Raw genomic sequence first — 64,830 nt, 5'->3', positions numbered from 1 at the left:
CCTGAAGAGGTAGATGACGAAACGCTGACCTTTGCCATTTTAACCCATCTCGGACCTCACGAACGTCAACTATATTCCGCTCTTCTCGGCCTCGGCTCTACAGTGCCTACACCACGACCGGAGGGACCACCGCGTCCCCGACCCGCACCATTGGTGTCATCGTCGCTCGCCATCCAGCGGCTGTACCGATTGGCCTCCCCTCCGCGGGATCCCGAAGCCGCCATCTACATGCTTAACAATCCAGGCATGCACCATGTTCTCGCCACCTTGGCAGCAATCAGTGACGACGAGTGGGATATTCTTATTTCGGGTCGGTTTGATGGTTTTCTGCGGAGTGGTGCTGAAGACGCCTTCCCCGGCGCCCCAGGTTCAACCCCACCACGTTATAGCTACAGTCGATCCAACACTCCGTTCACCACCGGCGGAATTTCGCGTGGCCCGACGCCAAACCCAGTTGACGGAGGGATCCGACCAGCTAGCCAGCCATATGGCCCGTCTCTCTCGCCTGCCCCAGCCTCATTTGGTGGCCCGATCGCCCTGGACGAGGAAATGGAAATTGCGGCTCTGGCGGAGATTGAACGGGACATCTACCTTGGTATGGAGGCCCTTGAAGATGCTTTTGAGGCCCTTCACTGCAAGGCAGAGGTGGTGCGTCGCGCGCTCCGCGAACGGGGCGCAGGGCTCTCGATTGCAAACCAGAACCGTCGCGGTTCCTACGTGGAGGCTCGCCTGGGAACTCCAGCCTCCGGCCTAGGCGTATGGGATGATGGTGGAGACGACGACTTTTTGGACGATGCCGTATCATTGGCCCCAGATGACTCGGCAAGCAACATCAGCTCCAACCGCCGACGCCGTCCAAAGCGCCGTACTGAACGACGGACACCTGCCCCTGTTGAGGAGGAAGACGAGGAAGAAGTATACGACAGTCGACGAGGCTCCCGGAGAAGATGATTGAACTATGGAAATAGTCCTTTAACTGGTGGCCGACTCTCTTCAGCCCATACGAAAAACAATCTGAACAACACAAACGCATCCGCATGGTTCTCTATTTTAGTTCCAATTATTTCAGCGTCATGACGACATTTACACGAGCGCACGGAACCACGAATGCATGAATTGCGACGAGATGAAATGAAATGATATGTTTAAACGCATTGAAGACTTGAGGAAGTCGAAATGGCGGGTGTGTATGTAAATGACATGCACGACACCTAATGTTTATGTATTTTAACGAAGTTTCCTTTCTTTCTTTCTGTTCCTGTTCCTCCGGCTTTCTTTTTTCTCGATTCCCATCAATTGCTGACAACGATAATGGCTTCGTTGTACATACGCCCCTGATGTTATGACTTTATGAATCGGTGAATACCAGCTGCATATAGGTGCCTTTATAGTTAGATATTGTGCTTGAATAGTATATTTGTGGTCTATACCATCTGGTTTCGACTTCAATATCTTGCCTATTCTCTTTCCACTTTTCCTCTGTGAATGATAGTAGCATTAGGCAACACTTGTTTGAATATCCATCAACTTAGTCCACCATGACATAGCAATTAAGAAATTCTTCTTCATAACACACCCACCACCTACGGTTTACTACTCGACCACAGAAGTAATAAGCAGCGCAAGAGGTCCACGTGCGAATTTGATTTGATAGATGTTTAGTTCACTGCAATTGATAGGGTGAAAACCTTCCGAAATATAGTAGTCCCTCGAAGTACTATCTATCGTATAGTTCACACTTAATGATGTTTTATCCGGGGCTTGAATGCTGAGTATCGAACTTCAATTTGGATAATGAGTAATAACATTTTGTTCACATAGAATTGGTTGCTATCAACTACTACGTAGTAGCTTATATATATCTGGTTTCACTAATGGTAGTACTATTTCCAATTCAGTCGGTAAATTATATGGGATGTTAGTGCTATACTACACACCTCACCTTGTGTATATATATATCAGTATGCACTAACAATGTTCCTATATTCCCAGAATAATCTCAAAGATCAGGTATTCTTGGATTGAGCATGGATACCTACTAGTGAATAACTGTGAATACATGATACTGATATGATTTCTGTGCGGGCTGAGGAGATAAAATATATCTTCATGAAGTGAAGTGTGTAAATCGACTTGAGGCACTGTTTGCAAGAACTACCAGGAACTTCAGTACTTGTGGAAAAAGAGGAATTGTTTCATAAGTCATTGGACTCTATAGTATATAACTATTTGCCAAGGATATTTCCTCGAACATGCTTCTTCGCCGGATTAGTTCTTCCATATAATTTCGTCAACTTGGTTGTTCTTTATAAAATAGTGAACACTCTACAGGAGAATACTAGGGACAACTATATTACTGAAATCAGAAATACCCTCTCTTACTCTGCAAATAACTAGTCTTTATGATCTAGGATCGATTATATGTTCAGTCCTCTCTTCAGTAGCAATGAGCTCGACACCATTTTCTCAAACAACCACACAGCGACTTTTTGATGAGGCGCATAAGCAAGGTAAGCAAGTCCATTTCGACCCGCACTATTCCAGAAATGTATGTTTATTCTGCGGGGAAGAAACGAGACGGGAGGTTATACGAGGTGGGGGAATCCGGTGGCGCACTTCCTTTCCTTTTCTCCCACAGACCAACGAAGGATAGAAATCAGTGAATACGAAGCGGGGAAAGATTCAGACGTTGATTGATTGAATCTCGTTGGTTGTATTCCTTTCTTGTCCTTTGTACCCCGCATTGTGTGTTTGTGGTGGCTTCCTTGCATTGTTCCTGAGGCGTTCCATTTCTCGAAGTTCCATACTAAGAAAGGTTCCCCTCGACGACAACAGATACTACTGTGCGGAGAGGGAGCTAGTAAGTAAATCAAGGGGGAGAGGCACTTGCAATGTAGCAATGGCATTGCTATGGTACTGCTCCAGGGCTGTCTCAGTCGTGTGTTGTTCTCTCTGGATCAGTGATTCAATTAGTTTCGCAGAGGAAACCAAGGAAGCCTAGCAACGCTGCTGAGGTAGCTGGTATGGTCAGAGTCGCTATAGGGGTAGTTGTCCCTTCTCCTTTCTTCATAGCAACTAATTTCTCACTCATCATCATAAGGTTCAGGGCATAAAAGTGTGCTCCAAGCTAAGCCCAACTCAGTTATTCCTTATCTTGACACGAGTCGGAGCATTCCACCCCAGATTCGCTGCGCTCCATTGCTTGGACGATTGCGACCTTCCGGATCAGCTTCGATATCCGTGCATTCTCATTACCTTATCAGTTCCAATTGCTTGATACTCGTGCGACTTACTGCATCCGGTTCAAGATCAGCTATTGAGTATCCATGGTTCATCCAGAAAATGGATCTTGTAGCCACAAGGTTCTTTGGTTCCGCTCCCGGGAAGGGAGAAAAACAAAATAGAATTTCGGCAGCAACTCTTCCGAGTAAGCACGGCTCGACTTGATCTTGGGTTTTGATGGACTATGGAGTGTGAAGAGGGGCGAAAAGGGGAGGCCGGGTTAGCCCATCAACAGGGCAACACTAGTTGCGATAGCCCTGCAGTTTTATCGAAGTTAATCCCCGCCTTGTTCTTTGTTTTATTCCCTTATCTGTTTAAAGCTAAACCCGCAGTTGACTTTCGGTGGCCGGCCGGAGACTTTGTGAGGGGCTGTCATTGGTGTCGTTTGCTGGAGAGGAGAATTCCGAAAGCTACCATATTCCATGGTGGGAACATTATCGCTAAATAGTAAGGTCTCGGCATTCGTGGAACTAGCTCCCGAAAGTAGAAGCCACCAAAGCAGGAATCTGCGAGACAGCAATAGGAAGCAGAGTCTTTGCAATTGTAAACTTATTCTCCACATCACCGAGCCATGTGAGACATGAGGTGAAGAGCATGTTGGCGAACAGAGAGAGTATGTCTTTCCACGCGACTGCCCAGGCGGGAGCAAGTTTGCTTTTTGATCGGCCGTTTAGGCAAGACACATAGCATCTGCGGCTTACTCTCTTTCTGCCAGAAGGTCATTTGACACCAGCGGATAACAATGCTCGGGCGTTGTAGCATAACGCAGTTGTACATAATATAGGAGAACCCCTCCTGATGATTGACACCGGGCTGCGCTTACCGATTTCACGGGACTTCGGCTGTTCGAGACGATGAGTCCCACACCGTATGAATGGCTCCTTGGACGCTTGGAGGCCTTCCGCCGGGGCCCTGAAACGGGACTGGGCCGAGTCAGAACGCTGGCATGGAGGGGCAGCCAAGTAATTTGACTGGAGACTGCCAAGAGGTGAAGAGATTTTATTCGACCCCTTTCCCAGGTGTCAAGGTTTCGTAGCTTGAGCCCATGAGGCAATGACTTCCATGCAAGCAAGCAAGCAGCCACCAAGGCAACCACAAGGCATAACTACATAAAGTTATTGTGATGAGATAATCTAAATTAAGTTGAGCCGAAGTCTTTGTTAGTTCGAGATGATTCTGAAAGACGGGTAGTTAGGCCCTGGACAATTACCGTAGGGAGCGGCCAGAATGTCGATCGCTTGGCAGTAGCGGAACGTGATGCCTGGTTCTGCCGGGCTGCCGACACTAAAGGCGAAAGGCGCCAAGAACACTACTCTTCATGGTAGCAATAATAGTGATCGCCACCCATTGTGGAACCTCCTTAACGGCCATGACAACTTCGTTCCAGCGTAACGGTAATAATCCAGTGGTTATGGACACTATTCTGAGCCGCGGTCTACTGGAAAAGGAAACTCGTTGACGACATCCTACCTGAACTCGCTGTTCTCGTGATAGCAGGCATGTGCTGGATCGACAAGATCTAGCATGGAGCAGATCTGTTCAGCGCTGACTCTGAGACATCAGCAAAAAGTGCTTTAACTGGACGAACGACACGTGAAAGGTTTCTGTACCTGCTTGACGTCCACATGTTCTACGTGGCACTGGCCAGGCATATATGATCGAATCTCGAAATTCCTGGACAGAAGCATTGCCCCTTTTGCGCACTTGCGTGCTAACATGTTGGGTCAAGATTGCATTGGTTGAAGCCTTTCAGTACTGCTATTTCATGCTTGAGAAGATTTCTTTCTGGGTCCTATGCCTTCTGGCATGGTGCTGCTTGCGATAGACTGCCCCGCGGTAGTGTTCACAATCAATGCCGTTTCCCTTGTAAGCGGGCCACTTCGTAAAGTCTATTGAACTTACAAGTTGGGAGCACGTTCATGCACAGAGCCATGATCTTCATGATGACATGTCAGCCTACCCATGATAGCATATGATAGCCCGGACTTGGCAGGTGCATCTTGCTGTTTTGGTATGGCCTTTCGGTGCAATTAGCGCCAAAAACCCCCAGAGCTTATGCTATGATCTTCCTGAGACCACCCAAGTTAGCACCTTACGATTCATGAAGCAGCTTGAGATGGTCTCATTATTGGAAAGGGGGCCTTCGCACTTTGACACCCGGCAAGATGACTGTTTCTGACGGTCGCCAAATCAGTATTACACTGGTCTGTCAAGCACAGTGAAGATTAAGATACGCCTGACAATCAGCCTATTGATAAATCCAAGTTGTGAACGCATCTTGTATGGATTAGACCAGGATTGCCCAGGGTCCACGAAGCTTTCGAGGCTCTGCGCCGAGGGGTTAAGTGTGCGACCATGATAATCAGGTCCAAACAGAATAGATCAGAGTATACGTAGTATTATCGGGACAGCATTTGGGGATACATCAGCGGGGCCTGTTCCCCTAGACTTACCAATGGAAGAAGCTCATTAGCCAAGGAGCGTAGGTGTGTACCAAGGAACCTTATGTAGGCTAGTCCGAGGAATTCTGCAAGGGCACCGTACCTAGTATGAAGAAGCAGTATGGACTTATACACCAATCCCAAAGGAAATGTGTCGGTGATCTTGGTAGTACGAGGGCAGATGTAGATGGCGCGAATGGAGTGAGGAGCGTCACTAGAGCGATACACTTGGATAGAACACAAGCTGCATCGCACACCAAGCCATGACAACGGAAGACACGACTACTGCCATAGGCAGAGGCTCCTCAGGCTCGACAAAATGAGCAATGCATTCCCGACGTGGTTGTAGAATGGAAGGAGTACTTTTGTCAAGCCAGTGGGAATCATGGGAGAGCGTGATTCGTCGACACCTTCCTCTTGTGGGCAATAGCGCCGGTCCACAGCCGGTATTGCGTTGATTAAAAACCGTTGGCTGGTACGAATCTCCACTCAGTTTGGCTATAGCTTTTTGCGGACACCGCTGTATTCCTAGACTGCAGAATAGATATTCGAAGAAGCACCAAGATGAGGGGAGAAGTTTTCTTGACCCGTGAATCGGTGTTCGAAAGGAGCCTTTGTACCTTCTGTTATGTCCTTTTTGACGTTGACTAGACCATGACACCTTCGGTGGGAGCAGCCAAAACATGTATAGACCAGTTGTTCTCTTTCACTATTTCCAAAAGCGACATACCAGGCAATGATCATATTAGATGATAAGGTAGTGCATAGCACAGAGGACATTGTACTACTAGTAGTGAAAAGGTTCCTTATCAACCTCTCCTAATGCGGTGGCCAGGGATCCATTGATACTCAACGCTAAACGGACTTATGTTGGTGCGATTGCAGCCGCGACGGTATCAGATCACTCACCATGGGAAGAAACCACAGTGTAGTTCCCCAGTGAGCCGCGTCACCTGAGGTGAACTCTGGCACAATTCGACCAAGATGCCTTCTCTGTTAGTGGTGACGGCTCTTGAAACTTATTCGGATGCGCTAGCGTATCCCGCTTATTAAAATTGTTCCACACTTAAGTTGCTGATTAGCCGCAACAAAACACACATGCAGAACACCGCACTGACAACGACTGATGAAATTACACACACTCAGAACCAGTCGGAGACACTTCTATATTTGCATGGTGTCATTGCATCTTACACGTAAGATCAGCAAGAAGGTCTTTGCCGTGTGCGCTCATGCCATTCCATGGTTCCGCCCACAGATACCGCTTCGCAGCCGTGAGACCCAGAACATCTGGCATTCCGATGCTGCCGCTCAGGGACGATCGAGACCCAGTGCAGCTGGAGGCGGGTGCTTGCTTGACCCAATCGTTCTGTCCAAGTCAGCGATCGCCACGATCCTGCCTTTGTGCTCCTGCGTGATTATTTCCTCTTTCTTATCTCCAGAGGTAATCGATTACCCAAACAGAAAAGCAACCTAGCGTCGTGATTTACACTTGTAGTAACCAGGTGGATCCTCCGAATCAATTTCTAAGCCGATCCGCGAAGCGGGACCTGCAGGCTTCTGGAATCAATGGCATGGCACGCTCAATGTCCCTCTCGGGGATGCTAACGCGATGCCGACTGGGGCGTTTCCCGCTATGCCAGGGAGAAAATTTGCGCTCCAACATGGCCAAAGAGGTCGAAAATTTACTTTTGTTCTTCTATTTCGGTGTGTTGTTGTTGTTGTTGTTGTTGTTGTTGTTGAGAGAGCTGTTTAGTCGAGATCCGCCCTCGTCGCTTGTCTGTCACACTGTGCAACATCGCTTACAAGGAAAAGACTGGAGTTCTGGTGACAGAAATTGTACCCGCGGCCATGGTACTGCATGGAGAATGGTCACTTCTGTTTGGCCCAAGTTTGACTCGCGGACCGCTTTCCTTTGGCCGCGGCACAAGTCGAACCCACAATTATGCTCCTCGCAGACCCGAGGCCCCGTCTGAAAGCTTCTTCCCCTGACACCCTGCACCTTTGATAGGCTGATTTTATACGGCCTAACAGTGGTGGTTTGAAGTTCATACTTGAAAAATGTGTCACCTCCGCCGGTTGCCAGACCGGTGGCAAGATAATCATACCCTCTCCTAAACCCATTCCACCTCCGTATCTACCTGGATACTGTGTAGATAGTCGAAATTAGGCTCCCGGAACCAGTCCGTACCAGCCGCTAGTAGACTAAACATTCCGAACCAAAAAACCACGTTCGTCCCCTACGCTTGGCACCGGGTCTGCCATCCAAACTTCAAGGTTTCCGGAACCAATTGAAGATACTGCTAGGCCGCTATAGGCCAGAGTACGTGCTGACCTGGTCGACCTTCCCAGTTGAGAGCCCCCTGGTTTTGACTTCCGTGAGGGGCAACCCTGGGGGGCTTTCTCGCCAATAGGCCAGCACGGGATACGTCGGCCCAGACCGTGATATGGGGTAGACTAGTTTCGAGACACTGATTGACTTCCTAGTTTGCACTCTCTACTTTCGTAGGCTCATGGGCAACAGAATCTAAACTATTCTGGCGAAAAGAAAAAAAAGCTTTGCGTGGTAAAGGGCTGGCCCTCCACAGCATATCCACTCCCCGTGCCGGTAGTTTAGCCTTCCATGTGTGTGTCTCTGTGCGTGTGTGGCTCGTCCATTTCCTACTTCCATCGCGCAATGTCCCCTTTCCCCTCTTCTTTTACTTTTCGACTGATCCTTGGATAGTCCTGGCAAGTAAGTGCGAAGGCTTAACCCCTGAACTGAACACAAATCGGCCTTCCACTGCTGTGCCCATTCTTGAGCATTCTAGATACGACAATTCAGGACTTCTCTAGATCGCCTCAACCCTTCATCTTCTATCGGGGGCTGCTTCTACAAAAGCCACCGCCCTGGCTCCCAGGCCCAGCTGCAGCTTTCTCCGTCGCCTGAGGAAGAGAATAATGACAGCAGCCCACCCCGGCTTCCGATTTACAAAACCCGATCAACAATGAGTCTTGTACATGTCCTGAGTGCCCTGGGGGCATTCGATGAAGGGGGGCGAGACCTCTTCCGCCGAACGATCTATGGCCCCGGTGGCGTCACTCTGGACATTGATCCCCTCCCCAGCACTCAGCGCAAAGGTCTCATTGCAGTCTCTGTCATGGCAGTTTTATCCTTCGTAGCGACACTGGCCTTGATCTGTTTCATCAGCTACCGACTCATCTTCTGGCGCGGTTCATATGCGCGGTACATCGGTTACAATCAATATGTCATTCTCATCTACAACCTCGTTTTGGCCGATCTCCAGCAAGCGCTCGCATTCCTGATCTGCATCAAATGGATTGCAGAGGATAAAATATCCGCGGATTCGGCAGGTTGTTTCCTGCAGGGATTCTGGCTGCAGGTAGGAGACCCAGGAAGTGGACTTTTCGTCCTGGCGATCGCCTTTCATACCTTCCTGCTCGTGGCTCTGGGGCGGAAAATGAGCCATAAAGTCTTCGTCAGCTTCGTAATTGGAGTTTGGATCTTTGTGGCCGTCCTTGTTATCATCCCCCTTGCTGCTCATGGCCGTTACGTCTTTATCCCATCAGGTGCCTGGGTAAGTAAACCTCTGCCATCGAATTGGGCCAACAACTAAGATTTTGCGCCTCTAGTGCTGGATCAGCGAAGATTACGAATCGATCCGTCTCTGGACGCACTACATCTGGATTTTCTTGGCCGAGTTCGGTACGGTCTGTCTGTACGCTGTGATGTGGTTCCAGCTCCGGGTCCGGATCAAGCAGTCCGCCATTCTGGGCAGCAGTCACATCGAAAGTCTCAAGCGCCTTCGCCGCGTTATCGGATACATGGTCATCTATCCGATCGCCTATATTGTCCTTTCGCTCCCTCTTGCCGCAGGTCGAATGGCGACCGCGCAAGGCAACTCCCCCAGTATAGCCTACTTCTGTGTTGCCGGTGCCATGATCACCAGTTCCGGACTGGTCGACGCCCTGCTGTACACCCTTACCCGTCGAAACCTGATCTTGGAATCGGAACCCAGTCACGATCGCAGCTACAACCGCTTTGCGAGCAGCAAGGGCCGGAAGACCGAAAACCATCTGACCACCATCACCGCGGACCCCAAGATGAACCGGACAGATATCAGCGCTCTGCGCAAGGGCGTCCATGAAGACGACGATCTCGAACATACCGTGCGCGACGGTTCCACCGACAACATTGTGCAGACTGCCGGTGTTGAACTGACTCCGATGGGCAAGGTGTACCAGCACACCACGATCGAGATCACCTCCGAACCTGCATTCGACAATGGAGTCGAAGAGAGCAGCGATCGCTCGAGCAAGGATTCAGACCGCCACCATGGGAGAATCAATGACTCGTCAGCACGGATGTGGGGAAGATAAATCGCCCACTCAATGTCCTTTTCGAAATAATGCCCTTTTCATTATTTTTTTTTCTATGTTATACTTCTTACGCCTATCTTTGTACTACTATATACGGCTTTATTGTATTCTTGGTGGTGGCGGCTATCTCAGGTTTTCCCCCCTTATCAATACTCTCACTCCGACGACTTCGACACCCCCACATCCTTCCTCTCTCTGCGATCTCCGCGGAGAAAGCATCCCTATCTACCTTTCATATTGCATACATTATTATGCACATGTATATACCTTGCACCGGATATTTCCTTATCTTTCTTCTTTTCTCAAATACCTTCCAGGAATGATACCATACTTTTTTCTTCTCTTACGTTCAACTTGGCAGATAAGATATGATGCACTGCGAAATCGAGAAAAGTTAATGAAGAAATTTCATTCGCGGAAATCTTTATCTTTCCCCTTCGCTTCTTTTCCATCTTATACACCAATTCCTTCACATTCTAAAAGTACCGGAATTCTGAATCCCAAGGATACGCCTAATAATATACTAAGATGAGAGAGCCATGCTTTGGTGGGCAGGCTGTCTCGAATTATATAAAGTACTACTCGATCAGTCATTGTCCTACACCGCGTATGAAGAGAGTAAAGACCAAGAGACCTTTGTAATGACACGTAATGGCGTAGTTGCGAGACGCGTAGCTGATTAGAATCATGGGCGACCGGTTTTCTATTGACAAGGTAGTAGCCTTAGACTACAGGTTTACTTATGATCGCGGGGAGGATCTAGACTAGACGTATCAAAACCAGTTATTTCGCGCAGTCACATACTACTCTCGTGATGAGATCTAGTGTTTTTCTTTTTTCTTTTCTCTTTTTGTCTCGTTTCATGTCGTATTCCTCGCGCCTTGTTTTATGGAATAAGTATAGTATGAGATGTTAGACGAAGTAGGTAGTTGGTAGGTTGTAGATACTGGTATGCGAGAATAATTTATAGATTATTTCTTGCTAGGGACTCGAGAGGAAGAGCTGTACTGGGGATTCTTGGATAGTGAGGTGTTTCACGATGGTGAGAACTTCTCTGGCTGGTCAGTCAGTAACTATATCTTTTTTTCTTAATCATGGCAGTGTTTTGTAACTTGCTTCCCCCATGCTCATTAGGTCATTATCGTTCGGGAGTCACTTGTATATGATTGATATATGCCTGAGTCTCACTTTCTGATTATAATGTGACCGCCCGGATGCGATGGCGATCTGGATGGCTGCGGTGCGAGCGAGATACTCAAATCGTGGCATTTATTAGCGTTACACAGTATAACGCCTCCCCAGCAATTGGAATTCAACCGTGGCTCAATCCTGGCCTCTCTCGGGGAGACCACTTGTGTCTATAAATCATACGAGTCCTCTGTTGTACTTCTAGTCTTGACAGTCGTGAAGAAAAGTGCTTCATGCTTGTCATGGGGTTTGAAAACGCATTCTCTTGCTGTTCGCGCTTTATCATCTTTTCGCTATCGAGTTGATTTCCTCGTTATTGGATGTGGTGACATTTTGAATGATGAGATACGTATCAGAAAATCCGTGAGAACATTGGAGTGTTATCAAGAAAAGTTTCCTGGTCCCGAATGATCGAAAACGGGGGATGGATGGTATTTCGTGGGCAGAATAACCCCGAGTGGAGAGCGGGGGTGGAGCCGGGACCCGAAGAACAAATGAAGAGCGTACGTCCATGACTCAAGGGCGTGCCCCGGATTGACGAATAAGTAAATCGTCGATCCCCATCATTTTTCCAGGAAAAGAATTTCAGGCCTTTGCTACAGATAACTGCGTAAGGTGACTCACTTTCGACATGGAGCGACAGGTTGCGCTGTGCGCGGCGACTGCCGTGGCGATCTGGGTTTTGCAGGTATGCATGTCTTCAGCGCAGCATATCCTCTTGCAGGATGCACCCTACCATGAGGCAGTTACTGACCAATAGTATAGATTGCTTACAAGTTGCTCAGATCTCCCCTTCGTCACATACCGGGACCTCTGTACACAAGAGTCACTAGGCTTCCACTGAAGTTCTCGATCGTTACAGGGAGGCGCATCTACTTCATCCACAACCTGCACCAGAAGTATGGCCCGGTGGTGCGTATTGCTCCGGACGAGGTCTCTGTTTCCTCACTGCCAGAGTTCAAAGAAATCCATCGCGTCGGGTCGGCCTTCCTGAAGACCCCGTGGTATCAGAAATTCGCCTGGGACCGAAATCCGGGACTTTTTACCATGCGGGATCCCAAGGAACATGCTGCGCGTAGGAAGTTGTTTGCACGTGTATTTTCGAAATCAGATTTACGACGAACTTGGGAACCCGTGGTGAAGGAGAAAGTCCAGTTAGCAGTGTTGCAGATACGCGGTGAATTGCTGCGGGATGGAATATCCGACATTCTGAAGTGGTGGACTTTTCTCGCCACCGATGTCAGCGGACACTTGATGTTTGGTGAGTCATTCGACATGCTTCAGTATGGAAAGGTGAGCTATCAAAGTGACTATCCCTGCATGAGAGGCTCGGCTAATTGTCAGAAAAACGAATACATCAATGTTCTGGAGTCCACAATGATGGGTTCGGGTATCAATGTAGAGCTTCCCATTGTGGGACTCCTAGGCCGATATGTCCCACTTGCATCCTGCCAGGCGATGTTTCGCCCCAGCGACTATCTTACTGAATATGGAAGGCGCGCTGTGTCAAACAGTCGAACGAATAGCAACTCCACTCGGAATATTTTCACGGGAATGCTCAATGAATCGGAGAAGGCAAGCAGCATGCTTTCCGAGGAGGATGTGGTGATCGAAGCGGGCAATCTGATCGTGGCTGGCTCAGATACCACGGCAGTCACGTTGACGTACTTGGTATGGGCTGTGTTGTCGCAGCCCTCGCTGCAGCACGATCTGGAAGAGGAGGTCAGTGCGCTGGACCCGAACTATGATGAAGCTGCGCTGGAGGAACTGCCGCTACTCAATGCCGTCATCACAGAGACACTACGGCTTTATGGAGCAGCTCCAGGCTCCTTGCCTCGGAGCGTCCCGAATGGCGGAGCGACCTTTTGCGGATATCATGTTCCTCAAGGAACGACGGTAAGCACGCAAAGTTACACCATTCACCGTGATGAGGAACTTTATCCTGATCCTGAAACCTTTGATGCCACTCGCTGGTTAGGAGGTCATGGAGATGGTTCCGATGTAGCCAAGCAGGCACTCTCCCCCTTTGGATACGGAACACGAATCTGCCTCGGGGTGCACCTAGCTTGGATGGAGCTTCGCTTAGCAGCAACCGAGTTCTTCCGTGAGTGTCGAGGGGTGCGACTGGCGTCAGACACAACGCGGGAGAGTATGAAGCCGGAAAACTATTTTCTGATCGCTCCATCTGGACATCGATGTGACATTACACCTCAGTAGACAGACTATTCTCAGTAGGCTGCACGAGGTGTCATTCGCTCGGAACACTGCTCTGCAGACAGCTCGTCTAGCGGCAGGAAGCGCGTGAGTGGAGGGGAAGGAGGGTGGTTTTATGGAGATAGTGGCGATCCGGTTATCCGGTTCGGAATGATGGGCAGGACAGGGGACCAATGCCAAATGGACCTGCAGAATGATTGGGTGGATGCAGAGCCGAAGCAGTGAGGAACTCCATGGGTGCAGGGAGAATAGAAGGAAAATGGCTGAAGTGGTGAAGAGACTTAGAACTACTCCGTACTTAGTAGCGGTCGAGAGGGGCTGTCCGTGTTTCCGTGCCGTGGGTCCAACTGCAGCTTCGGCCGAAGCGACATGGAATCACGAAAAGAAGACCATTACTCGGTCCAGCCCGCCAACCACACGGGGTCTGGCCGGGCTGCTCAATTCTCCACCGCCAGACTTGAACAGGTACAACCTTTGGTTCAATCACGGGCTGCAGTCTCCTCTTCCCAAATGACCCCCCAACTTTGGAATGTCCTTCTCATCCTCTCATCTGTCAGCTGCTGTATCTAGTAGTTATCTACTGCTCGTAGTGTCAACGGAGTACTCCGTCTGTCCAATACTATCTGTAACTATGGGCCCTGTCTTATAAATCAGACTAGCAAGTAACCTACCGCGGGTCTGGCCGTACCGGCGGCTGCTGCCAAGCTTGTTGCAAGGGCGCAGCTCTCGTGCGCCATGAAGCAAATCCCACCTCAACTCTATCCCCGAATGTTGCCCCTCTCCGCGGCGTTAGCCTGCCTGTCGGGATTTGAAAGGCCTGATGACCACCATATAAAGATTTTTCGAACGGCTGACTGGGGTTTGCTTCTCTTTTCTCCCCCCCTCCCCGTCTCATCATCCTCATGCGGAATAGTACCGTCTTGACAATGGGGGAGCGATGACAATCACAACAAAACCAATAGAAACCAGGCGACGGCGGCGTCTGGATCGGGATCTGGAGGAAATCTCGACCCAATCGGGTGACAATGCTGGGTAGGTGTTGAAACAGATGGCGGGAGGGACTATCAACTAGCGATGGAATACTAGTCCTGTCACTACTTGGTGCTACTGCTCACTTCGCTGTCCACTACTGGCCGGTCCGATCGGGTTCATGGATTATCCGGGGGGTTGCTGCAGTAGTTCGGACGGAAACCTGACTGATCCTTTGCTTTGACAGCCGTGGGGGGCGCTTCCGTTCCTATGGCTCGGGTCCCAAACTGTGTTTTGGCCCCTTCGTCAGGAATCCCTCGAGCGTCTATATATTCCGTGCTAAGACGACAGCATCAACGCCAGAGACTCCCGGCCCGCGCATACTAGATGCCAAGGCCATGTCAGATCCGCAGTCGGCTCACCATGGGCCCTCAACCAAAGGACCCTCCTCTGCGGGGACAGCATCAACTCTGCATGGCAACGGTATACTTCCTGCCCTTTTCCCCCCATCTCCTCTTCTTCCTCTTCGGCTGCCAGACGGTTACTAACCCGCTGGCTTTAGAATGGATGCAGAAACTAGCTAGACTGTGTGGCCCCAGCGCTACCCTGCGCAATGTTGGAACACCAATGGCAGAAATAGAGTCCATGTTTGACTCTGTCTTCCCCCGAAACCCAGTCGAAACGCTTCGGGATTTCCAGTCCGCTCAGCCCGTCAACGCGGTCCAGCTATACGGCAGCAATGAGGACATGTAAGCTGGGAAGACCAAGACAAGGCATCGATTGCCACTGATATGGTGCAGATTGGATGCATACTACATTTTTATACATCCGTACTATCCCATTCTTCCTCCACCTGATCGTTTGCCTGTCATCCACAATCCAGCTGGGGTAGACCATCCTGATCGATTCAAGCCGGCGAGTCCGCTCGCGCTAGCCATCTCAGCCATGGTGGCGCTGGTACCCCATAAAGATGTGAAAAATCCTGCCAGACCGGAACATGTCAAGATACGAAGAGAGGTTGCGTTGCGATTTGCCGAAGCTGCATATGCAGCTATTGCTAAGGATTACCAGCCGTTACGGACTCCCGGCGGGTTTGAAGGCTCCTTGAGGGATTCGATCGGTCGGCCACCTTTTCATTCCAAGCTCCCTGTGTGCCTGGAAGGTGTTATTGCACTATCTATCCTATGCTTCTATGAATATGGCCAGCAAGGGAATCTCGATAACACGGCAAGGCTAGCAAATGAGGCGTTGGAGATGGCCTTCATGCTAGGACTGCATGAGTCACTGGAGGAGAATGAGTATGCCTTAGCCCGCCGCAGGTCATGGTGGTTTGTGGTTGGTTTTGCTGCCCCTTTTTTTTATCCATACAGCGCTAATTTGGTAGTATATGGCCGCAAGCCATATGGCAACTGTGACGGGCACGGTGAGTGCTACATCTAGAAACGAGGAGGACCATTGACTTATTTTGCAGCCGGCTCCATTCGACGTGTACGATCCTTCATTCGTGACCCCGTATCCAAAGGTGCGTTTCCGTCTAGTTCGATGAATCCATGTTTATGCCTTTTAGGGCTGGAGGCTCCGAGTTGAAGCCCAACAAGCTTTATATGAAGCTGGCATTTTTGCTGTTGAGCTTGACGAGACTATACGACGTAGAGAGGATGCCTCATGGATTCAAAAACGAATGACCGAGCTTGATACTCAGATTACCTCACTGTTATTCGAGTGCCGAGATACATTGTCGGCATCTCAAGGCCCACAGCCAAATTGCGTCGAATCCGTGGCGTCAAGCGCTTTGAGATCGTATGCTGAGATAAAACTGCACAGGTGAGTATGTGCTTGCTATTGCTGAAATGACTGACTGACTGTGTAGCGCGCGAATCAAATTGCACCGGTACTGTGCCTTTCAAGATGTGCCCATGTTTTCTGAACAGCCAGGTCTGCACCCAATCTCGCCCACCAATGGAAACATAGGAAGTAGTGCATCCTGTGTTAGGACCTTGCCACAACGACCAGCATCGATACAAGAGTTTGGCATCCAGTTTCCCTTCTCAGCGCACACATCCTCAGTAATCTGTGTTCATGCAGCCATAAATCTTGTGACTTTACTGGACAGCCTTCCATTCCCCAACCCGACCAATGATGTTTCTCCGACCAATCTACCGTACATATTCCAGAATTATGAGGTTCCTCGAGCCATGCCCACTTTGATCAGTTGCGCCATGCAGGCGGGCTATACGATGCTGACCCTGAGTTGCAAAGCTAGACCTTTTGTGACAAAAGTGCCCGAGTTGGAAGCAGGTGACTTTCCCTTAGCAGGTCTGAGGAATGAGCTGGAACAGAGCCTGCGAGTAGTGGCCAAGTTCTTGGCGAACCATGCAATTGCCTTTGAAGCAATTCAAGGAATGCGAGGTGCGTGCGTACTTCACCTTGTCTTTGAATGAAGCTGACCTTAGTAGATGAGATGATGGAAGCGATAGAACGTGAATTCGGCCAGGTCTGAAAGAACCGATGTTATATGTGAAAGACAGCACTTCACGTTCTTGGATCATTGCAGATGGTCACCGTTGTGAGTGCATGATACGGATTCACGCAGAGCACAAAACTTTGGTTGATAAGATCTTCTATTCAATACCAAGAAGGAACCTGAGATGGTGCTGCATAGATGCACTGAAATTTCTGGGCTTATAGACATAACGAGCTACTATCATACGAGAGGCATTAGCGTACTGTTAGAATTGTATACCAAAAGTCTCACAATACTCATTTTTGTGAACGGTTCTGACTCCATCATTTTCTTTGACAGCATTCTCTTAGACGACTAGGATTCGTGAATTGGTATCTATACGGCGCTTAAACCACCCGTGATAGAGCCACCCTAAGTGACGCACGCGGTCTTCTAGGATTCACGCTGACTCATGTAATGGGGAATTCCCGTTTCCAAGGAACGAAATTATTCACACGGCGGGTCACTCAAACGGAGATTCCCACGAAAACTGTTTCTGGGATTTGACTATAAAGTCCCAGCCGTCCCTTCTCTGTTTCTCCCTTCTCCCCGCATTCTATCTTCTCTCTTCTCTCTTCTCTCTCATCAGAACATCAGTAAAGCTATATTGTGACTTATTTATGAATCCGTCTTAAGAGTTATGGCTATTGACCCTCGAACATACTTCTATATTCATTGACCTCTTCTGTTTCTGGCGGTACTCTTGCTTCATGTCGAAGGAGCAATCTATTGCCAGGATGGGAGACTTCCCGTCACTGTATAGACCATCCTAACTTCCTCAGTGTTGATGGACTCATAGACTGGAACTCAAAAGGTAAAGAGACCGTTGAAATTTATGGAGCACAGCACTAATTCCATGCCGGGGTTGCCAGATAGGGACCATAGAGCCTGCAGATTTACTGCCGGGCTTGCGCTCACTATCGGGAACAGGTCATAGGATCTACTGTCACCTACCCCTGGAGCTTTGGGACTCATTACCCACCAGATAGAAATGCCTATCGACGAGCTTTCCGAGAGGTCCACCTACTCTAGCTTTTCCAGACGTTTTCTACTGTCAAGTAGCGAGATCAGGATTCTCATGATTGAAGAAGATGGTTTCCGTCTCGACCGGAGATTGTCACTCGCGCTCCGCTAGCTGCATTGTGCTTGGTGGAGAAAACCGTACATAAGCGGTTGGCAGTGGTGCCCGATGGTTAAGGCAACGCTGCAATCCAGTCAGGAATTCGAGGAGTGCTTTTTAACCGGTCGCTTTGAGATGGTTCTTGGGAAAGAGCCACGGGAAGAACCGACCACCGCGTTACGATTGCAGATATGTCAGAGACATTTACCCTTATTGTATACGGATATGTCACATTAAGTATGTCACCACTTATTTATCATTTTCAGTGGCAGCTAATAGTCAATCTTCCATTACAGAAGAACCCAGATTCGCGAATTTAACCAGCTCGAGGCACACATGCTGTACCTCCACACCAAGAGGTCATCGGGTTTGATGATTCTATAGAATCGTCACAGTTAACATTTCATACTCTACTTGCTCTTTGATGTGCCATTCAGCGGACCGACGCCCTCCGACGCGTGGTTGAGGTGATGAGCCATGTCTCATATGCCAGTAACGCCTGCCTCTGTATAGACCGAGCAGAAAAAAAAAGTTCGAAAGTTATAACGGTTTACCCTACTATATGCCTGGTGCCTTTGGTGTCTCTGTGGTTGAGCTCATCATTGGACCCCAGAACGAATGTGCTTTCCGACGATTCTAGCCTTGCTAATCCAGCAGATGATATATGGTATCAGGGCTTATCCATGCTTTCTCCGCTTACTTTGACAAAAGCCTTTATCCACAAGCTACAATAGTGCTGTTACACTATATTCGGCCCGCGCGAGTGAAGCGCAGCAATATATATAACAGAGTGGTAGTCTGGGATGTCAGCGTATACAACGTGATGAACAGTTTTGGATCAAGAACGAAAGGATACCCCACACGATCCAAGATGCAGGACAGTCTCAGGTGGGTACACAGTAGCTGTCTGATACTGGGGGTCTGGCTGACCAGTCAAATAGCAGCACTTTGCGATGCGTTATGCGTTTCCGACCTCGCCAAGCAGCCTTCCTGTTATGGACGACGGCAGTGTTGACCGACGATTACGCCACAATAGCAGGGACGTTCAATGAGACAGACAAGATAATCATCGAGTAGAGTCACCATGCCACATGGCTGGTTGTATCGTCGGGCTGATGCAATGCTAGAGACAGTCAAAATATCTCTTCTGGGTAGCTTTAGAAACTTGTTACGATTCTCATTTCGTCGAGAAAGCTGCTTGACCTAAGGCATATGCTCATGGTCGAGGGTTCTCTTCGGGCTCTACCCCTTTCGCAACCCCATTTGACGGCCCAAGTCTTCAATTTATGGCAACAGTGTGTTTCTAATAAATTGAACAATAGCAAAGAATGATTGTTTGTCTGCGCACAACAGCATTTATGTCGGGTCTCAAAACGGAAAAAAGCATCCCAGAACAGCCGGCCTGAGGCACACCACAGGCTTCTAATGGCGTTAGACAGCACTATTTGTTGAAGTGTAGACATCACCGGCTTCACGGTGCGGGACAAATGGACAACGGCCAAATGCAGGGCTGGTTGCTCTAAACGAAGTTACGTGTCTCTGGTCACAGCATTTTCTTGTGTATCGATGCCCCAAGGCAGAATAAGAGTGGCTACTACTGAAACTCATTCACCTCAGTGGCCCCTTTGATAACTCGCTGAGATAAATGCTCAGCGGAATCGCCCAGAGTCATGGCTTTGCTCGTTCCATATAGTCAGTCATTCCCTGGCTTGGTCGCTGCTGAAAACCCCGAGACTTCGGCTTCTGGATATCAAGACCTCACGTCGAAAGAATGGATCATTCGCTCCACTGACTCAATGTGAGCTACCATTGTATTTACAGTCTATCTTCACCTCGACAGAAAACAAAAACTCCCGCTGAAACTTCACATTCTGTACAGACGGGGAGTTGGTGAAAAGCCATACATTCCAAGGAAGCCAAATGTCGCAGAGACTTACAAAACCGACGACCGAGGCTGGGAAAAGTGCCATTGCGAGACATTTCAAAGGACACGTCAGGGGCCATGGAAGTGGACTCTTACTCTGGATGTGGGCTCAGCTTCACCACTGACAGCTCATTTCTCTGAATAATTGTCTGCCAAACGACGTCAAAAAGACTGATAACGCGGAGAAAGTTACGACCGAACTATTAGTTTCACACATTTAAAGTGGTCAAATTGTGAGCCACGAGCAACATTTGTTCGGCACCGGTTGATGCCATCAAATGCAGGGGTAGAAGTTCAGATCGATGGCTGTCAGCTGCAGACTGTTCCCTTCCGTGGGAATTCTACAAACATGGACTAGCAATGGGGTTCGCTCAAGAGCCATGCATCGTCAGCAGTGCTGCATTGTGCCTTGGGCATCTTCCAGCCGACCTCTTCTCGCATCGAATCGCATCCGAAACTAGCCAGTGACGTTTGGCGGCCCGGAAACATTTATACAAGAGGTCGAACTCTCATCGTGTCACAGTGCAAGCAAGACACGCCACTTGTGGTATCACTACCGTGCTTTTGACTACTGAAGATTTTTTTTTGAGGTCGTTACTGTCAAATAATCGAATGGTCGAGATGGCTCGCGGAAGAGACCACCAACGAGATAACCTTCAAGAAAAGAGAGAAAGCGTGAACGCATAGCTCATCTTCTCAATATGGATTGGTTGTCCGACAGCAAATGACTGAGTTACATGAAAAGAGAACAAAACTTCAATGCCACGCTTCGAGTGAAACGCTTCCAAAAGGTTGTTGAATGTTTGCAAGCTGCTCTGAAAAGAAGTAACCTTGGTGAAATCACTGTCAATGGAGATGGTCACATGGTCCGTTTCGCCAAATACTTGCCCCGACTGCAGAAGTGTCTTTTGCGAATGCGCCAATGACCTCATCTGAGAAAGCATGATTGCAAGATGCCCATGAGCAAGACCAGTCTTTTCACCCAGACAGTGGAGGATCATATAAGGTTTCCAACATTCGGCCTTTTCCACACGCTATTGTTCAGTATCATCGAATCCAAGATGCACATTTGCTGCTTAGAATGTAGCCTGTGTATGATCGGAAACTGAGAGCAGCCTCTCGAAACAAAGTGGAAGCCGAGCTCAGTGATCGAATTTCCTAACAAGCCTCACATCTAACGGGAAAAAGGTGGATGTGTCCTTGGCTCCCCAAATCTTGGAAACAACTGGGAGCCAGATGGCCTTGAAAGAAGGAATGGCGTGGGAGAAGACAGCCCCGGGCAGCGATTTTGCCACTCACGTCGATAAATTACGCAGAAAGAACCACAAAACAAGAACAATGATTCTCTGCTTGGGCTTGGGTCTGAATATGGAGCCGGTGGCTTTGAGTCGGGCCAGAGCAATTGCGCTCATTGAGAAAACCTACCCCTTGTCGAATTCAAGGTTGAACAAATGAGACACCAATCGAGCAGATCTACTTCAAGGTCAAATGCCGCGCACACAAAAAGACTGACTCTACTGACTGAGGCTAGCAGCCTTAGTTATTCGGCATTATTATTCAGACCTAAGGCAAATACGAAAATATCACTCCTGCTCAGCGCCATGGCATCTAGATTCAAGTCACATGTGCGACCTTCACGTCAGTGCCACAAGATCGACCCATTTACTTCCTTCTGGACATGTGTCGGGAGGCTGTGCTTGTTCCAATTCAGAGAGGTAACCACTTGTTTGTGTACTTGAAGTCCCCATTGCACTCCTCTCTCAAAGAACTCCCAGATGCGGTATGATTCGAGGCAGGTTGCTATAAAGCAAACAATGGGGGAAGCGTGGGATCACCAAGCTCTGCCCGATCGCCATATTCTCTATCGACAGGAATGGAAGACGTGCCACCAGCTGCCTATCCAAGGGTAGCTGGCCAAGAAACAGAGCCAACGTGGACCGCCCTAGCATCAATCCGACGATCCGAAAAGGGAAACAGGTTTGGAAGTGCGTTGGCTGCCGGAAATCATTCTCTGAAGTCCTATCACGAATATCTACATTAGCGAGGTTGGAGAATTTGGAAATGAAAGCTCAGCTCAAAGATTCGACAGCCGAACACCATCCAGGGCTGCAGAAAGGCGAGGATATGGAAGCAGGTCAGACGAAGTATGTCTCCAAGAAGGACACGCACTGCCCCAAGTCAAAAAACGCGCATCTGTCGTGGAAACTGGAATACCAAGAGCAGTCGGGACGTCACGAAAAAGGCGAAGCTTGAATAACTGTCTCCCATTCCACTATCTGCTTTTTCATTTGCTGTTGAAGTTTCCAACACGACCTGAAGGATGCAGCGGGATACACTACACTGGGGTATCAGTTGTGTGTCAGATTATTCCGTCTTGCTGTTGAGTGGGCTGAAACGTTCGATGGCATCTTAATAAGATTCGCTGCGCTATTTAAGTGCTCTTTACGCGCATTGTTGCATGATACATGCAGAGCTGCACTACTTCTCGCATCACAATCATGCCGCCTTACACATGGTTTCAGAAGCGCCAGGCGGCAAATGAGACTGTGACATGACACTGAGTGACGCTGAACATGTGTGCAAGCTCATTACAAACGTTTTTACGCGGGCGAATCTGCCTTGTGTTTTTGTGAGTCCCTGCCACTTCGCAGACATTCGCCGAAGACGCTACCGGAGGCAGAAAGAGTACGAAAGGAACTTTCTTAACGCAAAGAAATGTTGCTAAGTGAAGAGACTGAATCTTGAAGCTGTCATACGCGGCACGGAAAGAAGACAATGCCGGGTTCAATATGGCAGAGCCCGCTTTACCCCCTGGTCGCGCCAAAGCGTATTCTGGAGGTTGCGCATAGTTGCTGTGGTTTCTTTGTCCTGCCAATATTTTTGCGGCTGCTGTCACTCCGGAGATGGGTGGTGGCTACCGCGCTTCTTATTATTCTGCCAGAATCCGCTGACGGCCTGGGTGGTGGAGATGTTGCTGACTAGCTTCGAACACTATTCCTGCTTGGCCGGAAATTTGATGCAGATGCACCACTGCGTGTATTCCAGATTATTCGAACCGGATGTATACACTACGGTTTGCTCAGGTGCTATATGTGATATACGTGCTCGAAAGAATGTCGGCAGGCAGGTGTGACGGCAGGTTGCGATGACTCGCTGGAATTATGGGGCGTTTTAATTGGTTGGATGGGATGTGATATGCTATTGCATCCATCATGGATATTGACAGGCATCACGCATGTCTTGCAATGCCCGTTTCACTAATCTACCGTGATTTCGGGGTTGTAATTGCTAATCGCATGGCTAGAACTCCTGTTGATTTGACTCATTGGGTTGCTATAAGAATCAGCCTACGAAGAGGTCCAGGACGTACGCGAGGACTTGTCGACGCTGATCTTCCGGGCAGAATATTCGAGGAAGTTTCTGTTGCCATTCGATGTTGTCTCAGAAAACTGACGAGGACGGCCATGGTGCTACCGTTTACCCGGTTCGGTCATCAGTATACTTCGGACTCAGTATATATCAATTGCCACAGCGACACATGGAGATTAGATATTGCCTCGCACACCTGCAAGATAGCCGACGCGTTGTCCAGTCATGCTATGTCTTTGAAAGATCTCACACGCATGATCAGGGCAGGAAAAGGGAAGATTGCCATTGGACATATATATACTCGCCCAAGCCTTTCAGCCTCGGCTTATTTGCGCTCAAGAGCGTTCTCCGCTCTGATGGGCCAAAGCAGCGGAGTAATGAGGTCCCTGCCTATAGTGGGTCGTGGCAGCATCTTGAAAACATGTTGTTCGGACTAGACTCAACACGTCATTTTGCCGTTGATTTGAGGGTAGGATGACGATGTGCAGTTCATGCGGCTTTGAAATGTAATCATAAGCGACGATAGTTGCGTCGCTGACGGTGGACTCTGCCTGTGCGAAAACCGACTCGGGGGTTTATACTCAAGAAACGGTCAGGTCGCTGCTATGGAAGCGGAAAGAAATTTGCGTGTCTCGAGGGTCGTCAACAAAGGGACCTCAGACCACTGGCTTTGTTGGAAATGACTTCTGGCACCTTGACAGTCAGACTACCCGATCAATTAGAAGTACGATGAAGAATGACTCAGCCTCCGTTGAATATATCATGCGATGAGAAATACTCAAATAAAGTTGTGTCCAGCTCCTTGCAATACAACTTCGATGCCAACAGAAAGTCCAGTTGCACCACAGCAGAAACCTGCTTGGTCATCCTTTTCTCGCCATGTACCGGATCCTAAACTCTACGCGAGAGAATCAGAGTGGTACTCACGCTTTATTACAAGAGCTATGACTGCCAGGTATAAACTCACTGTCTTATTGGAAGAAGAATAATATCATTAACACCTGCTATAGACTTGTTAAAGCCAATAATAACGCCTGCGAGGCTTCATCTGGTTCTGGGACAGGAAGAATACCGTCTCCAGAAAATGCAGAGCTGGAGCTAAGGCTCGACACAGTCCGGTTTGGACTCGTACAGCCTGGCTTTCAACTATCTGATCGTCGTCTTCCCGCAGATGCCCGGCTTTGTGCCTCTGCGAAAGTTTAACAGACGATGATGAGAGAGAGGTCTCTACAAGTGTACTACGTTTGACGAGCTGTTGACACATTCAGCAACATCTGGCGATAAGTCGGGGTCAGAGTTCGAGCTCTCAAATTGCACTGCAAACGGACCGTCTGCCAGTCGAAATGCAAAGAAGCAGTTTACTTAAAGCTCGGCTGGGTCGATGATGGCAAACATCTGAATGCCGATCACTAAGACTTCATTACTTTCGGGTCCGAACACTCACCTTTATAACGTGTTAGTGTGCGAGTACGCCGTTTATTCTCACGTGCTCCTCCTATCATGCTTGCCACGAAATCTCCTGCATTCCGAACACCTTATATGCATCAGGAAGCAAGTTGACATCATGGCCGCCCCTTATCGCTTGATACCCGAAGCATTGTCTGTAGCAAAGCGGTCCGCTGAAAATGGCAGTGTTGCTGCTGAGTTTGAGATTGTGTCCCTGGAAAAACACCAAGAGATATGGAATACCTCTCCAAAGCGTGCCATCATGCGAACAATGGTCGGTCCGAACCTGGTACAATTTGGAGTGTTCGTCAGCCCTAAATTTTAGTGGGTCTAGAATGATCTCTCAGGAACGCGCGCCGAGTCAAGGCCATGATCGCCTTATAATGGTACTATGTACTGATTACATGTCTAGGTCGCAGATGTAATGGCCAGGGAATTAATGTGGCTCGAGAGATTCAACCACGCGGCGATGTGTGGTGCTGAGCACCATTGCGACCAAAAGGACCCGAACACAAGCGCAGATTATATATGCACACTGCCAAACGGGTTCCTAAGCTTAGATCTTCTTCAACAGCTGTCAGCGTGTGTGCAGGTAACCGTCACTCAATTAAAGCTACTCGGCTGCTGAGAGATGCATGGAAACGAACCATCGTCCTAGTCTCCTGTGATCCGCTATGAGATACCAGACATAGAATTGCCTGAGGAAGTAGCTAACTCTTCCATCACCAACGAATGGGCCGTTGTGTCGGGCTGTTTTTCTTGGATGGCGAGATGGCGCAGGCCGTGCCCGTTGATGATGAGGCCATATTCTAATCTTGGCCACAGAGTGCGCAGCCCTGTGCCAGAGTGTCGGGATGACGCCGCATGCAGTAAATTCAATACTAGGAGAAGAAATGCGGAAATCCACGTTGTGGATGAAGATAAAATTTCTCTTGAGCGCCGTTGACGGCGACCGAAAACTAACAACAACTCACCCAACATCACCCTGGGTGTACCGCGGGACTAGCAAGCTAACAGCCCGTACAGCGCATTCGAGAACGGAACGCTACAGGGAGAGACATCAGAAAGCCGAGTAGATGAGACTCGTCGCGAATAGTGTCGTCTTACCAAAAGTCAAGTCATGATAGAACGCCCCCATTGCGTCGTCACCTTTTCGTTCAGACGAACGAGATGCCGATCTACCGGAAGGAATCACTCTATCCAGCAGAAAGCCACAAGCTGTCGCACAACGGCAATATGAGAACTACTCGGTCTAACCTGGCTGTGGTGCCTTTTTCCTCTGCTAGATTGGCCTCAGGACCGATACCGAACGTTCAGCCATGAGGCCACTGAGAAAGGGGGAATTGACATAATCGATCTAGTTACAATACAACGGGTCCTGAACAGGTAGTACTTGATTCATACCCCGAGTACTGTCTGGTTGAGACGCCTAAATCCTATTTCAACATCATTGTGGGTGTCTTTGGAGATGGTGGAAGACCAATGGTCGTACCAATATGCGATCCCTGAAGACAGTGATTTAGGCTAGGAATATATATTTCTGGTAATAGTGTCTGCCTAGTGTGATAATCGGACACGTGACACATTACATTAGGGAGCACAGGTGTGGAAAGACCTATTCAAAAGGAAGAATCTCAACAAGCTCGTCTTGAAGGTGGGGATATCTGGGACTCAGCCAGGAGTCAACGGATGTCCTCGCCGCCTAATGAAGGTGGGGGCGGTCGTTCACGGAATTTTACGGAAGATAAGTGGTCAAATGTGGCCTTTTCTACAACATGGGCTACGCTACTAAGAGGGGTGAGATGTGGACCGATGTTTGGTTTTCCTTCGAGATGCAGATAGGGAGTGGTGGCGGCTAATGTTTGGAGGAACCATATGGACATTGTAGCTGTATCGCTGTGTCTGAAGCTTCAACGGAGCCCAGACCTTCCCTGATCCGAAGAGGCTCGACGTCCGATACCTCCGAGCATTGGCAAGACACTGGATGTATGTGGTTCCCAGTGAAATTCAGACGATGGTTGGATTTAGGCCTTGAGGTGAACAGAGCAAGAAGGCAGAACTGGCGAGGACCACCGCACGAATTTCGCCCTTCTTAAGAGGACCTCTGACATGCATTGAAATGACGCATCTGGGCTATGCCTATGCCTTCCTTCCCTAATACACCGTCGAAGAAAGTCTCCCGGCTAGATTCAGACTGGAAAGGCAATTGGGAAGCGGAGAGGAGAAGGATGAAATGGCAGTGTCACTTAATTGATCCCAGATGGAACCTTTTCTCCAGAAGAACACAAAGGATCACGGCAGCATCCTTGCTATTCTTCTATTTTCAATCGACGCAGTGACCGAAGGGAATGATAACCCCAGAGTTACATGTACGGGCACACGAAAGAGTTGATCCGTGCTAAATGCAGCTGCAATTAAACCAAAGTTCACTGGGAACTTCATCGGTGGGTTATGTTGATCCGAAGCAACACCACTCATGTGTTGGAATCTACCGAGCATAACACCCCGCGTTCACGCCTACTGTCGTGTGTCTGTTTTTTGAAAGATGATTCTTGGAGCAACACAGCCGTGGATTAGCAATATCTAATGCTTTTGGTTCTCATGAACACCCACATCGGACAAACCCAAAACAGAAAAGATGAGGTGAATTGCAAATATGTTGTACTTCATGCCGATAGAGCAAGATGCTCTCGCAAAGCTACTTCCCACCTCGTTCCATTGCTCGTCCCGCTTAATCTCGGCATCTACTGAGCTGAACGAGTGAATTGTGAAGATGACCCGAAAGAGTTCAAGTCTCAAACTAATGGTTTTTGGATGGCGAAGCATTGATCTTGTGTCTTCAATGCGGAAAAGCGAGTGGGTATGGCGGGAAATGCTCGCGGATTAGTCGAACATCCATTATCTAAATGCCGAAGGCAATAGGAAGATGCAGACTCGCTATGCTTGTTCCGATGTGATCGATCTGTTGAGCTGCGCTGCTCGCCATGACGTGTTGGAAACCAATCGCTGTTCTGATATACAACCGCTTTGCTTGCACGTTGCATAAGGTGAAGCATACAGACAGTTCATTTGCTGTCTCTTTCTAGAGCTGAAACCGGACTCTACGGAAAAAAAAAAAAAAGGGGACCGGGAAGAAGATCCACAAAGAATTACCTCAATCAATCAAATAACCAAGATTGATTGATTAGAAGAAGCGAAAGGCGAGTATGATGGTTGTGGCAGATCACCTAATACATTGGATTACTTCTCGCGACTGAACAAGCTGCCAGTGTGGAGTGGAGTGTGAACTTACTTTTCAATCACTCCGCCTAGATAGCGGTTACGTTTCTTAGAGAAAACCTTTCAGGCTTTATGGTCCCATCTCTCACTATACGACTAATCTCGCTGGATGCCCCTGGATTGGGCGAAGCAGAGAAAATGTCCGTGGTAATGAGATGGCTCGTTGAACAACGTGTGGACATGGCGGCAATTTGTGAAACCCACATCACCGGAAGTTGCGCGGAAAATATAAACATAGAGAAAGAGGCTTTACGGGGCTCACGAACAGCCCTAATCCTAATGGTGGGAGTGCAACAGTCATAGTACGGATCTGTGATCGCATCTACCAAGTGGTCAGACCAAGATACACCTATTCGAATGGATGGGTGAAGCTGAAATGGAGAAAGATCAGCCAAGGGATGCTGGACTTGATGACCTACAAGGTACCCGTTTCTCTCCAGAGCCCCCAGAAACAACATGACGAGAGGAGAAGGGTAGAATATAATTGAATCAGTCAGTCACAATTTATCATGAAAACTGGTTGATCAGAAAAGAGAGAAACAATTGCAACCGACCATAATTTCCTTCAGTTGATCCCAAATTGAAACCGACATGGAAAACGCTGAATTGAAGGAGAAAGATCAGCCAAGGGATGTTGGACTTGACAATCAAAAAACCACATCTTTCCACAACCTTGATAGACGATGTGATGAGAAGCAAAGGGGAGAAGGTCTATATGGATCACCTGAAACAAGATCGAGATATTCATTCAAGACTGATTGAGGACCTTGAACTGGATGAGGCAACTGTACGCAGTGATGATTTCCTCGAATTTACTGCCGAGTGGAAAAAGAATGATCAGTCAAGGGAGGTCGAACCTGATGACCAAAACCGCCGACACTTGTGAAAATCCTCGATTTCATGGGTCTCCACTCAATCGAATCCCTTTGGTCGTGTGACTCGAGTCACTGTTCGAACTCCGACACAATGCTCTCCTGATATGCTGGGTTCAATTCCCACACACCAGAGAGATGGTATAAATTTACAGAGTCTATATTGAGAACATCGAAAATGGCGAGTGCCTGCAATGCAAGGACTCAATATCCCCGTGATAAAATATATATTCAGCGACGGGAAAGGAATGAGAAACACGAACAAGGTCGTGTCGGGGAAATATTTCTGGTGTGGCAGGTGTCTCTGATACACCTAACATCTCATCTAAGAGACATGTCTTCCACCTCGAAGAAGGGTTGTTTTTGGAAGTTGATGATAAGATGACTATTTTGTCTTGTCTTGTCCACGCCCTTTCACAACCCGACGAAGAACGGGGAATTGTCACCGCCAAGTCGCAACACATATACTGCTTGCCCACTTGCTTGCTTGTGATAGGATCGAAAGCGATACCAATGGAAAGGAGGATTAAAGTACTGAGGCAGGTGGATGTGGAATGTCGGGGTCCCGAGACTGCCACACGCAAGCGAGATCAGATGGACAAGATAACAACAAATGGGAGAGAGAAAACAGTCATGAACAGCGGAAACACCCCTTCACAACCTGGCAAAATAAGAGCCTTCAGAAGGAACTGCCCAAGAAGATGCCGGTCTCAACCAAAACAAAAGATGAAAAAGGAGGGCTACCAATACCAACGACAACGAGCAAGCGCTCTCAATCCCATGGACACTGGATGGATGTGGCTTTACTGAGAAAAACATTCTCATTAGGACCTACGACTTTACTTTAGGACTTCTACGAGTATACGTCGCTAAACAGGCGCTAACTGCCAGTAACAATGATCTGTTCGCGAAACTGGCACATGAACATGACCATCAGGAAATCGAGAACATAGGCGGCCATAGGCCGCACAACTACCTCTTCGACGATGGCCCCTTGCCAAGGCAACCGACATTCAAGCGAAACTGATAACGAACCACCGAAAAGGAAAAAGTGCCAGGCTACAAACGTCCTTCCGCTGTGCCGAAGAGAACGATGTATCGGGGTCGGGATTAAAATTGGGGTTATTATAACATTCGCCAGGCCGGGGCTACCATCGCCGAGACTTCGAGATGATAGCCCGGGGTATATAGCTGGTGGTGGTGAGCGGCTAGATACTGGTTTCTTTCTTTTCTGTTGTGAGAGAACGGTGTTAGAGGAGACTTTGGACTTAGTTGGGGAATACATGGACTACAGGTCGGAAATATGATCGGCTTGGTGTATTGGATCGGTATCGGTCAGTCGGGCAGGTGCTTTCTTATCAGTGGACAGTCACTCTACTTCAGTGGCGGTCTTTTTATGGCTTGTTGTCAATCCTAAACTGCCTGAGATTTCTCACATAGGCGATGGATCAAGAGAGCTACGAACATGATCCTATCTGGACGTACTTGTCTCGCACTCCACAGATGTTGAGAAAAAAATAGAGAAAAAATTTTTCCAGTGGATTTATCTATGTACTATTTGTCTATCGTGTACTTGATCATCATAGTTATCGATCATATTATATACAATTTCAGCTCCAACTCACCCCACTTAATCTCCAACACAAGTTAGTGGAAGGTAGGAATGTATCAACACCTCCCGCGATACATATCCACCATCTCTCCCCTCACCCTCCTAGCAAGCGGCCACGCCCGTCCCAGCACCTGCAGCGCTCCCACCCCCAACTCAATCCTCGCTTTGAGCGACTGTTCCTTCCCAGCCCCCGTCTCACTCTCGTACTTGATCGCCAGAGAAGACGGAGGTCCGCCCGCCAAGGCGGCTACATGGACCACCGCAGCGATGGAAAGAGCGCAAGTGAAGAACGGGGTTCGGGAGAGGACCGTGCTAGGGAGCGTAGCAAGGTTCGAGAGGAGATCTGCGGCGCGGAGGAGTTTGTGGGAGTGGGTGTTAGAGGCGGGAGAGTCGTGGTGGGGGATGTGCGCGGATAAGGGTAAGGATTGGAGGGTGCGGAGACGGGTGCAGGACGATGTTGAGGATGAGGAAGCGAGGGTGGTGGCGGAGTGGTAGGAGGCGAGGCGGATAGTGGAATGTGGGTGGTGGAGGTAGATTAGGCTTCTGGTATTTGTCATTGTTAGAGTTTGGCTGGGGAGAGTTGGGTAGGCTTGGCGTACAGGTATGTTATCATTAGTGTTTGGAAGACCATTTCGTCGACGGTTGCAGTGTCGTGTTCTGGTAGGGATGAGGGAAGTCTCATTAAAGAGGTGGCGAGACGGGCGTCTAATGTTTCGGTTTGAAGTTCGGTGTCGGGGTCGAGACATTGTGTGACTTGGAGGACGGCGCGGAGTTCTTGCGTTGCGAGGATGCGGTAGGTGAAGGGGGAGATGTGGTGGAGGTCGAGATCTGGGAGGGTTGAGAGGGTGGCGGATGGTTTGGGGGGTTTGAGTTGCTAGTTTGGATGTTAGTGTCAAATGAATTTGTTAGCTTGTCCGCTAAGGATGTACCTCGAAATTATATGCCTTTTCGTCGCAGGGCAGCTGCATTTCGTCGTTGATCCATTTGTAACTGGGCAGGATGGGCCCGCCGCCAAAAGCGGACACGAGCCCTTCCACAACGACGAGTTCCCAGTAGGTGCGTCGCCAACTTTCTTCGAGGATAGGACTGCCGCGAGAGTGGCTACGTGCGAAAGAGGGGTTGATCATATCGAGATGGCATGCTAATTGAATCGCATCTTTGAGGAGCTTACGGGCCGTCTCTTCATGTCCGTAGGAGTGCTCAATGATAGCGAGAAGAAGTAACCCCTGGACCTTGAATCCGTCGTTTGGGGCGGAAAGAGCCGTGTAGGCGGGCGCTTGGAAGGTATCGCTGAATCCTGGCTGGGGATAGTAGTGGCTGCCGATGTAACGCATGATATGCGTGATGTACGATGGGATGTGCTGGCATAGTGACGAAGCAAGACTGCGCCGGGGCAGGAGGATGGGATGCGAGCGATGGAAGTGATGGTAATAGAGCTGAATCATGGCATCATGGGCAAGGGGCTCAGACTCCGCGACTGTGGGAGTGTATGCTGGTGGTGACGGAGGAAAGTCCGGGATGGGATCAGAGTGAACATCGCCATTGACATCGATGCTGGGGTCGAGGCCGAGTAGCTCTGGCTGGGTTGGTTAGCATGGCATTCATGTTTAGTAGGATAGGAAGGCGTACATCTAAGTCAATGGTGTTGTTTAGCCAGGTGGTAAAGTCTGGTAGGAGATCGACATCGCCCGGGGGTGGATCAGGACTAGATCTGTTCCGTAAGCCGCGCCGTGAACGAACATAGTGACAGTCACTGTTGCTATTGCGACAGCGGGTGCAGATGGGCATGCGAGCGTCGCATTTAACATGGCGACGACGACAGGGTACACAGGCGAGGGGAGAGGGTCGTTGGTCGGCCATGATGATGATTCTGCATGCACGAGCCAACTCCAGGGTAAAGGGAGGCCATATGAAGGATATATTATTTACAATGTATGGAGGATTCGTAGCATCGAATGATCGGACTCCATCGAGGCTGATTCCCGAGTTCTGGAATCAGGCCTGCATGCCGAGATCCCCGAGGTTCGGGGACCATCACCAGCCCTGATCATTTGCAGTCCTTAGCCTACGTTGAATATGCTGGCAGTGGCATTCCGATCGACTCAGCATGGGGTCAGCGTTATTGTTCGATGGCCTCGAGGGGTTTTGCATGATCTGAACAAGGCGACCAGCTAGCCACTGCCAGGGACAAGCCTTACAGATCTCGAGGGGTTCGCCCGAACAAGGCCTAGTGGGGGAGAGGCCGCTGCAAGATAGTGCGGGTCGCCGGTGTACTTTTAGTGGCGAGGGGAGGGCGGCATCCAGCCAGCAGTGCTGTATTTATTTGATGCAGGTGTTCCCCGACTGAAGGAAAGGTCCCGAGAAGCCGGATCAGCCGCCTAAACCCGGTGTGTTGGGATGTCACTCATCACACCATCACCTCGTCGATCGGCGCAGTTGTTCTTTTGTTGGTTGGCTGCAGGTATTGGCGGAGATGTTTGCTGGGTGGTTCCCGATGCATGTTCTCGGGCTTCACTTGACCCTCGACAGGCACATCTAATCAATGGAGTTCCTCCACAATTAATTGTCGGCGAGGGGGTCCTTGTGCCACCACCGTGACACAAGCAAATTAACTTCCCACCAGGTCGGCGACTAACGACGGCGACTATTCTAATTATTCCACCCCCTTGGAAACAAGTGTGGGGGAGTGGCTCCGGGTTCCCGTCTGTTTAAATGAGGATCCCGAAATCCGAGTCCCTGGGCAATCCCCGAATGGCACTGGAATGGTCCCCGACGCCGCGTGGCCGTTGCCAATCATGGCTGGTGTGACAATGTCACGGTCACAGCGCAAAGCCTCGATGACCGGAAGTATCTGCAATCCTCTGCATTCCCTGCAATCTAATCAACATTAGTACGAGGGGTGGCTGACTGGCGGGGAGTGGAAAGGCCATTCATTGAGTTGCCGGTCGCACGCTTCACCATCGGAAGATACTGCCGCCATGGTGTGTCGTCCCTGCCTGGCTCGAATGAAGTACTTCTTTGTACGGAGTACCCTCAACCATTTGGATGTCGGCCATTCAATACGGGGTCATGAGAGTGAAGACTAATGAAATAATCCTGTGGCCTGACTGACCCTGCTCCTGCTGACTGATCCCATCTCCACTGACGTCTGGATGTCTCGGGGTTGCTGCTTCCCCTCAACAGCACTACTGCAGCATCACTGCAACCACCACCACCACCTTCTTATCCCAACAAGGAACACCCTTTCGGCGACCGCCTCACTATTGCTTGTCAGACCCCGGACCTCCAATATGATCACTCACATCGTCCAATTCCAATTCAAATCCTCTCTCGCCCCCGAAAGGATCCAGGAGGTGAGTCAGCATTCCGTTACGTCATGTCCAATTGACACCACAGCATCTGACTGACTGGTTTCCATGCTAGACATGCGCTCACCTCGTCTCCCTGAAGGACAAGTGTCTACCTCCTATCACGCAGAAGCCATACATCAAGTCATTCAATGCGGGAAAGCAGGATTCACCTGAGGGTAAGAATGTAGGTGATTCATGCCCGGAAGTAGTTGGATTGGGAGAAATATCCACGCTAATAAAGACGACTTCAGAATGGAATCACCCATGTCTTCGTCATGGAGTTTGAGTCCGATCAAGACAGAGAGTATTATCTCACCAAAGACCCGGCGCATCTAGGCTTCGTTCAGACCCTGGATGGCCTGATCGAAAAGTCCCAGGTGGTCGACTTCACCGAGGGCGTCTTCTAAACCCTTTCTGAGGACCTTAAGGTTCCAGAACCGCCAAGCCGGCATGAATATGCATAAAGGAAGACAAGTAGATGAGTGTATAGATGATGCAGCAAGCTACGAATTCAACTTTTCATGATGCTTTGAATCTGGTCGAATTTCCGACCGTGGTATCGCGCACCAGCAGGGCCAATCCGGTTATTCTTAATCCAACCTCTCCTCCGGCGTAAATATCCAGCTGGGCAAACACAACGCCGCTGTCACCGTGGCAAAAACTAGCTTCATTAGCGGATGTCCACATGCAAAGAGATACACCTACCCGGAATGAATTGATATCCGTACTGCAGACTCGATCGGACAACCGCCTGCATACCTTCCGGCAGCGTATCAACATACCTCGCGTCGCTCAGAACTTGGCGGGCAATCTGCTTCTGTCAGTATACGACTATCAAGGGGATGAGGAAACATACTTCTGGGGTCCTTTGCCCAAACTTTCCGGCAATATCCCGCATGAATCCCATCCGCACCAACAACGGCGCGATGGATCCTCCGAGAATCACTCCCAATTGTTGGCTGAGATAGTATGCCCCTACACACGACGCCATATCTTCCTGTGGTGCACGACCGGTCATACCAATGAACTCGCCCGATATGATTATGCCGATGGGGGTGCTCATGGGAATGACGAGGAGCGTTTCCCAGACGGGGCGATCGAAATGCCACGAGAAGAACAGTAGAGTGGATGCAACTATGCTAATCGCGGCGGAAGCAAGACTCATTTTCTTATAACGTTTCGTCCTAAAGAATCAGCGCAAGCGACCCGGAGAAAGATATCGCAACTCACCGTTTGATCGAGAACCCCGAAATGATCGAACCCACCGCCAGAGCCATGGTGCTTAGAACAAGAAATAGAGTTGCCCCTTCCTCCTGCATTTGCCTCACCTGTGTCAGGTATTGTGTGATGGTAGTGGTGACCTTGATTTGTCAGTAAGTTGCGCAACACAGGAGCTCGTTGCAACCTACACCACATCGTCCGCTAAACAACACCACCTGCACCAGCCAGTACTGCCCAACACCCTTGGTGACCAGTCGTAAGGGTACCAGCGGCTTTGCTGCCCATAGACATTCATGGCAGATAAATACCACGGTGGCTAATGTACACATCCCTAGCAGGGCATACACCGTGGATAGCTTTTTGTCGATTGTTCCAGCTGCCGTCAAAGCTAGCAATAGGGTGAAGACCGCAGCCGCGAAGCTAAAAATGCCGAAATAATCCAGTCTTTTTAGCTTTTCGATGTTGGACGTCTCAGCGGCAGGAGTGGCTGCTCGAGGTTTTGTAGGGAACTGCACCCGGGATAGAAACAGACACAGAACAATAAGGGGTAGCCGGCCGGTGAAAGCCCTATGCTATTAGCGGGAAACTCAAGGATGCGGAGAGCAATTTTTACCATCTCCAACCTAGTGAATTGACTATAACACGGCCCAGCGGAGCTCCAGCCCCCCTTCCGAGCATGTTCACGACGTTGGTGTAGCTGCGCAATAATGCAACCTCGCTGGGCGCCGCCAGATCTACACACATTAGCTTCCTGGGTGGAATGAAGGCGGGCACAGCGTCGCACCGGTTATGATGATGGAAATCATGACAACCATGCCAGAAGATCCCACTCCACTAACGATCCGTCCAGCTATCAATTGGTTCATTGAATTGCTGAGAGAGCTGCTCGAGTCAGTGACGTACTGATCGCTCCAGTTGCGTCCCACCCACCTGATTAGACAGCCAAGGGCGAACACTAGGTATCCCAGAAGCATAGACCTCTGGCGTCCCAAGATATCTGCTAGGGTGCCGTACTGTGTCCGTCAAAACCAGGCATCTTTATTCCCGACCAACAGTACCTACCACTGGTAACGCGATGCAATAGCCCAAATTGTATCCCGTAACGAGCCATGATGCTTTCGATAGCTCATGGAACTCGGAAGCAATGATATCGTAAGTCGCTATGACGAGAGACTCATCTGTACTGGCCAAAAATGCACCTACTTGTGTCAGCAATCGTTTGGGACAATGCGGGGGTAGAACTACCTAGGTATGCGATGAAAATGGCTAGCCCGGCTCCGCCAGAAATGCTCCCTGTAGTCTCACTTTCACCCCGATCGCACGGTTGTTCATCTCCTGGACCTGGAAGGAGCCGGGTAGTCTCGTCAGAAGCCATCACTGCCAGGAAGAGTGAATTGGATGCAGGCCGGGCGAATAATTGAAGTGGGATGAAAAGAATCAGAGAGATGGAGCAGATAAGCCGAGCTTATCAGGCAGCATCGCGTCTAGGTGCCTTATCAGCAGCTACATCTGGACGTGACTCATCACAAAACATCCTTGTTGACTAACTGGTAATTAATCGAGAGGGGATGGACTGGGATGACAGCTTCCCGATAACCGTGAAGGATTCGACTACTGGCAGTTTACCCCGCTAGCACGCGATCGGCGAGATACCTGATGCTATCTCGGCCGACGAGTACATAGTACATGGCCTTGATTGACCCTCGACTGAAGAAATAGAGCATTAAGTTTGCCGTAGCTAATTATAGTATCGATTATATAAGGAAACTAGGAATCTGTTCCTGAGCGCCTGCCTGGGCTGGATCCCTGGGCGGATATTAGCATACCATGGCCTAGCCAGTGTAAGTGCCATGTGTCAGTTATTGACGGCTGCTCTCATTCTTTAGTGTACTACTGTTCAGGCCGCTAGACTATCGTAGTTCTTGTGGCTTTATAGATCGGACCCTGCATCTTAGTAGCTTCCACTGAGACCTGTGAAGGCTTAGAAATAATGTCCGTTCCTCCTAGACGTCGAATAGGTGGCACCCCTACTATTGTAGAGACGTTTGAATACTAATGCAAATTTCTGTCAATTAACTACTCCAAGTGTAAGGCTTCTATAGTTTGCTGCTATCTCGGGGTTGAAGTCTGTCAACTCTATGGTGCAACTTGGCCGAAGCGGTTTTCGTACTCTGGCTTCCAAGTACCCTGCTACTCGGAAAGACATCAGGCGCAGGTGATGGTATACATGCCTCTGTGCATTAAATAAATACCCTGATTACTCACAGTGTCAATTTCCCGGAACGCAATATAAGTTGGGTGGGCAATGATCTGGACTCGGGACTTTGTAACGCCCGAGATCTGCCACCCGCTGTTGGCCATCCTCGGGTTTTACTACCACCCGAAGGTCTCTCTATAAAAGTCTCACTCTGCCGTTTGTCAGTCATGGTCGAAGCAAATGACCGACCATACTTCTCGCAATGTCTCGAATTTTCTCACATGCAATAAGCATACCAAAGACCTTCTCCCCGCTCAGTACCCTGAACCTACGTTATTCCACTGCGGTCCGCACTATCGCCACCATGAGAAAGCCCGCACCGATAGCAATTGTCGGTGGTGGCCCATGTGGACTTACATTCGCACGCCTCCTTGAAACAGCCGGCATTGACTATGTCATATTCGAGCGCGATATCTCAGCGGAAAATGCGCTTAAATTCCAAGGTGGCACACTCGACCTCCACGGAGAAACAGGCCAAGAAGCCTTGCGGCGCGCAGGCCTAATCGAAGAGTTTGAGAAGCTTGCGCGGCGAGACGCCACGACATTGACGGTGCAAGACTTCCGTGGTAATCTTCGCAAGACATTTGGCGAAGGCCGCGATGCCCCTGAAATCGACCGCCTGCAGCTGCGACAACTACTTCTGAATTCGTTACCAGCACATCGCATCCGGTGGGCTAAAGCACTTCAGGGGATTGAACGGACCAGCAAGGTTGGCTATGGGCATGTTGCAGACTGCACACTACGCTTTACCGATGGTTCAGCAGAAAGCGGTTTCAGACTCGTGGTTGGCGCTGACGGTGCCTGGAGCAAGGTCCGACAACTGGTAAGTAGCCATCCGTTCATTATCATCATCGCTCTTACTGAATTATTCTCCTAGATAACCCCCGCAGAGCCACAATACTCTGGAAGAATGTTCATTGAAGGTCGCATCTCACCCGGCAACCCGCAGTACGCAGCAGCACACGAAATGGTAGGCGCTGGTAACTCTCTCGCCTCAACCCGGGGCTGCACCCTCTGCATACAACAGATGTCCGACCGCTCCTACCGCGTCTATATGGGTCTTGAAGTACCATCTACATTTACCAGGCCTGGAGGCGAAGCCGACATAACCAAGCCCGAGAAAGCGCGCGCTGCAGTGTTACAGCACTACGCTGAGTGGGCGCCGCACCTCCGAGCGTTCGTCGAAGCAGCAGAAGGGCCCTGGCGTCCGTGGCCACTGCACCGACTTGACCCAGAGATTTACCTCGACGGAAGTCCGAACTGGACACGAGTCCCTGGAGTCACGCTGCTAGGAGATGCAGCGCACCTGGCGACACCGAATGGCGACGGTGTCAACATTGCCATGTACGACGCGTTGGTATTGTTCGACTCGCTCATGGAAGAGGTGCAAAAAAAGCAGAGTAACACTTACCAGGAAGGTGAAGACGCAGTAGCAGTAGAGCGCGCCATTACTGCTTATGAAGCGGACATGCGTGCCCGCGGACGAGCGCATATTCTAGACTCGATGGACATGGAGGACATGATGTTTGCGGAGGATGGAACAGCGCGTATGCTGGCGATGATTGGCCAGGGTTGATACTCGCTCTTGCACACATAATTTCTGCCTACATCATCATTATCACCAGCAATTACTAGATAGTACATAGACATAGTCAAACCAAATACTTTAATCCAACCCACACAAAGCTCGGCAATACATGCCCGTCGATCACTGCCCCGCAGACACCACGATCGAGTCATTAATGTAACCTAATACAAACCGTACCCCACCTATTCTCCTCCTCGGGATTATTCTCCTTAGTTCATTCTTCATCAACCCCTCATTCTCCTCACCGCACAACATCCCACTTCAAACGTAAATACATCTCCTCACCACAACCTACTCCTCCCAAAATGGCCACAAATACACACACCACCTTAACAAAAACAATTACAACCTACTTCACCTCCATCGACGCGTCCGACCTCCCCACCACCATCTCGCTCCTCGCCCCCACCGCTACGTTCACCATAGTCACAGCAGCCAACACGACCTTCACGGGCCGGGACGCTATCCACACCATGCTGGCTGATTTTGTCGCCCGGTCTAGCTCAATAGAACACCGTGTTCTGAGCATGGTTGTGGATGAGAAGGCGGGTAAAGTTGCCACGCAGCAGCGGTATATTGGGAAGCTGAAGGACGGGACGGAGAATGATATGCATAATTGTAATTTCTTTGATGTGGATGAGGAGGGGAGGATTGAGAAGGTGGTGGTTTGGATGGGTGGGGGGAGTCCGTTGAAGTAGGTTTTTCTTGTTAGTGGTGGTGTGGGATATCATTCCCCCGGGTTTCTCTCAAAGATTAGAAAATCCAAGTATTGCTCATGAGCGATACCTAAAGTTGCAGAAAGGCAAGTGGAGAATTTACTCAGCATGCTGCAGACTAGCTACTACAGACTTTAAAGCACCAAGAGAATGTAGCTACCGCCTTCATTCCTAGTGCAAGAAACGAAATGAACGAACGGACATGATATAACTTCATCCCCTCCCTCCCCCTCTTTAAATGCCCTTTCAGCCCCTCCTGTCTGAATACTGACTGACACATCCCATAACCCCCATATATAGCAAACAATAAATCCCACCACACATCCCATTCGATCACTCACCACAACGATCAGGGTGAAAGAAATTAGAACCAAAAACCTGCAGCACTGCCCTCCTTGGCGCAGTAATCATTCTTGTTCGTACCACCGTCCACACAATAAGCTCCGGAGCACTGCTTCACTACCTTCAGCGTGTAGTTATCATTGCAATGGAAGAGGATGTTGTCCCAAGTTCTGGGAGCATTGAGCCTGAAGTTGGAGTAGTCCGCAGCTCTCATTGCGTCTCGGATGGCCGAGTCAGCGTCACCTATGGATGTGGACGATGTAGTTAGTTTTCATTACATTTCTGGACCGCTTGGTCAATCCAGGCGCAGGGTGTTACCTCAATTTTTCAGGGTCGAGGCGCAGTAGTCGAAGCCAGGCTTGCAGTTGGCAGTGCTGCCAGCGTGGCACTGTGCTGCGGCAGAGCCGGCCAGAGCCATGGTGGCTGCGATGAGAGCGGTGAAGCGCATTATGGAAGTGTGGACTTGGTTTTGTTCGGTTGAGAACAAGTTGAGATGTTGGAGGTTAGGATCTTTTAGAAGATTGGTTTGAGAAGGCTTGATTGTGCTGGGTGCTTCGAGGGAAGTTCTGGTGGGCGGCGAGGGTTTATATAAGTTCAGGACGTCAGCTGGCGACAGGATATGGATAGTCATCACTATTATTTGTAAGGTTCTTTACCTTTCTGTGATGAGACTGTGCTCTAGCAAGGCAATAGTTATCTGCATCACATCACATAACTTCTCGAACTAGTAGTGTGTTGTATCACTGTGATGTCGTAGTGGATTAGGGATTTGGTTGCAATTGGATCAGGACTTACGGTTCTTGGTCACAGTGTCTGCTTTTCTCCTCGGGCAACCCTGCCTATACCATCTTGGCAATGCTCATATGATTATGGGAAAGTAACATCGGATCCAACTATTGCTTTACCTTGGAAGAACTTTTTCTCGTGTGGAGTTGCATTGCTGCCCAATTGAATAGATAGACGAACGCAGGACCGCTTCACTAGAGTACGATCTATCTGGAACGATCGAATCACAGAGCAATCTTAGTGATAACTCCATACACAGAGGGTTCCGTCAATACCAGAGATAGACAATGAAACTGTGATTATTCTGCGTCAGTGGCGCTGTACGGCGTTGAGGTCAAGAAATACTTCGCCTCTGAGTCTCTGGTGCACCTGAGACGCAATACGGATGTAGTCGGGCTTGATCAAGTTTTGATCAGGCCTAGAGCCTTTTTCGGAAGATGATTCGCCGATCGAGTCTGCTTATTCCTGATAGTTAGACCCTCTGTGCAACAATGGGCTAAGCTCTCGGTCGGCTGGAAAAGCAACGTAGTTTCCTAGCCCTGTTAGCTTCCTTAGTAACTAGTTAGTTAGTAGAGGCATTGTTCTCATTTGCATTGCGAATTTGAGAGCCCTAACACATAGCTTCCCCTTCGTCTCTTCGTCGTTTGATATCTTGGGTTGATTCGTGGAAGTAGATATAAACAACAAAGTTTAATCCCTCCAGATATCCCGGAAGAAGCAGGGTAGTCCACGTTGGACTGCGGAGTCGGGACGGATCTAGCCGGAGGAGGCGTTCCTAATAATGCATGGCGGCTGCATACTATTGGATCCACTACTAGTAGTTGTACATGGTCTGATGTGTGATGAGACCTGTACCTTGAAACCAGTGGAAGAAAAAAGAAAGTGTAAATTCAGCCCTACCGTATCTGTAACATATTCTGGTCACGAAAGGTCTTCGATGGCCTTAAACCTGTTGAATGACTCTGCTGGATTGTCGTCCTTGAAGCTATGTTGTATAAGGGCAAAACCAATAGTAGTTAGCTGAGATATTAGTATGATAAATGATGTAAGAGCAATTGAATCTCATTTCCGCGCACAGGACTTGCTGCGTCGCTTGAAAGTGAGGCGTGGCGGGTTTGCAATGATCGGAGTGGTCGGAGGAGCGCATTCAAAGGTGCTATAACCAAAACCAATCATATGGCTATTAATATGGGCTATTGCCATCATGAGTACCCAGTATAAAATGGGGTAATTGGTGTCCCCCAATATTTTAAAAGTGACAGTCTACGCGACAACAACCAGTTCGAGGTTTAATTCATTATACGGTTACACGTTGGCTTTATTGAAGGATACAGCTCATCATTCCATTATGCATGTTGCAGCCATCAATATGATTCTCTAAAACCCGGATAGAATCCAGCAACCTCCCATAAATAAGGATACGGAAGCATCTGCTTTCTCGGTTGCATGGAACCACGCCGACCCAAAATGCGGATCGGTTCCTTCCGACCGCCATCGGAGCACTTCCGACCCATTCATCATCTTCATTCCGCCATGATTCCACCGCATCTCCGTTTAGAAATATGCCAATTCAACGCATCATGCTGCGTCCACTTCGCCATACCCTGCCATCAGGGTCCCGCTCCCTCAGCACCAAAAAGCAACATCACCTCCCAGCAGCCTACTACCGAGGCGGTACCTCCCGCGCCATCTTCTTCAAGCAAGACGACCTCCCCGCAGACAAGGCCAAATGGGACCCCATTTTCCGGGGTGTCATCGGCAGCCCCGACCCCTACGGCCGACAACTTGACGGTCTAGGCGGAGGCATCTCCAGCCTTTCCAAAATCTGCGTAGTGGGTAAGCCCACCCACCCCGGCGCAGACATTGATTACACCTTCGTGTCTCTGGGCGTGAAAACCCCCGATGTAGACTACTCCAGCAACTGCGGGAATATGATCAGTGCCGTTGGTCCATTCGCCGTCGACTCTGGATTAGTACTGCCTGGATTGACATCTGCATCCGTGCGCATTCACAACACCAACACCGGGAAGATCGTTCATTCGAGTTTTCCCGTGGTGGATGGAGAGGCTGCTGCGTCGGGGGAATTTGCGATAGATGGGGTTTCAGGAACAGCGGCACCTGTACAGTTGGATTTTGTGGATCCAGCGGGATCAAGGACGGGCAAATTGCTTCCTACAGGACAGGTGAGGGATGTGTTTGATGGGGTGGAGGCTACTTGTATTGATGTGGCGAATCCGTGTGTGTTTGTGCGTGCGGAGGATTTGGAAGTTGAGGGGAACTTGACACCGGAAGAGATTACAGTGCATCCGGGTCTGCTTGATCGGTTGGATTCTATCCGTCGGCAGGCGGGAGTGAAGATGGGGTTGGCTGATACCAGGGAAACCGTGCCCGGTAGTGTGCCTAAAATATGTCTAGTGTCGCAGCCAGGGACGGATACACGCGCGGTGGAGCAGAAGCAGACGAAGGAAAAGGTGGACTTGCTTGTGCGAGCTCTATCGGTTGGCCAGCCGCATAAGGCGGTGCCGATTACAGTGGCATTAGCTGTAGCGTCTGCGGCGCGAGTGTCAGGCAGTACGGTATCGCAGGTGGTCGGCGAAAAGCGCGTGGATGAGGCGGGTATTACGCTGGGACATGCGAGCGGGAATCTGCTCGTCGGAGCGACATTTGATGACGAGGGGACATTGAGGTTCGCAACGGTGTTTCGCACGGCAAGGAGATTGTTTGAGGGGAGGATCTTTTGGAAGGGCTGATTGGGGGGCATTATTAGTGACCACTAAGTATTAGAAGGCGATTACTTGGGCTTTCACATATATCTCTAGCGGACAGAATACTAACCCTGGCTAGTACTGGCCATTAATCTACGGAGTACAACCTGTTAGATACCTATGGGCAGGTGGCCGTGCTTACGATATTCCCTTCCCAGGTCTAATTACCAGCTTTCTGCCGGAAAAATACCTGACCAACAGGTTTCTTAGCGACATCCCTATCATTCTCCATGTGTTTCAAAGTTCCAGCCTCGTGCTTTGCCCTTTTCGATAACCCCCGCACCAAGTCAGCTGCTGGTTGGACAGTCCCTTGCTTAGTTGGCATGAAGTGACCGGCCCAAGTGGAGCCGGCGGCAGGGACAAGCCTCGTCTCAGCACTGATTCCCAAGGGTCCCATGGTAGGGAAAGCTTGAGAGAAAGCTATTGCTACGAGAGAGTACACAGCACTCTCTGAATCATCTGGATAATGCTACGACCACCCTGACCCACTTTGGATGAATCAGTTCTCCAGTATTGGATAACCCACCCTGGACACCATCAACAATAACCGTCATCACAGCCTTGCCGCCAGTGTCTGCCGCCAGCGTCTCAAGGACGCAAAAGGATCAGGCTATGCAGGGATTGACGGTGGGCTGTGCCGCTGCGGCAATCCCTTGCCCAAAACGTCCCTACTTATACCTGAGGCTCGAACCGCCCCCACGTCAGATAATTCTGACGAAGTGAAATCATCGTCAAAAGACAACTGACAAGCGGTGGTGTCTGTTGGTGTCCACGGGCTATCTTCCTCAAATATGTTGGGCAATATCTTGCCCAAAGCGAAAGCCTTTGCGCGTGTGCCCGGGAAACGACCGTCTACAGGTGTGAGGGACGTGTCTAGTCAGAGTGATGGCGACTCGCTTCCTGGTTATGCGCCACAGCGACACATGTGGTCACCCGTGATGTTACGCTCCGTGTCTCTGGCTGTGTTCGGCGTACTATTCATATGTTTCATCATTGTTATTGAGGTGCTCTATTCGGTATCGACACAGAAGAATGGGTTGAGCACGAGTGAGGAACGGTATCACTATCTGTGGACGTATGGCCCGACAGCGGGTAAGCCATCCTTTGCTTATCTAGAGTCCCTTTACGTGAAGTATGCTAATCCCGCAGTTCTTACTATTGTCGCTGGATTTTGGGGCCAGGTCGAGTATCGCACGAAACAGCTTATGCCTTGGAAGTTCATGAGTCAAGAGCCGAAACCCGCTACACACTCTTTGCTGCTGGATTACGTGTCTGACTGGAACGTGGTCATCCTCTTTCGCGCTCTGAAGCAATCCTCTTGGGCTGTTGTCCTTGCAGTTCTGGGAACACTGCTCATAAAGCTAATTACTGTGGTCTCGACTGGTCTGTTCATGCTGCAAAATGTTTACATGAAGGATGTTCCAACCACTTTAATGACTCAAGCGAGCTTTGACGCTGCTGGGTTTAATGGCTCCAAGGTTGATGGAACGGCTGCAATGGTGGTAGCTGGGGCTTGGTGGCTGAACCTGCCATATCCGTTAGGATCGACCGATAGATATGCCTTCCAACCGTTCACAACCTCCGACAAGAAACTAGGTGGGACTCAGCTGCTCCGCTACTGTTGAGACAAGAGACTGACTACCTTTACAGGTGCCGATGCAGTCATTTCAGGGACAGTCGACATGTTCTCTGCCGACCTTGAATGCGACGTAGGCACAGTCGCAAATTGGACTTCCGGTTGCAGCACGCAAATGTGCGAATACGATGAGCTCAACATTACTCTTAGTACTCCTTCCTGTTCGAAGTACCCGTTCACGAGCTTTCAGAGGAGCTCCTCTTCGGTGGGGGGATACTATGCCGACGTATTTACCGCCGCATGTACGGATACAGATACGGCTGATGGTCTCAATGACACCCGCCTAATCTTTGCTGCCGCCCACTGGTCTGAGAACAGCACCAAAATCCAAGCGCTCGTTTGCAGTCCTACCTATACAATCTCGCAAGGAGCCGTCTCGCTGCTCTACGGCAATCAGAGTGTGGCTAGCATCCAGTCTTATAATAACTCCAGCAACAGTACAATCCCAGGGTTTGAGGGTATCGAGCTAGGGACAGGACTTGTGTCTTCCCTATCGTTGGCTGAGAACACCTTGGATACTCTTAACTATGTGGATACGACAACCCATTCCCTTACAACCTATCAATACAACCTGTCGAACCCGAACAGCACCTATCCCAGTGCATTCTACCTTGTCGCCAATCTAACCTCTCCCCACACAATGACTGACTTGCTGGATGCATCAATTTTGGAAAAGATTTCCCGTCCGACATTCAATGCCATGGCTGCCCAAATAGCACGGCAGTACTTATTGTCTTCTGCAGACGGTAAATTTGCAGGGACATACTCAGCCCATACCCAGAGAGTGGTTGTTAGGGAGCTCTCAGTACGAATAATGGAAGCTACCTTAGCGGTCTTGACTGTTCTGACTGCAGTGCTGTGGATCTGTAGGCCAACTCGTTGCACATCGCGTGATCCCGGCACGATTGCAGGGCTAGCAGGCATACTGAGCCGCAGCCCCAAAGTGTCTGAGCGGCTTATTGGCTGCAAAAACACCCAAAACCTCGCCACCAACCTAGCAGATGGAAGGTTCTACACCCGCGTGACAGACAACGACGGCTGGAGAACGTTTGGCATCGAGGAAGACGAGAAGGCAACCGAAGCGAGTCGTCCTGGAGCCAGCTCTGGCCCTCTGACCTGGTGGCGACCAGTTTCAGTAACAATATGGTGGTGGATTATCTCTACAGTGCTCCCCCTTCTCATTATAGCTGGGTTAGAGGCATCCTATCAGGTATCCGCCCGTCAAGATGGACTCGGAACTGTTACCTCAGGCGGCTACATCCACTACGTCTGGGCCTATTTGCCGGCACTGATATTCCTCATCGTTCGCATATTCTTTGACTGCATCCATTTCTCTGCTATGGTGTTCCAGCCATACCTGGAGCTCCGGCAGGGTGGCGTGACAGCACCGGGCAGCCTTATGGAAAACCACCTATCCAAGCTGACCTTGTTCTCATTCTTGACCGCAATCAAGCGGAAACAGTGGGCTGTGTGCGCCACGGGATTTACCGTTCTTCTAGCCCCTGCGCTCACAGTGGCAGTCAGTGGGTTGTATTCAACACAGGACATTGTGTACACACGCTCTGCTTCCATAGCGCGAACCGACACCTTTAACACTACCATCAGCCCTCTTTCCTCCACCACCAGCGACCCCGGCCTCGGCCTCACAGGAGCCCTTGTGGTGGGAGCCAACCTATCGTACCCAGCTTGGACGTATGACGAGCTCGTTCTCCCTACCCTCAATGAGGCGTCCCTCACCTATAAGGACGGGACGGTCCAAACCAATTCCTCCTCGTTCAACAGCACGTCAGACAGTCTGGTTCTCCTCAACTTAACCCTCCCTGCCCTCCGCGCCAACCTTACCTGCGAAGCACTCCCCCAAGACATTGTTTATTACATCAAACCCGCTTGGTATTCTTTTCCCATGTTCGACCTCCGCATGCAGCTCGACAAGAAATGTCAGGGTGCAGACACCTCCACTGACTTCACCATCACAACCGACTATCCCAACGCAACGCGCACTACATTCGGTGCCTTCAAATACCTCAAAGATGAAATAGATTTCGGTGACTGCCCAGCGCTGATGGGATTCTACGGTGTAATTGATGGCAATTCCACAGCCCAGATCCGCGGATTTACCTGCAACCCTCAAATCGACGAAGTCAATGCAACAACCTCGTTGGCACTCCCCGGTCTAGATATCCAGTCTGCGACCGCGGATGACTCAACAAGCCGACTTTTCACAACAAACATTTCCACCACCCTCAAATTCGACAGCTTCCTTTCCCAGCCCGTGAATAAGCAAGACCAAGCCTTTGACGCCTTTTTCTCCGCCATGCTCAATGACCAGAAAACCCTTTCCTTGTCTGATATCACTGACCCTTCCCATTACGCCACTGTCATCAATGCAACACAACATCTCTACCGCACGTTGATGGCTCAGTCAATGAACGGTAATGCACGAATCACCACTAACGACAGCCAAACTACCTTCCCCGCCACTATCGTTGACCCAAATCGTACCCGCCTCACGCAGAGCGCCATATCCACCCGCATCCTCGAGGCTTTCCTTGCAGCCATGGTCGTCTCCACCCTGGTCGCATTGTATTTTATGCAAACGAAGGAAGTTCTCCCTTTCAACCCGTGCAGTATTGCTGGCGCGGGAGCGCTTATCGCGGGCTCGGACGTGCTGAAGAGTGATACATTACCCGCGGGTTCGGAATGGTGCAATGATAGGGAAATGCTTAGAAGGGGATATTTCTCTGGCCTTGTGTTCGGGCTGGGATGGTGGTCTGGGGATGACCCAAGATTTGGGATTGATGTGGGTAGGGCGACAGAGGAGAGGGAGTAGGCTGTCTGCATGATTTTCGATGATATACACGAGCAATAATGACAAGTTCCCGTATAGCGTGATACAAAACATATTAATTCAATATATGTATTAAATACCAATCCCAACATGAACCTAGTAGTTACTAACTCGGACTAATCCTTATAGCTGAAACAATAACCTTCCATAATATACGTAAACACATCCAACATCTATATAGTATTATCATAGCCAATAACCACCATAGTACACACCCTCATCAATCAAAATACCCATTCCCATGATCAAGACCCATAGCATAACTCATCTACAAAATAGGATCCTCCTCTTCCTGAGTATAGCAGTAGACAGCATCAATGTACGTCGTAGGGATCTCTCCCGTACCACCAATATTCGAGAGAGCCGGGTAATCCTCGGTGTTGCTGTACAGATCACAGATATCAGGGGTAGAGAAGTAAGAGTAAGTGCCACTGCAAACGAAGATATTAGTACAAAAATGGCTTGCAATCCTAAAAGGTTGAGGTCATTGGAAACCGTACGGGTAATCCAGCTCAGTGAGCTCCTGCAATTGAACCTGCTGTTGATGGGCGTCGTATTCGCTGGTTCCGTATTCGATCTGTTAAGTGAGATACTCATATTAGCCACTGTTCTATTGTAGTCCATCATAATTTCATCCTGCTAAAGAGGGATGTGGATATCAACATACATCAATGATCTGGCCGACAACGCCGGAGGCGAAAACGGCCAGAGTAGTGGCCAGGAGGGACTTGTTGAAGAACATTTTGTTTTTGTTTATGTTCCTTTGGGGCGTTGGACTATGGTCGGGGTTTGAATGGATGTAAGATGCTTGTTTTTTTGATTGAATGTTCTATTGCATCCGGTGAGTGACCTTGGAGGGGGTTTAAGTACTATTGAAGAGGCGGCAGATTTAGTCTTCGTGTAAGCATACCGCTTCGATAGTGTCGGCCAGCTTGAATCCATTTTTGGATATGCTTTGGTCTCTTTTGTCGATCCGGATAATTGCTCGGAGCCGTCGGGGGAACTCGATGCCGGAAGCTTGATACTTTTTTTGTGGATCTGGGTAGGTGATCGGCAGCTGGGGCTGAGATTGAGTGTACACTCCATATGTCTTGCGTTATATGGGGATTATTGGGGACATACATCATAGTCATCGTAACTCTGCACCTTGACAAGGGTTCAGTTGCCATTGTCAATTTACAGTGTCTCAGTTCCTATCATGTTATCTTCTTCAGATAGAGAAGATTTTTCGCCATTGCCGGAGGCGATCGGTGCACGCGGGCGTCAGGCCGCACTAGTGCGATAGTAGACGATCTTCATATAGACTATATGCCCAGCTTGACGATCAGCGCTGCCACCACTTTGGAGTTCTCATGTTTGTGTTCCTGGCAATGGCAGACATTTGTCAGTCCCTGCATGGGAAAAAATCGGTGAGCTAACTCAATTCCAGGCTCGGGAAACATCCTGCTTGCTGTGTGCCGTTGGGGTCGGTAGTTACTTACTGTCATCATTAACCGGGGGAATGTATATCTCTGTTTGTAGGGCAGTTCGATGATATCACGGAATTAAGATTTCTAGTTACACGAGGGGCTGGTCGGACGGGAAGCTTGGTTGAGTCTAAAGAAGAGACTATATGCTGATCGGCTATAGATCGGATCCTGGGCCCATGATAGCGGGTTGGCAGGAGTGGTGATGGCTATTGCGGGTTATGAAAACAATGAACAGGGGATATTTCTTGGGTATATATATATCTAGCTAGTCAATTTCTCAGATGGGATTTGTGAAGAGATAATTGAACAGGTGCATTTGATGCAGAATAGCTGCACTCATGCTATAAATGATAACTCATACTGCAAGAGCTGCACGTGAATTCTATCCCCCCACGCCCGGAAACATTGGAATTAAGCCGCGACAGCGCAGCTTTCATTAACAGCTATGACATACAATCCTGCTTCGTGGCATTAATACCAGATTACACCGCTTAAATATCAAGGCAGACGATAGTTGCGGCCTCAAATCCGGGATTAATCACATGGGCACCAGGATGGACGTATAAGGCGTTGACTTCTGACGATCTGTGACGCTGTGTTAAAGGCAAATGGGGATTAACAATCTAAGCGGTGCGGCTAAGACTTACGGGAAAAGATCGCAGGGGTAAGTGGTCTGGAAGGTGGTAATAAGACCTCTGCCAGTGTGTTTGCTATTGTTAGCTTTGCCGATCCTTAAAACAAGGTGCCTGGATAGATCTAAACATGTTGAAGACATACGGGTAGTCTAGTGGAACAATTGTATTGGACTGTACCACTTGGACGTGCTCAACACCGTTGGACGTATAGGCAATCTGAGCATGTTAGTATACACGTTTCATTGAGAAGAAATATGTTGTTCGTAGGGATGGCATGCTGTGCACTTACGTCGACATCGACAGCGAAGCCGCCAGTTGAGAGTGCCATTGCAGTGGCTAGAATATACTTGGTGAATTGCATTGTGGGTTTCTCGTTTATTGATTGCAGAGGAAGCTCCTGGATCGCCTGTTATCAGCTGGGTTTCGAGAACCCTGGTCAGTCTACCGTGGGACATGCCTGCCTTTTTATATTCCCGCCCTGAATGGTGTGCTTTACCTGGATGGTCTCACATGCCCCGGTTGCATTCTTTACTGTAAATGGTGCACGAGACAACCGAACTTCTCTCGGACATGATAGGCAATACGGTGAATTATACTTTACAATTGGCATCCTCTTCTGGGATAGTGATTGAGGGGCATAGCACTAGGCAGGGCGCATAAGAAACAACACAATGCAAGCATTAGCTGCTGACCCTATAAGAATCATCAATCCTGTGAGTGTACAGATACATATGTGAAGCGCACTTCTCCTCCATATTTCCCCACTTAGGAGATATGTACACTGGTGTAAGTCAATCAAACCGTATGTATTTGCTGGAGCTTGCAGTTACACTAAATCCAGTATGGAAACATACACCTCATAATTTCTGACTATATAAGGGGAAAATATACCACACCTCGAGAAAGTGTGGTAGGGTCACACAACATATCTGGGGATGGCTATGCAATAAGCATATCGTGCCGAAATCATCCACGGAAATTCCGAGAAGGCTGAACCGTCTCTCCATACAACAGCGAATCATGTTTCTTGTGCCAGGATGACATGTATATTGATAACATTAGTTGCATTTTAGACACTTGATTATGGGTGTAGCTAAAGCTTGGTTGTAAGAGAAAAGGGTGGCTTTATGATGGACTTTGTTCACCTGTTTATACTCCAGCCCGTGGGTTGTAAACAGTATCCTAAGACAGGGTCATATCTGGCAATATCTGGCATACTCGGGTCGTATTTTCAGTGTGAAGTTGCATCGGACAGCCGGACTCTTTGGGCGTCATAGACTTTGTATGAAATTCGGTGTTATATAAATATACTAATTTCTGATCGGAAGCGGGATATGACATAGCTTCGGTTGGCGTGTGTGAAATACAAAAATGAGGCGTGAACATGAGCAGCTGTGGTGGGGAGTCCAATGGCTGTTGTGGGTAGAGAACATGACGGACAACGTATACCTGAGTTACTTGGATCCATGTAGTGTTGTGGTCCTGCAGGTTAGGATTACAATACTGATCGGTCGTGCAGCATAGAGAGCCACACCTTAGCTTTCCAAATAGTCTGCAAATGTCTAGTACAACTCGAAAAAGACCTTGTAGGGATGCGCAGATTATGTGGAGATGGCTGGGCGAAAAGCAACAATAAAACCTGAGGAATGCCCGATCCATCCGCGGACATTCCAAAAAAGCCGCGGTTGACTCACAATGGAATGGCGCTTTGAATGCTTATCCGCGGACAAATTCTTTCAGGCTTCTTGCGATGTTCTACGGGCACGGACCTTGAATGTTACCTTGATTCGGCTTAGGAAGAAAACCCATATACCTCAAAGAGGAGCAAAGATGCTGTGTGGACATTTGAATCATACTATGAGTTATCAGACTGTTCAAGACATGCAAGAAGCGTTATTTGAAGTACTGGATGGGGTAAGTAGGGTGGATCTGCATCAAATTGTAAGGTGGCCCAAGCAAGATGTTCACCCCGAGCTGATACGTGGAACAACCCAGGAGTACTCCAATAATGGCAGGACGCGAGCAAACCAGAAGTGAAGGAAGCATTTACCCTACTGTTCCTGGGCTGCCATTCTATGACCAAAATGGATACATTTGGCTCGTTCCCAAGGACCTCCTTCCATGGTCATCATGGGAAAGCTGATACTGTCTATTCATGTGTCGTCGTAGTGTAGCATAACCAAACATATAACATTCTCTGTATCTGACCAACATTATCCCATGGTGCTAACAATTTGGCTTCCCATCATGTCACTCTGATACCCTTACATACCCAGCATTGTTTACCCTAGCTACCTGAAGCACAACCCACTGTCAAATAATACATTGCGATGACTATATCACGTCATGCTGGTACTGATTTAGGTAGAGGAGGGGTCTTGGCACTGGACGAATGCAGCGTAGACTGGGGGGTTGATGTTCGTCGCACCCGCGGCAGCATAGTAGACCTCCTGGCCAGAGTAGCTATAGCGGTTCATGTTAGTGGCAATACCGGGCATAATCATTTCAATGGGAAAGGTGATAAGTACGAGAAGAGATAGCAATTGGCAGTGTTCTGGAAAGTGCTGATGGATCCACTGTAAAGTCATTAGCAATGCACTTGGACAAGGTCCTTAACAAGACAGGTAACATACGGCTGACTCAAATAAGTACGGACATCAGACTCCACCTGCTGGTTGTAGTAAACGCCATTAGAGGTGTAGGCGATCTAGAGCCATATTTGATTAGCAGATAGACAAAGAATGGATCTCGATATAGTGATGTCGAGTGAGAAGGCGTGAGATAATTCTTGAACATACATCGACTGTAGTTGCAACAGCGCTGGAAGCGAAGAGAGCAAGGGCGGTAGCCACGATAGACTTGGTGAACTGCATGGTGGAGATATTGTCTGTTTAGGACTTTGCTGCTGTTGTATGCGAATGTTCCGTTGATTGCGATGAAGATGATGCTCTGTTTCTGCTGGGGTTTCTCGACCATTATATAGCCCTGAACGGAGTAATAGATTCAAATGCCAAGGAGTAGATATTAGGCCTGCCATCCATCTGATCGTATCATTCAGAGCCAAGAAACCCCGGAAACCCCGGACGCTCACCGGCCATAGAAAGCTTCCATGTAGTGTAGAGCTCGGTTCGACATGTCGTGGTCAAAAAATCTCAGAAAAGCGACATGGTATCTACTCGCAGACGACTATCAGACAACTGCATATACGAATGCACCGATGCTTTTGTAAGGCTGTGATCGGCAGACCCTGGCTGCTTCCGAGTGGACTTCCCCGCGCCTTACAGGGAGCCATAACACTGTGAAGCCCGACTAGATTTTGCGCTTTTCTACACTTGGAAATTATTCTGATATTATGTGTCAAACTTTCTAAAACACTCCATCTAAACAATCTCAAATCCCAGCGCATATGGAGAGTATCACGTTCCTTGGGATGCACAGCATAATATCGGCATATTGGGCATTGATTAATTGCCCAGCGGACGCCAAGTATGTGAGCCCTGTGACATTAAAAGCCTTTCGCCGGAGACTTCCTAGGACAAATTTGTATTCGGGTAATTGCTTCTATGATCCGTACGGTGATTGCATATTCTTTAAATGAGCCACAACAAGGGCATTATGTTATTAAACGCCGGAATATTCAAGTGAAGCGATTAGTCTTCAGTGACTAGTTAAAAAGAACATAATTGTACCCTTGGACATCTGAAGACGACTCAGAAGTATTTTGAGTACGGACAACAAGCCGGAGTAATGGTCTCAAAAGCATACATATAATATAACTATCCAATGGTCCATGCATATATCGTTCTCAACCGACATGACACTCAGCTGAGCCACTACCATCTTCCTCAGTACCCCACCCAATCACACCCCAACACCTAGGACACCCACTCATAACTCAACACTGGAATAACAAAGTCCGGCGCAGTACACGTCGCATTGAAATACTCATCGTGCGTGCATGACAAAGTAAAATCCGTGCTCCCAGAGTAAGTGATCAGGCTACCATTTGCACATTCCAGCGCATGCCCATCTCCCAGGACATAATCCATATGCCCGGTAGACGTCGCATAGTTGGAGCTACCATAGAAAGAAACGATCCTTCCCTCGCCGCGATCCGCATATCCACAATTAGATGCTCCGTTTCCGATGTCATGTACTCGATACCCGATGTACTCATCGTGGCAGGTCAGTCCATCCGCGAAGTCGATGTCAAGTGTCTCAGGAGGACCATATCCCCACGGCTGGTAATTGGGCTTCCCGGTCCAGCAAACATTGACCATGCTCCCGTTGCAGGTGGCAGGGTCGGGGGCGCACCAGCCATGACCGCAGAGGCAATCTTTGAAGTTGATGTCGGCCTGGTTATGGACACAGTCCAGGCTTTTTGAACCGTTGTACCAGTGGAAAGTGGTAACTTCCCAGGTAGGGATGGGACATCCGTCCGGGGGGGTGATTGAGCGGGGCTGCAAAAGGGCGGTGGTGGAGGTTGAGAGAGCCACGAGAGTGGCGATTGTGGGGAAGATCAACATGTTGGGGATTCCAGAAGATAATAGTCCTTAAAAAAGCAAGCTGATGCGATGAATTGGGAAGATTGGGCTTTTACGGTCTTTCATGGGGGCTTTTATATCTCCCCATTCTGCTACCAACAGAATTCTGGCCGTCTCTGGTCTTGAAGAGAAATGAACGAAGAGAGCTGTTCGGTTAGAAGAATCAGGGTCTTTTACATGCACATAAGCTGGTGGAGGTGAGACATCGCGAATGAAGAGCGGAGGGAACCGACGGGTTTGAAACATCGGGCTCGCCTAAGCTATAAATGGCTGTGGTGGTTGCTTGGCATCGGCGATCCCAGGTCTTCCCGCTTTTTGTCTCAACACGATTTGCCTAAAGAAGTTATAATGTGGGAAACCCCGAAGAGGTGGACAGTCGATAGATCTCATTTTGAGATTCGACCCTGCTTGAATACGAGCTTTGGGCTGTCCCACACTCTGCGCGGCGGTCGCGGGGTAGGCCAGAGACTAGCGCTTTAGAGATCGATTCAGGCAGAATTGAATGTGGATGGTGTTCAGAATTGGCTGCAGGACGCGGTACTCGGAGATTTTCTAGAAGGGTAAGCAAGAATTCTGTTTATAGTATGATCTGAGGCCGAACGGTCCTATTCCCACAGTCCATGCTGATCATATATAAATGCCAACATGGCGTTCACCCAAAAATGAAGTTGCGCATCCCAAGAAAATAGACACTTGAAAAGTCTGCTCATCACCTGACCCCGTGGTTTATAAGTTTTACGGCATATAAAGACTAGAAATGACCGGCATTAGTACTTGTGTTACAGCAACTTTCACTGGAAAGTAATAATGGACAGCCAGCCGTGAAAGAGAGACGAGCCCTGATTAACATAGCACAAGTCACCTGCCGGAGTGCGTCGAGTGAAAGAAGTATCTCGACTTTAGAGTGACTATGAAAATCCACCATCGAATACTTCTATCCATTAAAATATACACACATTAGTTTCAATGGTCTGCCAGTGTCCTATGACGTCACCACATCCGAACCTGATCTTAAGCTGCCGAAATTGCTCGGCAGACCGAGTCTACCGTGAGCTCAACTTCTGACATTTTGACCACTAAGCCACCAAGTGCTTCCAGTTGCACAGATAGTTCATTGTGGGTGGCATAGACCCTGAAATATCCATACTCTTTACACATGTCGACTTGTCCCTCATCATAACCCCGGAGCCCCGATCTGCCGAACAAACCTACGTATTTTATAGCTACAATATCGTGATGTATTTTGTGAAAATTCCGTAGGTATGGCTAGAATAAGCTAACCCAGTGCTGTCCATTACATTGATCATGATTTATGCAAGGGACGCATGTCGCACATGCTGTGCTGGTCCAAGCTACAGCACAGTAAATGTGGGGTCGTATATGGGTCGATGCAGACTCGCCGAAGTATCCCCGAGCAACTTCATGCTATGAACAATTGGGACTATGAAGTTCCCAAAGTTTGTGAGTTATCTATAGAATTACAGCACTCTAGTCTCTCTACTCCATTCCTAAGACTAGTGTAGAACAAAAGTGCAACCCCAATCTCATAACGGTACACTCTCAGCTTAAGCTTATCTCGCGGAACTGGAACCCATAAGCTTCATCCTCGGATCCTCACCGAGAACACCTTAACCAGTAAATCATCCGCCCCACCCCAACTCTTTAAAAATAACTCAATCTTGCCCGCCCACGTTTAAGAACCCCGTTACCCCTCCATCCCCTCCTTCTCACGCACAACATCCCCATTTATTCCTCCCATCACACCGTCAAAATGGTCTACACTATCGTCGTCCGTACGTTTCTCCAACCGCAAATCTACCCTATGCAATATACTATGGCATTGATCATACTAACATAACAATGAACAACAGACCTCCGCGCTAAGCCCGACGAGGAGAGCATCTCCAAGCTCCACGCCAAGCTCATCGAAGCCTCGGCCGTCTACTCCAAGGACAAGGAGACCCTGTCCTGGTTCGTCATGCAGAGCGTCCACGACAAGCAGGACTTCTGCATCGTCGAGCGCTACCTCAACGAGGGCTCCCAGAAGTACCACCTCGAGAACCCCTACTGGAAGACCTTCGACCCCTACGTCATCCCTCTCTTGGAGAAGCCTATGGACCTGAGACGCTTTGAGGAGATGGAGGAGAAGAAGGAGTAAATGTGCATACTATAAAACCTGAAATGGAATGTATATAGATTGAATGATATTGTCCGATGCCGTGCGTTGGACTTTGTTCATGGTAGCATCTTACTTCTATTGAATGAATGCCCTCATTGATATGAAGTACGCTGTGATCTACAAGAATTAGTCAGAATTCATAGAGAGTAAGGTGTGAGTGCAAAGCTGGGTTTCCGGATACCGATTCTGCTGGTGGAGAGCGCCAATCGAGCTACTCTATTGATCTATCTCACCTTGCCATAGGGACTAGTTGAGAGACAGAAAGCCACTGTAACGTGCCTTCACCGAGTGCTCCAATAGTGCACCAGAGCCCTTTCGCATTCTATGTAGCAAGTGAAAACACCATAATCCATCATGAACGGCTGTGAGACGAGAACATGTGCTTTCATTTGAGTAAGCCAGCAAGAGCCATAAAAACAAAAACGATAATAAGAAAGAACACCACACTAGCCACGATTATTCGTTTGACTGAAAAACGGACTAGACACATAAAACGGCCTCTCAGCCACGTTCCTCTCCCCTCCTTCACCAACAATACTACCCTTCCCCATCAACACCTGCATCCTCTCCCTAAAAGCCTCATTATCCTTCAACTTCCCAACCTCCTTCTTACCATCTCCATCTCTATCCCTGAACCTCGCATCCGGATCCCCCTCAAACGTTATTTCCGGCCCATCAATCCACTTCCTCCCGGACTCCCCACACGCACGCTTAATACTCTCCGCACCCCCATTAATCATACTCTTCCAGAACGCACCCTCCCCACTCGCTACAACACCGGCATCTTCCAGCATGGCAACCGCACCAGCCACCCAATCCTGACAATTACCGACACCGAATTCAGGGATATTAGATGCGTTGTTCCCAAATGAGGAGAGTAGGTTGTTCACATGTTCACATCTCTCCTGAGGGAAGGTGATCAACTCGCAACGTCCTCTCATGACAGGATCATCTTGAAGAGGCTGGACACGTGGGTCGTAGATGAAGTACTCGTCGCTGGGGTTGCGGATATGATGCATTTGACAGGTTGAGCCGCCGATATCGTATACAGCTATGCCCATGTGCGAGGGGCTGTCGCCGAGGGAGGCGTCGCCGCGGCCATAGATGTTGACGGAGAGGGCTTGGGTGGATGGTTCTTTGGTTGAACGGTCCATCTTTGGTTTTGGATGAGGTTATGAAGCGGTAGATGGCTGGATGTATTTGTTTGTGATGGACGAAGGCGAATGCTGATTACCTAGTCGTGTTGTCTTTGTTGGAAGCCTGGGCGTTTAAAGAAGGGGTCACGTGGAAAGTAAGTTGAAGAGAAAGACACTTGAGTTGTAGTGGGAAGAGTGTGTGTTTTATGTACAAAGTTACCAACGGGCGCTAGATCCCTTATATTAATTGGGCGTCTATGTTCTCCACTTGGGATGTATATTCGTACTAGATCTGTATTGGTTATGCTTTGATTCAATTTGATTAATCGCTCTTTCCGACCTGATTCCAGCTAAGCGAGGTGCTTCACCGGTTCAAAGCAAGAGCATGGTTCTTTACGCTTCCCTTTGCCCCAAAGTAGTGAGATACGAAGCAACACGAAGTTGGATGTATAGAAAAGTCCTCAATGCAGCGGGATGTAGTACTAAAGGAGAAGAGGTTGCGATCCTGTGTCTCGCTAAGAAAGCAATGCTATGCGAGTCACCACCCACACCTTCCACACCTAGCCCCTTGCCACCCCGTACTTGTAGTAATCTAGTAGTTATATAATTTTGGGTTTGGTGGATGTAGCTATGTTTGTTCATTCCATGTACTCATACATGACTGTGACGAACATCGTGATCAACCTTTTAACAGTCTAAAGATTCCAGCCGGGGTGAAGACTTCCGTGGCTCGAAGACCTGCGCGTTCCCCGGTCTATCTGGAGGCGCAGTTTGCTCAGGATCAAGTGTGTTTCACGCATCTGTCTTTGTGTGTAGTATAATGTGTGGTTCCGTTCCGATTGACGAGAAAGTCTTGGCTCAATAGCGTGCTAAACATGCTGTAGCGGAGAATTGATAGCGCAAGACACGATACGGGCGGCATCCGAAGAACTTTGTGTTAGCCATAGGAAGTAGCAGACACAGTGGGAGACGACATCCGATCACTAACATAGCAGCAGTGTGACAAGAGAACGGAGCCAGCCGTGGCCATTATCTGCAAGCCTAGCTATTTCTTTTTGACACCACCCATGAGATGGGTGTAGTTCTGGAGATCTAGCCTGCCAATGGGCCTGCTCTCTTCAGTCCTACCAAACGTCGCATCGGCTGGCAACTCCCGTGCTGGCTGCATGATCGGCTTCCGCACCCAAGGCTTCCCATCTTCAATAAGCTGCCTGCCAATGCTGATAGGACCTTTGCCAATTAGGCGCTTCCAATACTTCTCTGTTCCTATAGGAGCAAGCTTTGCTGCCTCGAGCAACCCCAAAGCTTTAACGGTCCAGTCGTGACAGTTCTCGTTGTCTTTAGGGAGATTCCGGGTGTCATTTCCATAGGCTTCGAGAAGTTGAATGGCCTCCAACCTACGCGTGTTGGAAAGTTCCATTAGTTCGCTTCTGCCATAGAAAGTAACAGTTTCAACCGGAAGCTTCTGTGTATGATAATAAAAATCATAATTCCTCCGCACATGGTACATATTGCCCTCGATTTCGCCAGGTTTATATATTATAAGTGCCCAATGAGTCGGGCTGTCTTTCTTTGCCGGATCTCCCTTCCCGTATATATTAACACATAATATATACATATCTCTAACATCCTGGCTGGAAGGTCTTAGACTAATCTCGCTCGTAGGTGCGCTATCGGCCTCATCATGGGAAGACATAACAACAGAGAACTAAATCGATTTGCAAGCTGTTACTTAAGGTGAGAAGGTGAGAGTGCAGAGAAAATCAAAGGCACAAGCCGCTGTCAAAGCGCATTGAAGTGGGTTTGACTGTGAATCTCTTGTATTCATCATGTCTGCGATGACTGGAGCTTATTTGGAGTATTAAATAGCCTAGGATAGGAACATAAGATGAATTACTATATTTCGGAATTTTCCAATTGATCAATACGAGCCCCCAAATTCACATTACACCGTAGGGCTCTCCTACGGATGTTTGCGCGGATGAACTTCCAATAATTGGCAATAGCCCTGATCTCCCAGTTAGATAGTTTTGAAACCTGCAAGATGCAACCGAGCAATCATCTTGACCGGCAAGAGCCCAGTGTGAAGTATATAACTATGGATACATACCATATATAGTACCTACTACATCATCATATTAAGTGAAGCAAGTCTAGTCAAAGTACAGAGTACTATCGGCATTCAATATCACCCTCCAGAGAAAAGCAGTGACGGGAATAGCCGTGCAGGGGGCGGCATCTCTTTGGAGAATATATTGCCAAAGGGGAGGGATTGCGTAGTTGATACTGACATGAATCTCCATGGCATATTTCGTCAAGCTAGCATGACTTAACCCACTAAAATTTGTTCCTGGTCAAAGTCATGATTTCCTTGGCCACCGAGGAAGGAAGATGAAGATGGAGGGGAGGCCGTAGGGGAGGCCACGAAAGATCTGGTGAAGTGCCTGGCTACGGTGAATGCTTCAATATCTATGTCAACGCCTCAGACAGATGACATCGGGTACAAACTGGGAATTAATGAAAAAGTTGGAGAAACTGTGGCTTAAAACAGGGATACCCTTTACAATAGGCTGGGCTCAATATCTTCATTCATAGGCACGATGGTACATCAATGTTGACCAGGTACATTGGCATGCTGTAGGAGATCTTGTACTGAATAAATCAATCTGTTTAGGGTGCTAGATAACCTTCTCTTCTCCAAATCGGATGCATACCGCTAATATCAGGCAATGTATCAAGTTCCTGCATCTGAAACAAGGGATCATCTCTCTGCCATTGAGCTGAAATTGATAAGCGATCTAACTTCCATGTTTGACCTTCTCGTATCACTTGCACCATGTAGCAAAAGGCCCCAGATATCAGTATTAAACCCAGGACAATTCCAAGCTTCCTTACTCTTTCTTCAAAACATTGCAATGATTAGACCCTTAACGTATTGCGCATTTCCCCACTAGTATGTCTTACAACGTTGTCTCTGAACTTGCAGAGTAGGTTTTTTCCCTGCCCGTGCCAATAAACTACGCCCCTCCCCCCCCCTTCCTTCCTCTATTCTGTTACTATCCATCGTCTACTTGCGGCTGCTTAAGTTTCGTCAGCTTATGCTGACAGCTAGTCGCAGCAGCACAAGGTTAGATTCCCAGGGCTGAGAGAATGAACGGTAACTAGGAAGGTCTTTGGTAACAAGAAAATCGCCATTCACTTCTTTTATTCTACACGCTAATACATTACTATGCGTGTTAGACCTTCTGTGTACTATGTCGACTAACCCCGCATGTAACAGGTCACTTTGAAGGTGCTTCTATCACTGGGAGCCGTGATTTGCCGCCCCACTCCCCATTTTCTGCCTTCATACAGTCACAGAATATATGTCCGAACAGTATGAAATCTGAAAAGCCCAAATTATTGTATTTCTGGATGATGAAGGTGAATAGCGGAAGATGATATCACCGAATGAAGCCACTTTCTATGTGGACAGCATAAGTCGTCAAGGTATCTTATTCCGTCCCAATGTTATTGGCACCCTAGGAGCCTGCAATCGGATAAATCATAATTATGACAGAGTATATGCCTGTGAATCGTCATGAATAGGTCCTATATAGTATATGTAATGTGTAGAGTAGAATTGTACTGACCTTTTAATTCTAGACGATAGTTGCTCGGTGCCACATATGGAATTGAACTGAGAGATATTTACAAAGAGGGCTTGCTGATAATAGCCGTGTTCCCACGGGCTGATAAATTTCCCTTTTGGGATGAAATCTACAAGTCTAATATAACAAACATTATGTAGGGATTTGGGACTGGATTGCTGTTGGTGGATCCAAACGCGCAATTCACTATTTCCAAAGCCTTTATCTCTTTCTGTCTAGTTGATGTGACGACATGATCTCACATTGACCTAGCAAGAGTAAAAGTGATGTGCATTCTCAGTCTAGTGACTCAGAATTCTAGTCTTTTACCGGATAATCCAGTGGAATAGATCCGGAGGATTCTCTCCTGAAGCGCACCAGGATAGAATCCTGACAGTTGGTAGCAGTCCGTGCTTTATCTTGTGGTAAGTACCTTTTTTCCCTTTGTTAATCTTTGTTGGTGTTTGTTTATCCCCTTCTATATACTTTTTTTGCCTGTTTCATTTCTCTTTCATATACCTGCCTTTGTGTAGCATACTTATGATATGGAGGTAAATTGCGAAGGCAGCTTTAGACCCGGTCAAGTATGTAACATGGGCTTCTTGATTCTTATATGGAAATTGTATTCTCTTCATAGGAATGACGTTGGATGGACCCTGTCTTGGATTTTACATTTCCTAAGCCGTCTTGTCTTTCTCTAACGGATCCATGTCCAACAAATGGTGGGAAAAGGCATTCGACATACATGTTACTTCTGAACTATCGGAATAAACCTCCATTATACTTGATTCTAATGCCCAATATTGATCCGTGGCGTTCTACACTTGTATCCATTGGTGCCCGGAGGCGTGGGAGCTGGAAGCATCAGTATGGGCCATCGGTTGCTGCCACCCAACAAGTGGCAGGAGGAGAGCGGAGACCTCTGGTTGCTGGGCAGCTAACCTAGCCAAAGGAGCTAAAAGCCTCTCTCAAGATAGCCCCTCACTTTCCCAGCCTCTATATATATTTCAGTAAGGTTGGATAGTGACTTCATGTACCGTCCAAGGCGTATTGACACAGCTGTGCCATCGAAGACTGCTTTCAAGTTCTTACTATAGCCATACACTATCCAGGTTCGATGAAAAGGGGGTTACAACGAAGCCATGGCTGAAAGTTTGGAACTATCAGCACACGGAGACGTTGCTAAGCTTCTTGAGAAGCTGCCGTCATTGATCTCAGATGCGCATCACTCGGAGATTTGGGGCATACAACTCGATGGTGACGACGATAAACGCAAGGAGATAGTTATTAAGAAGGTAAGGTATGCTTCTGGAAATACAATCTCAGCCGCTCACAAATCAACAGTTCCTCGAACAGCATTCAATCATACCCTCTATCAGCCTTGCCAGGGCGAGTGCCTCCCTCCAGAGTGCCCTCAAATGGAGACGCATTGTTCAGCCTCGATCAGCACTGACGGGGTCAAGGGAAATCCTCACAAAATCGGGGCTCCAGCACATAACGCGTACGGAGGACAGACTGATCATGTGGGTAGTCATCGATGAGAAGACCATTAGAGATCTTCCAGCAACATACGAAGGGTTCATGCAGAAATACGGGCTTGCAGATCTGGGTACTGCGGCCCTCGAGAATGTTGCATCTGCACTTATAGACGCAAATTGTGAGCTTTATGGTGAAAGCAGCCTGCAAGCTGCCTGTGTCGTGCAATTCAAACTTTATTCTGTACCACCTGGCCGCAGGATAGGTATTTCATTGCGTGATAGAGTTCGTGACATGCTTTCAGGCGTCGTGACCGAGTTGCAAAAGTATTATCCTGGCTTTCTTGACCGTGCTTATCTTATACAGCCTTTTGACGACTATCTCGACTCTCTAGAAATTTCCGAAAGCCTGCTCAAAAAGACCACAATACTGCAAAGTGCTGGAGACCTGGTAAACTACCTGGGGCCGGACGTACCACCGGAATTTGGGGGAACGGGTATGCCACTCTGCAACCGTGATATCATGAGGAACATATGTGGTGAACGTGATGAACCGCCCACCGCACGGGATCCCCTTGAGATCAAGCGGACAAACGACAAGACCAAAGAAGACACAGTCTTTGGTGTACAGGAAAATGACAGCGTGTCTAATGCGGAGAACCCCGAACCAGAATTGACTTGGTCTGAAACTATTGGACCGCCAACAATAATCTTGGACCCTTCAGATCTGAAGAATGCACACGAGCTTTGTCCCGATAAGGGGGGCGCGTGTCTCGCCTGGGCTGATTCAGAAACGCTAGTCAAATATGGACACGGCGTTCGGCTTGCGGAGGCTGAAGCAATGCATTTGGTATCCACTCGAACCAACATTCCAATCCCCAGATTGCTCAGTGCTTATGTTCTCCATGGAGTATGCTACATAGTCATGGAATATGTGGAAGCGGAGTCTTTCAACAAATACTGGGATCGTGTCTCAGAGCCAGAACAGCAAAACGTACTTCGCCAGCTTCGCAACTACGTCTCACAAATGCGATCCATAAAAGGCGAGTTCATTGGGGGTGTTGACTCATCTCCATGCCGAGACGGTATCTTCGACGCAGTCTGGGATAACTATGGCGCTGGCTCATATGGTCCCTACGCGTCCGAGGCTCTTTTCACAGAGGGGATAGTCCAAGTTTTGCGTGATCGGATTCCGCCCAATTTACCCGAGGAGTCTTCAGATTTGGACTCTGTCTTCTTCACCAATGAATATGTGCTCTACCAGACAGTCAGAGAGCTTAAGAAGATGAATCATTCTATTGTTTTCACACATGGTGACCTTCATTGTGGCAACATGTTGGTCCGTTCTGATGGGACTGTTGTGATCGTGGACTGGGGACAGGCAGGATACTGGCCTGATTATTGGGAATTTTACCGTGCCATGTTCCAAGTGCCTTGGCGACCTTCGTGGGACAGGATGATAGAGAAGTTTATTCCGCCGTCCTATGTAGAGTATGAGATCATTAAGAAGGTGTTCTCATACGTATTCAACTAGTTGCGTCGGCTCTCTGGCGTCGTGTCTATAACTTACTTCTGCAAGAGATCCAGTCCTCATATCAGTCAATATCTGTTATCTGCCCTTTGATAATTTGAAAAAAAAAAAAAAGAAAAGAAAA

The 64,830-nt window shown here is 48.8% G+C and overlaps 24 protein-coding genes across 24 annotated transcripts in view; 14 read left to right on the top strand and 10 right to left on the bottom strand.

Annotated features, from left to right (window-relative positions):
- BDQ94DRAFT_163562 (uncharacterized protein) overlaps positions 1-951 on the top strand; it is a gene marked incomplete at both ends in the record, with an annotated part of 6,610 nt that extends 5,659 nt beyond the window's left edge. The window contains one exon of the mRNA XM_026769768.1: positions 1-951. This exon is cut by the window's left edge and continues 1,766 nt beyond it. Coding sequence (XP_026620528.1) covers positions 1-951 — 951 coding nt within the window.
- Positions 952-2,357: 1,406 nt separating this feature from the next.
- On the bottom strand, positions 2,358-3,883 carry BDQ94DRAFT_153805 (uncharacterized protein). The gene has a single exon (XM_026768193.1). It carries the CDS (start codon positions 2,904-2,906, stop codon positions 2,586-2,588), a length of 321 nt encoding a protein of 106 aa, XP_026620527.1. The 5' UTR covers positions 2,907-3,883; the 3' UTR covers positions 2,358-2,585.
- Positions 3,884-6,840: 2,957 nt separating this feature from the next.
- On the top strand, positions 6,841-7,297 carry BDQ94DRAFT_184541 (uncharacterized protein). Its single transcript, XM_026774670.1, has one exon. It carries the CDS (start codon positions 6,850-6,852, stop codon positions 7,198-7,200), a length of 351 nt encoding a protein of 116 aa, XP_026620526.1. The 5' UTR covers positions 6,841-6,849; the 3' UTR covers positions 7,201-7,297.
- A 1,105-nt stretch (positions 7,298-8,402) lies between these two features.
- Positions 8,403-10,430, top strand: gprC. Its single transcript, XM_026774669.1, has 2 exons — positions 8,403-9,301; positions 9,357-10,430. Exons 1-2 carry the CDS (start codon positions 8,711-8,713, stop codon positions 10,101-10,103), a joined length of 1,338 nt encoding a protein of 445 aa, XP_026620525.1. The 5' UTR covers positions 8,403-8,710; the 3' UTR covers positions 10,104-10,430.
- Positions 10,431-11,872: 1,442 nt separating this feature from the next.
- BDQ94DRAFT_153796 (cytochrome P450) lies at positions 11,873-14,064 on the top strand. The gene is made up of 3 exons (XM_026768192.1): positions 11,873-11,979; positions 12,057-12,584; positions 12,636-14,064. The coding sequence occupies exons 1-3, from the start codon at positions 11,923-11,925 to the stop codon at positions 13,506-13,508; spliced, it is 1,458 nt and encodes a 485-aa protein (XP_026620523.1). The 5' UTR covers positions 11,873-11,922; the 3' UTR covers positions 13,509-14,064.
- On the top strand, positions 13,604-14,064 carry BDQ94DRAFT_112744 (uncharacterized protein). The gene has a single exon (XM_026763599.1). It carries the CDS (start codon positions 13,699-13,701, stop codon positions 14,017-14,019), a length of 321 nt encoding a protein of 106 aa, XP_026620524.1. The 5' UTR covers positions 13,604-13,698; the 3' UTR covers positions 14,020-14,064.
- Positions 14,065-14,442: 378 nt separating this feature from the next.
- Positions 14,443-17,237, top strand: BDQ94DRAFT_184533 (fungal specific transcription factor domain-containing protein; the record flags this gene model as incomplete). Its single annotated transcript, XM_026774668.1, has 9 exons — positions 14,443-14,537; positions 14,722-14,957; positions 15,037-15,223; positions 15,275-15,809; positions 15,859-15,897; positions 15,946-15,996; positions 16,042-16,298; positions 16,345-16,883; positions 16,931-17,237. The coding sequence occupies 9 exons, from the start codon at positions 14,443-14,445 to the stop codon at positions 16,972-16,974; spliced, it is 1,983 nt and encodes a 660-aa protein (XP_026620522.1). The 3' UTR covers positions 16,975-17,237.
- A 7,717-nt stretch (positions 17,238-24,954) lies between these two features.
- Positions 24,955-28,122, top strand: BDQ94DRAFT_163556 (uncharacterized protein; the record flags this gene model as incomplete). Its single annotated transcript, XM_026769767.1, has 12 exons — positions 24,955-25,125; positions 25,249-25,418; positions 25,662-25,743; positions 25,843-25,921; positions 25,998-26,086; positions 26,134-26,211; positions 26,305-26,350; positions 26,440-26,587; positions 26,632-26,684; positions 27,515-27,560; positions 27,624-27,696; positions 28,042-28,122. The coding sequence occupies 12 exons, from the start codon at positions 24,955-24,957 to the stop codon at positions 28,120-28,122; spliced, it is 1,116 nt and encodes a 371-aa protein (XP_026620521.1).
- Positions 28,123-30,655: 2,533 nt separating this feature from the next.
- BDQ94DRAFT_163555 (C6 transcription factor) lies at positions 30,656-32,459 on the bottom strand (the record flags this gene model as incomplete). The annotated part of the gene is made up of 4 exons (XM_026769766.1): positions 30,656-31,142; positions 31,199-31,473; positions 31,529-32,179; positions 32,229-32,459. The coding sequence occupies 4 exons, from the start codon at positions 32,457-32,459 to the stop codon at positions 30,656-30,658; spliced, it is 1,644 nt and encodes a 547-aa protein (XP_026620520.1).
- A 1,292-nt stretch (positions 32,460-33,751) lies between these two features.
- BDQ94DRAFT_153787 (Dabb family protein) lies at positions 33,752-34,527 on the top strand (the record flags this gene model as incomplete). Its single annotated transcript, XM_026768191.1, has 3 exons — positions 33,752-33,952; positions 34,023-34,133; positions 34,201-34,527. The coding sequence occupies 3 exons, from the start codon at positions 33,752-33,754 to the stop codon at positions 34,354-34,356; spliced, it is 468 nt and encodes a 155-aa protein (XP_026620519.1). The 3' UTR covers positions 34,357-34,527.
- On the bottom strand, positions 34,051-36,545 carry BDQ94DRAFT_184531 (MFS general substrate transporter; the record flags this gene model as incomplete). Its single annotated transcript, XM_026774667.1, has 9 exons — positions 34,051-34,610; positions 34,651-34,760; positions 34,806-35,133; positions 35,180-35,277; positions 35,359-35,737; positions 35,784-35,904; positions 35,955-36,183; positions 36,233-36,330; positions 36,374-36,545. The coding sequence occupies 9 exons, from the start codon at positions 36,543-36,545 to the stop codon at positions 34,469-34,471; spliced, it is 1,677 nt and encodes a 558-aa protein (XP_026620518.1). The 3' UTR covers positions 34,051-34,468.
- Positions 36,546-37,616: 1,071 nt separating this feature from the next.
- Positions 37,617-39,003, top strand: BDQ94DRAFT_184527 (FAD-dependent oxidoreductase; the record flags this gene model as incomplete). Its single annotated transcript, XM_026774666.1, has 2 exons — positions 37,617-38,250; positions 38,305-39,003. The coding sequence occupies exons 1-2, from the start codon at positions 37,630-37,632 to the stop codon at positions 39,001-39,003; spliced, it is 1,320 nt and encodes a 439-aa protein (XP_026620517.1). The 5' UTR covers positions 37,617-37,629.
- A 317-nt stretch (positions 39,004-39,320) lies between these two features.
- Positions 39,321-39,713, top strand: BDQ94DRAFT_184525 (nuclear transport factor 2 family protein; the record flags this gene model as incomplete). Its single annotated transcript, XM_026774665.1, has 1 exon — positions 39,321-39,713. One exon carries the CDS (start codon positions 39,321-39,323, stop codon positions 39,711-39,713), a length of 393 nt encoding a protein of 130 aa, XP_026620516.1.
- A 277-nt stretch (positions 39,714-39,990) lies between these two features.
- Positions 39,991-40,316, bottom strand: BDQ94DRAFT_153778 (uncharacterized protein). The gene has a single exon (XM_026768190.1). It carries the CDS (start codon positions 40,285-40,287, stop codon positions 40,096-40,098), a length of 192 nt encoding a protein of 63 aa, XP_026620515.1. The 5' UTR covers positions 40,288-40,316; the 3' UTR covers positions 39,991-40,095.
- Positions 40,317-42,413: 2,097 nt separating this feature from the next.
- BDQ94DRAFT_184523 (DUF453 domain protein) lies at positions 42,414-43,679 on the top strand. Its single transcript, XM_026774664.1, has one exon. It carries the CDS (start codon positions 42,422-42,424, stop codon positions 43,607-43,609), a length of 1,188 nt encoding a protein of 395 aa, XP_026620514.1. The 5' UTR covers positions 42,414-42,421; the 3' UTR covers positions 43,610-43,679.
- Positions 43,680-44,353: 674 nt separating this feature from the next.
- BDQ94DRAFT_184519 (uncharacterized protein) lies at positions 44,354-48,160 on the top strand. Its single transcript, XM_026774663.1, has 3 exons — positions 44,354-44,716; positions 44,774-45,220; positions 45,275-48,160. Exons 1-3 carry the CDS (start codon positions 44,416-44,418, stop codon positions 48,088-48,090), a joined length of 3,564 nt encoding a protein of 1,187 aa, XP_026620513.1. The 5' UTR covers positions 44,354-44,415; the 3' UTR covers positions 48,091-48,160.
- Positions 48,161-48,186: 26 nt separating this feature from the next.
- Positions 48,187-48,891, bottom strand: BDQ94DRAFT_112657 (uncharacterized protein). The gene is made up of 3 exons (XM_026763598.1): positions 48,776-48,891; positions 48,609-48,685; positions 48,187-48,539 (listed from the first exon to the last, which is right to left on the bottom strand). Exons 1-3 carry the CDS (start codon positions 48,848-48,850, stop codon positions 48,377-48,379), a joined length of 315 nt encoding a protein of 104 aa, XP_026620512.1. The 5' UTR covers positions 48,851-48,891; the 3' UTR covers positions 48,187-48,376.
- A 1,177-nt stretch (positions 48,892-50,068) lies between these two features.
- Positions 50,069-50,573, bottom strand: BDQ94DRAFT_175567 (uncharacterized protein; the record flags this gene model as incomplete). Its single annotated transcript, XM_026772524.1, has 4 exons — positions 50,069-50,162; positions 50,225-50,272; positions 50,355-50,428; positions 50,502-50,573. 4 exons carry the CDS (start codon positions 50,571-50,573, stop codon positions 50,069-50,071), a joined length of 288 nt encoding a protein of 95 aa, XP_026620511.1.
- Positions 50,574-52,572: 1,999 nt separating this feature from the next.
- BDQ94DRAFT_163546 (uncharacterized protein) lies at positions 52,573-53,085 on the bottom strand (the record flags this gene model as incomplete). The annotated part of the gene is made up of 4 exons (XM_026769765.1): positions 52,573-52,675; positions 52,741-52,788; positions 52,846-52,919; positions 53,011-53,085. The coding sequence occupies 4 exons, from the start codon at positions 53,083-53,085 to the stop codon at positions 52,573-52,575; spliced, it is 300 nt and encodes a 99-aa protein (XP_026620510.1).
- A 686-nt stretch (positions 53,086-53,771) lies between these two features.
- Positions 53,772-54,821, bottom strand: BDQ94DRAFT_153773 (uncharacterized protein). Its single transcript, XM_026768189.1, has one exon. The coding sequence runs from the start codon at positions 54,736-54,738 to the stop codon at positions 54,088-54,090; it is 651 nt and encodes a 216-aa protein (XP_026620509.1). The 5' UTR covers positions 54,739-54,821; the 3' UTR covers positions 53,772-54,087.
- A 1,645-nt stretch (positions 54,822-56,466) lies between these two features.
- Positions 56,467-57,240, top strand: BDQ94DRAFT_153771 (putative quinol monooxygenase). Its single transcript, XM_026768188.1, has 2 exons — positions 56,467-56,549; positions 56,628-57,240. Exons 1-2 carry the CDS (start codon positions 56,528-56,530, stop codon positions 56,912-56,914), a joined length of 309 nt encoding a protein of 102 aa, XP_026620508.1. The 5' UTR covers positions 56,467-56,527; the 3' UTR covers positions 56,915-57,240.
- A 5-nt stretch (positions 57,241-57,245) lies between these two features.
- Positions 57,246-58,258, bottom strand: BDQ94DRAFT_153770 (uncharacterized protein). The gene has a single exon (XM_026768187.1). The coding sequence runs from the start codon at positions 58,087-58,089 to the stop codon at positions 57,382-57,384; it is 708 nt and encodes a 235-aa protein (XP_026620507.1). The 5' UTR covers positions 58,090-58,258; the 3' UTR covers positions 57,246-57,381.
- Positions 58,259-59,116: 858 nt separating this feature from the next.
- On the bottom strand, positions 59,117-59,581 carry BDQ94DRAFT_163542 (uncharacterized protein; the record flags this gene model as incomplete). The annotated part of the gene is made up of 1 exon (XM_026769764.1): positions 59,117-59,581. The coding sequence occupies one exon, from the start codon at positions 59,579-59,581 to the stop codon at positions 59,117-59,119; it is 465 nt and encodes a 154-aa protein (XP_026620506.1).
- A 3,261-nt stretch (positions 59,582-62,842) lies between these two features.
- On the top strand, positions 62,843-64,709 carry BDQ94DRAFT_163541 (uncharacterized protein; the record flags this gene model as incomplete). Its single annotated transcript, XM_026769763.1, has 3 exons — positions 62,843-62,995; positions 63,045-64,514; positions 64,557-64,709. 3 exons carry the CDS (start codon positions 62,843-62,845, stop codon positions 64,707-64,709), a joined length of 1,776 nt encoding a protein of 591 aa, XP_026620505.1.
- Positions 64,710-64,830: the final 121 nt, after the last annotated feature.

This window comes from Aspergillus welwitschiae (genome assembly GCF_003344945.1).
Source record: "Aspergillus welwitschiae strain CBS 139.54b unplaced genomic scaffold BDQ94scaffold_58, whole genome shotgun sequence".
NCBI lineage: Eukaryota > Fungi > Ascomycota > Eurotiomycetes > Eurotiales > Aspergillaceae > Aspergillus > Aspergillus welwitschiae.
The sequence above is the reverse complement of the archived record's forward strand: the minus strand, read 5'-3'. Positions and strand labels throughout refer to the sequence as shown.

Bases quoted from the DNA above. Each gene is read 5' to 3' on its own strand.
- BDQ94DRAFT_153778 (XM_026768190.1), bottom strand. From the start codon at position 40,287: ATGAGAGCTGCGGACTACTCCAACTTCAGGCTCAATGCTCCCAGAACT.
- BDQ94DRAFT_153796 (XM_026768192.1), top strand. From the start codon at position 11,923: ATGGAGCGACAGGTTGCGCTGTGCGCGGCGACTGCCGTGGCGATCTGG. The intron at 11,980-12,056 runs GTATGCATGTCT...CCAATAGTATAG, and splicing joins TGGCGATCTGGGTTTTGCAG to ATTGCTTACAAGTTGCTCAG. The intron at 12,585-12,635 runs GTGAGCTATCAA...GCTAATTGTCAG, and splicing joins ACATGCTTCAGTATGGAAAG to AAAAACGAATACATCAATGT.
- BDQ94DRAFT_112657 (XM_026763598.1), bottom strand. From the start codon at position 48,850: ATGTTCTTCAACAAGTCCCTCCTGGCCACTACTCTGGCCGTTTTCGCC. The intron at 48,686-48,775 runs GTATGTTGATAT...CTCACTTAACAG, and splicing joins TTGTCGGCCAGATCATTGAT to ATCGAATACGGAACCAGCGA. The intron at 48,540-48,608 runs GTACGGTTTCCA...CTTCGTTTGCAG, and splicing joins CTCACTGAGCTGGATTACCC to TGGCACTTACTCTTACTTCT.
- BDQ94DRAFT_112744 (XM_026763599.1), top strand. From the start codon at position 13,699: ATGATTGGGTGGATGCAGAGCCGAAGCAGTGAGGAACTCCATGGGTGC.
- BDQ94DRAFT_184541 (XM_026774670.1), top strand. From the start codon at position 6,850: ATGAAATTACACACACTCAGAACCAGTCGGAGACACTTCTATATTTGC.
- BDQ94DRAFT_184523 (XM_026774664.1), top strand. From the start codon at position 42,422: ATGCCAATTCAACGCATCATGCTGCGTCCACTTCGCCATACCCTGCCA.
- gprC (XM_026774669.1), top strand. From the start codon at position 8,711: ATGAGTCTTGTACATGTCCTGAGTGCCCTGGGGGCATTCGATGAAGGG. The intron at 9,302-9,356 runs GTAAGTAAACCT...TTGCGCCTCTAG, and splicing joins TTATCCCATCAGGTGCCTGG to TGCTGGATCAGCGAAGATTA.
- BDQ94DRAFT_153773 (XM_026768189.1), bottom strand. From the start codon at position 54,738: ATGTTGATCTTCCCCACAATCGCCACTCTCGTGGCTCTCTCAACCTCC.
- BDQ94DRAFT_153770 (XM_026768187.1), bottom strand. From the start codon at position 58,089: ATGGACCGTTCAACCAAAGAACCATCCACCCAAGCCCTCTCCGTCAAC.
- BDQ94DRAFT_153771 (XM_026768188.1), top strand. From the start codon at position 56,528: ATGGTCTACACTATCGTCGTCC. The intron at 56,550-56,627 runs GTACGTTTCTCC...AATGAACAACAG, and splicing joins GGTCTACACTATCGTCGTCC to ACCTCCGCGCTAAGCCCGAC.
- BDQ94DRAFT_184519 (XM_026774663.1), top strand. From the start codon at position 44,416: ATGTTGGGCAATATCTTGCCCAAAGCGAAAGCCTTTGCGCGTGTGCCC. The intron at 44,717-44,773 runs GTAAGCCATCCT...CTAATCCCGCAG, and splicing joins GACGTATGGCCCGACAGCGG to TTCTTACTATTGTCGCTGGA. The intron at 45,221-45,274 runs GTGGGACTCAGC...CTACCTTTACAG, and splicing joins AACCTCCGACAAGAAACTAG to GTGCCGATGCAGTCATTTCA.
- BDQ94DRAFT_153805 (XM_026768193.1), bottom strand. From the start codon at position 2,906: ATGCCATTGCTACATTGCAAGTGCCTCTCCCCCTTGATTTACTTACTA.